The sequence below is a fragment of the Oryza glaberrima genome, chromosome 2, assembly GCF_000147395.1.
Source record: "Oryza glaberrima chromosome 2, OglaRS2, whole genome shotgun sequence".
NCBI classification, from domain to species: domain Eukaryota; kingdom Viridiplantae; phylum Streptophyta; class Magnoliopsida; order Poales; family Poaceae; genus Oryza; species Oryza glaberrima.
In genome coordinates, this window is record NC_068327.1 from 17,179,815 (window position 1) to 17,247,113 (window position 67,299).

The window sequence follows — 67,299 nt, forward strand, 5'->3', positions numbered from 1 at the left end:
CACCCGCAGGAGTCGATGTTGCCGATCCTGGAAGACCAGGCAAGGCTTACACCCAACACTCTCACAAAAGGTGCAGGACCTCCAAGAAGCCAGAGCAAGAGTGTTGAGTGTTATCGTTGCCCAGCTCATCAGCTGACCCGATGCAGCAGCTCCGACTCCGCCTTAACACAAGAACTCTCGCACCCTAGAGGTAAGCACCCCGGTCCAAACTCGGAAATACAGCAGGTTCACACGGTCACAGGGCACAAGAAGCACCGGCGAGGCCCAAAAGCCCTGATTACAGTCAGACTGGACCAACCCCACGGACAAACAAACTCCTCAACCACTAAGAGACTCCACGGCCGGATTTGGAAGCAGACTACAAAAAGAAGGAAGGAGCAACAAGGAGGGAAGGAGGTAGGCCGGCCTGGGGAAGAACTGAGAGCTGGAAGCAGGGAAAATGGGCATCGGTGTCAACCATGTAACCGGCGAGGAGCTCCAGGCTTCGCGGGATGAACCTTTCGACTGCAGCAACCACCTCCAACTTCACCACCAGCACAAAGAGAGGGGCATTGGGGTGATCAGCAAGGCTCCTAGACAACTAAGAGGAGGGGGGCGGCCTCCCCAACAGCTTGTGCCAAGAGGCGGCAAATAGAGAAGAGAGAAAGAAGGAGGAAGGAAAGGGAGACGCATGCCTCCCCCAACTGCTAGTGCCAAGAGACGGCAGCGAGAGGAAGAGAGATAGGAGGGAAGGAAGGAGAGAAGAGGGTGGTTTCAGGGGAATTGGGGTGGCCGGAGACGCTAGCACACCCCCCAGTACGACCCGACGTGCCGCGACCGCAAGAGCCAGCTGCCGCCGCAGCCCCACAAGAGACGGCCTCTGCCGCCCACATGCCGGCCACCACCCACGTGCAAGCAACACCGCCGCCGCACAAGCCCTCACGCTGCAATAGCCACGCCGCCTCACCCCGACGCGCCGCCGACCACCGGAGCTGGTAGCCGCTGCAACGGCACCGCGAGCGCCGGCAACCGACCACACGCGTGAACACCGCCGCCTCACCACCCATCGTGCTGCCCCGTGAGCCGCCACGGGCCGCAGCGGCCACCGCTGCATCGCGCCACCCCACGATGCTGCCACCAGAGCTTTCCCAGATCTGACGACAGCGGTGCCGGATCTGCCGCCGCCTAACCGGGAGGCCTCCCTACCGGCACTCCTCGACACCAGCGAATGCCAACTCCCCCACGTAGAGAGGAGGCGCCGCCGCGGAAGAGGCCCTGCCGCCGCCATCCTAGCTTGCCAGTCGGCTTTGCCGGCGGTGAGCTCTGGCGGTGGTGAGGTAGAGGGAGGGGGAGAGGGGAGCGGCGGTAGGGTTTGCCCCCCGTGTCGCCTGCGCGTGGGCGATGCGGGGGGGGGGGGGGAGGGGGAGGGGGACAGACCCTCGGATAATTGTCTAGTTGTATCCTTCATTCTGACATGCATCTAATTGATGAAAACAGAAATTAACTCCTCCTACCCTTTTAACTGTCGCAGCAACAGGTATGTTTTGTTCCACCTATGTTTGACATCAATGCCAAACATCCGTCCAGGTTTCTTCTTCGCTTTACAGTAATCCTGGAACCTCGCTTTGACCACTGTGTTACCTCCTATGATACGAACAGAACGACGAATTTTGTTTAACAATTTATCCGGAACAATTATGCCTGCAAAACAAATAGGTCGCATACATTAAAATAAATAAGCAATATGCCGCATACACTAAAATCAATAAATTATTAATTACATTACTACCTGGTTGAACGATGAGATTGATGATGTGACAAATGAATCTCTGATGAATAACGAAGCCTCCAACATAACTTCACAGATCCGACTCCAAAATCGACATGGCCGTTGTGTTTGCTGATGCATTGTCAAGAGTAATAGAAACAACCCTAGATTGTAAATTGAATTCTCTCAATACCTCTAGGATTGTCGTGGCTATGGCATCTCCCGTGTGTGACGTCATGAGTTGGAACCCTATGACTCTCTTATTTAATGACCGATTGTTGTCAAGATAATGAAGAACAACACTAAGGTAAGATGTTCTTTGGTGTTGGGATGTCCAGATATCCGATGTCACAGCAAATGAAAAACTAGTAGTACTGAAAGTTTGCTTCAACACACTCAACTTAGAATGATATATAGCTGTAATATCGTTCTTGGTGGTTTTCCTAGAAACCTTTTTGTACTGTGGGCAAAAAGCTTTTTGGATCATTCTCTCAAAATGTTTGCTTTCCCCCATTCTAATTGGTAGATCCTCAGCAATAATAAACTTAGCAATCTCTTCTCTAGCTATTTTTGGATCATAGATCCATGTACTTACAGAACCGTCAGAGCCGAAGGACAATTGTGTCTGTATTGCTCCTGCCGGTGCCTTGTTCTTGAGATGCGCCAAGTAATGCCGGTTGAGATGGCCTGTCCCTGAAGAAGTAGCTGCAGACAAAATTTTGTCGCAATATTTGCATTGAGCACGAGGTATACTTTTACCGTCAACCATCTCGGTGAATACTTCAAAGTGCTGCCAACACTCCGCTCTTCTAATAGATGGCTGGTTATTAGAATTTGGTGTAGGCAACGTCATGGCGTTGGCGTCGAAGGAGAAGTTGGCCTCGCTAGGAGATGGCTGATCATCGTCGTCGCCCTCCAGACCATCCATGTGGCGATCATGCATCCCGTAGTCATCCATGCCCGGGGATAGCTGTCGGGCATCGACCGACCTCTGGGATGGACCGGTTGTTGACTCGTGTTGACGCTTTTTGGACCTCCGCATATTTTCTATGAAAAATAGATACGGTGGGGAGATGTGTTGAAAGAAGAAGAAGTGTGTTGAAATCAAAAAAATGGGTATGGTTTATATAGGGTATGCTAGGGCTGGGCACCAGGCTCTTCACCTCTCCCTTGCCTCCACGGTTATCAGCCGGCGATGCGTCTGAACTCTGAACGACTCCTCGGCGGCTCGACGCCTTGACTGATGACAGATCGACCAATGGCCATGCCGTGCCATGAGCCCAAGACACGTGACTGAACGACTCCTCTGTGCTGAATACTGATCGACCAATGATCAGTCATCAGTCGACGCCTCGACCGTTCGATGCGTCTAAACTCTGAACTTCCACGCAAATGAACATGCTTTCCATAATTCCATGCATGCACCATTGCAGTAAACAAGGACACAGGTCATTAGCCATTTAAAAAGTTGAAAAAAACAAACAAAAATTTAATTGACTAAACAGTGGATATACACGATACTAATCGCCAATGGTAAGTGATCCCAGAATTAATTAGCCAAAAAAATCATGCTTTCCATGCATGCACGGCTCTCTGAATTCTGAAAGACTGAAAGCACTGCTCATAAGTTACTGATCAGTATTCAGTGCAGCCGCCGGCTGACCTCATCAGTTACTGAACGCATCACTGAAATCTCACCACGCACGCACGCGCTCGGCTGCTCGGCGCTCCTGCCTCTTGATCTCCTCCCGGCCGGCCCGAATTGCACGCATTCCTAACTCCTCGCGCGCTCAGCTAGGCTAGAGCTCGGGCCAGCCTTCGGGCCTTTTTCGTGCTGGGCCGGCCTTCGGGCCTTCGAGCCTTTTTCGTGCTGGGCTAGCCCAGGCACGGCCCAACTACGGGCCGTGCTGGCCCGGCCCATAGCCGTGTCGTGCTGGGCCGTGCTTTCCCTCGTGCTAGGCCATTGTGCCTTGGGCCGGCCCGAGAAAGCACGGCCCAAGTCCCAGCTCTACCTGGAGATACTACTGGTTAAGAACCAACTATGCCTGAACCGGCAACATTATGCTTTGCATACCAAGATTTTTGGTGCCCAACCTGCTTGCACCTTGTGCATCTGGTCACTGTCCCAAACTTGGACATTTTTGTTGGCTTGGGTGGTTCATGCATTTTTCTGCTCCTTCCAGTCCTTGGTATGCCTGGCATCTTTATGTATCTAGGAGTATTGAGTGGCTCTCTATCATCCTGGGGCCAAGAACATATGTACTTCTGAAGGCTTCCACAGAGTAACAAGGTACAATGTAGTCATCTAGCTCGTTGGTTCTATAAAAGATGCATGATATTACATAGGGCATGGCTACTAGTAACTATAGGAGCATTCTTTCTTGTCGATGTGTACTGTAAATCTATGTTCATGGTGCTTAACCTCAAAACGATCACCTCCATTGCAAATGGCATGGCAGAAAGCTGACTCACTGATGTATACATTAAGTTTTTTTCAGAATACCTAGGCATACAACAGTTGTCCATCTAGCACCATTTGTTTTCTGATCACTAATCCTAACCATCATTTTTCTCCTAATTTTCTTAAGCATTGTGATTATTAGATAAAACTTAGATTCTAGTTTCCATTTGTTGAAAGATTCACACATGTTGTTGTCCACTAAGTCACATTTAGAATCTAACCTGAACCATGCTTTGCTTAGGATGTGTGTTGAGGATGGGTTGTGCTCCAGCCTGAATCAGCTGAACAAGTTTTGCCCTAGCAAGGTTAAATAACATCCCGCAAGGAGCATTTGCACACTTCCAAAACTTCTTTTGGAATTGCATGTCATGGAAGTGTCTCTTCCGATTAGCATGTGCCTAGCGCAGTTCCTGTGTTTAGCCTCAAGTGCCCATTTCTGCACAGCATTAAGGATACCCTGCATAGCAAGTAAAAAATTGAGTCAGGAACATGTTATGGAAAATGAGAGGGGACTGAATTAGTTATGGAAAATGAGAGGGGACTGAATTAGTGTGTGATCATATTACCTCTTGTTGGTCTGAAATGAAGACCGAACCAGTTCCAGCGTCAATTTTTAGGTCACTGCAAAGCAAATCCATAAACCAATCCCATTACTCATTGTTCTCCTTGGTAACCACTACCCATGCAATAGGATACATCTGATTGTTAGCATTTCTCCCTGTAGCACATAGAAGCTCTCCATTGGTTGCTCCCTTGAAAAAGCAGTCATCTAGTCCAATAACTCTCCTGCATCCAGCTGAGAATCCTTTTTTGCATGCATCTAAGCAGATCTAAATTCTCTTGAAAACTTGTGGATTCAAGCCAATTTCCCTGTTCACAACCACAATGCTACCAGGGTTACTTCTGAGAAGCTCAAGTTGATAATTGAACAACTTTTGGTACTGCCCCCTAGTAGCATCTAAGTGTTTCTTCATAAAAAGCCACTTTGCTCTCTTCAGCTTTGAAACAGAAGCTTATGCAAAGATTGATTTGAGAATCCAAAATAGAGCCCTACTTATGACACATTTGCACAAATTTTACAGCAGAGCTCAGGTACCTTGGGTAAATCTTATTTGGTCCTCTTATTACAAGGACACAGTTTCTCAGATTGTGAGAAGTTGTGGTTCGTTTTGGTGGAGGGACATCTTTCAGTATGATATATTGTTTACAGGTATTGCAAAACAAATTATAGGCTCTGGGACAGCTGTTCTTTTTTGGGATGATTTATGGGAGGGAGTTATACGTTCCGTCAAATATCCCCGTTTATACTCCTTCGCAAAGCACGGGAATGATTCTATTGCACAACACTTGGCCAGAGGCCCCCAAGATCAATTCTTCCTACCCCTCTCGCAACAAGCGTTTGATGAATATATGGACATGCAAGAAAATCTCCAATCTCTTACCTTACGGGAGGTTGATGATTCATGTGCATTCATTTGGGGATTAGGGAAATTCACTTCGCAGCTCTGTTACAAGCTCAGTTTTCTGGCTCTGACTCCCCCACCTACTATCAAATGGATATGGCAGTCCAAAGTCAATATGAAAATAAAGGTCTTTGGGTGGCTCTTCTTCATGGATAGGGTTAATACAAGGGATCTCCTTGATAGAAAACACTATGCGCCACCCAATACTTCAGTCCTTTGCCTCTCTTGCTCAGCTAATGCCAGAGAAACTAGAGATCACTTGTTCTTCCTTTGTCCTTTTAGTTTGGCTTGTTGGAGTTGTCTGGGATGGACATGGAACCCTAACTTGGATTTTCATCAAAGGATCCAGGCTCAAAAAGTGGCTGTCTTGCATCCTTGCTTTATGGAGCTATTCTTAATTGCCTCATGGAATATCTGGAAGGAGAGGAATGGACTTATTTTCCAAGGCATCCAACTCTCAGTGCAAAAACTGGTTGATGAACTTGAAGTTAGATTTGAGCTTACATTTAATTAGGCTCAAAGAATGTTATAGGCCCCTAGTTCAATCATGGATAGATCAGTTGTAATTTAACTATTTTTTCCTTCCCTTTTTTGCCTTTTTCCTTCTTTGTACATATTTCTGGAAAATTAATATACTGTGGGGGCCTCCCCCACTATCTTTGGTTCAAAAAAAAACAGAAGCTTATGCAAATATTTCTTCTTTGACTATTGCTTTCATGTCAGCCAGGGGCCAAGAAGGATTGACAGATATGAAGTTACCATACTTTTCAACAATCCTAACAGAGGTAACCATCTTGTTATCCCTCCTAGGTGGACAAGCATGCAGGTTCTCAAATATAACTATCTGCCAACTGTCTGACCTTGAATTCTTGGAAAGAAGACATACCCGGGGAATAGCTACCCCAATCACAATTTGCCCTAACCCTCTTGGCATCATCCCTAACAAAGTTAATGACTTTCTTCTCAACAAGAGCATATGTTGTGATAGCTTTCTTCAATTGCTTCTTGCGGTTGAACTTCATCCCAGGTTCAAATGTAGGAACACATGCCTTCTTCTTGTACCTTGGATGTTGACTACTTTTCATTCTCACCTCCCCATCACTACCAATTTCCTCTACTAACTCCTCTTCATCATTGTCTGCATATGGGGTTCCATTCCCTTCTTCATCACTAGCTTGCATTGTCGGTTCTGACCTCTGGCTTTGCAAGAAACAATCATCTAGGTCCTCTAGCTGCCCTGCCTTCACCTTTCTCTTAGTCTCCTTGTAGTGCTTCTCTATCTCAGCAGCCTCCTCCTCATCATCTAAAGGAGCATCATCCCCTGGAGTGTAATCACTGTCAGGTTCACCGTCAGAAGGTGGCTGGCTATCAATGGGTGTTGACTCAAAGTGGTCAACACTATCCTCCTATATGGTGTTTACTCTTCCATTGCTTTACCCTTACATCCACTACCAGCAGCCTTAGTAACTCCTTTACCTTTGGATACATCTACTTCAACATCCTTTTTTGCACACTCTTCTTCACTGTCCATTTTTAATTCCATGTATGCCTCATAATCACTGTCATCATCTGACCCATCACACAAATCAATAATTTCTGGCTCTTCAACATACACATCTACCACATCCAATTCACCAGTACAATCACATATCAATTTTCAAGCCTTGTAATCATAAAGAGCACGAAAACATGTTTGCAATGCTCATGCAGGTGTCCAAATAATGTTCCAGTGCAGCAATGCTCATGTAGGAAACAACCAGTGCAGCAATGTTCTAGTCATCACATTGCAATGCTCACGCTGATGTCCAGATAACTCAGGCAATGACACCTTATCTCAATCTATATATGACAGTGCCTTAAATCCATCACAATATTTCTTCTCAATACCATCTAAAACATATACCCCCTTCATATGAAACCTAACCACAAGAGTGTAACACATCCATGATATCGAACCCCTTCATGCAGAACAACAAAATAGAATGATTTAGGGGGATATTAAATTTCTGCTACAGATATGACAAGTCCAAATCCCAACTTTTGCACAGAGTGCCAAATAAAATATCCCCTTATCAAGTACAACACTAACTAAATAACTCCCAACCTACACCAAATCCAAGATAAAAAAAAGACATCTAACAATATTTAAAATTGTTCTTCCCGCATCCCACTAATACCATGCAGCCACAGAGAGGAAAGGGAATACCTACCAATTGCTTCGGACTTCGGATTACGGGGGGAATCCTTTCTGACACTACCCTTGTTGGCTGTCGCGCGAAGCTCCAACTTGGCCTCGAGGTCGCCCAAGGTGGTCCGCCACATCCTAAGCCATGCCTAGCTCCAAGTCGAGCTCGAGCTCATCAGTGACCACGCCCAGCTCCAAGCCAGTCACGAACTCACCCACAACGCACTCCGCCGCCCCCTCCCACCACCGTCTGCTCCAAATCACCGTCGACACCAGTCGTGTCGCCCAAGCCAGCTCAATCTAGGGTTTCGGAAGAAAGAGGAGTGAGGAGGTGAGGTGTCACAGTACAACGGGGTCCTAACTACCCACCTTGCCGAGTCAACGCTAAGTAGGACAAAACCGGGTGCAATACTACTTTGGGACCAAATGTGATCCGGTTTTGTAAGTTAAGAAACATCGCATATCTGGTTTTGCGGTTGGAGGACGATTTTATAATTTGATGTCAAGTCGAGTGACATTCGATGTACTTTTTCCCTCACATGGCGCCTCGATCGGTGGGCCCACCACCGCTAGCCCAAATAGCAGGATACGTAGTTTGCCTTAGGGTTAACAGCGAGTGCGTAAATAACAAACGTGACTGGCAGCATGTGTCAATTAATGGTGATGACTAGGATCATCTGAAATTGTCCAAATTACAAGAGAGACCAAATTAGTTGTATTTAATCGAGCATCGAATATATTTTTATAATATATTTATTTTGTATCAGAAATGCTGATATATTTTTATCAAACTTAAATAAGTTTGACTAGCTAGAAAAAAAATTTAAATGATTTATAATATAAAACAGAGGAAGCGCTATATTTTAGAAAGGAGGAAGTATAGTCTATGGTTAAATCACTCATCGTCTTAATTTTTCGTTGCTGCAACTATCAGAAACCATCGCATTTTCAGACCCATTTGCTCTAGTGGTTTTCACACACGTCATAAAAATTATCTTAATTTGATAATTACATATTATGAGAGCACACTCATGTGAAGTTAGAAACCGTGTCTAAGCCGACAGTAACTGTTATTTAAAGAAATTGACCGTCCCCATCCAATATCCAATATTTTCATCGGTCTCCATGTATGTGTCACATCATTGTAGCTAGTACGCCAAACAGCACGCAAGTTAAAATCTTGACCCTACCGTATCACTAGCTGATGAACAGATATTGAGACCCTAGATACAAAATATAATATACTAAACAATGCGTACATGGATAGAATGTCCTATTCAACACATATGCACAAATCACACGATTAATTACAAAAGAGAAAACAAATACCAGTTCAATCTCACCCTAAGCAACGACGACGACGACCCATGGATATGATGAACCCAAAGTAAACCTTCGAAGCAACGACTTGTTCGTGTGTACTTCACCTACTCACAAAAGAGCTATTCTCCCATAGATAAACTCACAAGTAACAACAACCATCCTAGCTAGACTCCATCCTTGCACTCCAAGCAACACTAATCTCTCCCTAGCTACACCATCTCTTTATAAGCATACATATATATACATAAACATTATATATATATATATATATATATATATATATATATATATATATATATATATATACACACGCGCGCGCATATTTATTGCATTTAAATTCTGATGCACACAATTATGTATGTGCGGGTCTACTTTTATTAGAAATTTAGTCAGGTTACGGCTTTATTATCTATTTTCGTCTCTCGATAGTATGTATGTGTGCATCTTCCATGTGATTAAAAACAAAAGACGATACATGCATCATGTCGTGTATTTATCATATATGATTACTATATAATTAAAAAGGAGATGGAGAAACGCGCTACATGTGTCATCTCATGTATTTGTGTATATATATTATCACTATATAATTAAAAAAAGAGAGGGAGAGACGCGCTAGGTGCGTCACCCCCATGTATTTTTTTTTTTTGTGTGTGTGTGTATGTGTATGTATGTATGTATATGTATGATCACCAAGCCTCTTATTGTGCATTTTGGTAGTTTGCAGTAGCGGGCAGATCGAGTGCATGGCGCTCGGGCTAGTCGTCGTGAAGCTGGCGCTATGGCTGCTCGCGTCGTGCACGGAGGCGGTGGCCACGGCGCTGCTCCGCGGCGCGGCGCTCCTCCTCCTCGCCGCCGCGCGGCTGCTCACGCTGCCGGGAAAGGCGGCCGACGCGGCGCTCGGCGCGGCCAGGGGCGCGGTCACCGCGGCCGTGGAGCTCACGGCCGGCGTCGTCCGCGACGCCGCGGCGTCCGTCGCGTCGGCGCTCCTCGAGGCGCTCTGGGGCGCGGTGGCCGGGGCCGCGGAGCTCGCGGCGTCGGCGGCCGCGAGGCTGGCGGAGGCGGCGCGGGACGGCGGCGAGGAGGCCGCCAGGGCCGTGGCGGCGGCGGTGGAGGGCGCGGCGGAGGTGGCGGCCGGGGCGGTGGCGAAGGTGTGGGAGAGCTACGTGGACGCTCTTGGCGCGCTTGTCCTCGAAAACCGCAGCTGATGCATGCATATATTCGTAAGTGCAACGGCGGCTATGTGCACATAGGTAGGAGTAGTGATTAACATCGACATTTTTCTTCGACAAAGTATAGTAATTGCAAATTAGATTTTGCATGACACTTGAATATAGAATTTTTCGAATTGTATGTCGAAAAAGTTACGTATATACCGACCGATAATTTATCGGCGTACATAGATCTTTCTTACCACTTGTCTGACACGGTAGGTTTGGATCATAGTGTAGTAAAAACAGAACAACATTCTAAGGTTGGAGAACCGATCGTACAAACTTTTTTGGTGGGGTATCATGCTTATGTAATAAGCTTATTATCAATTACTAAGAGTTTTACGATGATCTTGATGTACTTTGAACAAAACTTTAACGATACAATGTTTATGCTGTTATGTCCTTAGACTAATTATAAATGGAAAGAAACTATACCAAGATGTTTGTCCTCGATCCGTGATTACATTTCGTACATATAAGTAGCGTGTAAATGTTCATATGGTGCTATAACTGTTTGATCCATTTCAGCGCTTCTACAAACTTAAATAGATAGGCGAAGTTAGATTGATGGTAATTACTAATTAATAATTCAGTTTATTCCGCGACACTCCTACAGATTTGGGCTTGAAAGTTGACCATATGCTGTTCCTTCGAAATTGCTCGTTCATTCGATGCTTATTCTCAATCCTTAATTATTTACTCCAATATTCCAAAAATAAATGAACTTCTCTAGTTCAACTAGAAGAATGTATTTATTTTGGGTCCAAGAGAGTACATGGTTCAAATTTTCCCTAGAAAGTACTTGCTGCTTTCATGTTCCTCCTAAAAGAAACTGCTGGATCCTTTCATGCTCGTTCCTAATGTTTTTAAAAAATTTAACTGCATGAAAAGCGATTCAAACTAATAGAAACTTATTCGTCCCTTCATGCTCCTTTTTTTTGACGATATTCTCCGAACGTTACTATAGTAATACTGTATCGTGATTGTGAAAAATCAGCGTTACTGTAGATAGAAGGTCTGACAGTAATATTGTTTGTTGTAATAGATTATATAGGTATTTTTGGGACTGAGTAAGTAGGATCATCTAATACAACAAAAGGGTTGATTGTTGTACGATAGAGGCATACGGCTACCGAGTAAATTTATTAAATATTATTTCAATTCTCCAATCACACAATCGCAAGTAAAAAAACCATCATAATTACTCCCTCCGTTTCAAAATAGAAACATTTATATGTGTTTTCCAGAATGAATCTGTAGGAAGAAATGTCCAAATACATTTTGAAAAACATGCATGAATACTTATATTTTGAAACGGAGGTACCGAACACAAACATTGAGCACACCAAAGGGTCAGCGTTCACTCACTTCACAGTGTTGTGGTTGGGGTCTTTTTTTTTGGGAGCAGAATCAGTCTCTGAAGGCCGAGAAGACAGGAGAAGAGCACTTCTGCCCACATCTCATGACGCAAAAGACCCAGCAATAAGTATAGTTACATCCACTGAATCATGCTACATTAGTTGCAATTCTTATATGCTGTAATCAACAGCATAAATAAAGTGTGTACGGTGCCTCCTCTACATTAATATCATATACACAACGATGAGGTCATAGGCAAAATCAGGATCCCTGGCACAGGCCAAGATGGAAACAAACTTACCATGCAAACGTCAGGCTTGTCAACTGTTGAACTCCTCTCTTCAGCTCGACTTGGCAAGCATCCTAGCCGAATATGAACTGCAAGCACATTGGCTGGTAGAGCAAAAGGCAGGCTTTGCGATAGTAATGTTAAAAATGATCCAAGAACCGCGTCTCTTCAGTCAAAGATCTCCTGGGCTTCGATTTTGCTGTGCTGGCTGCAGGGTTTGGTCAAAGGTGAATGAATGAATCAATCAATCGATAGGAAAAGTGTGCAGAATTCTGTCCATATGTAAGAGAAGAATGAACGGTGCCACACTTACTGTTCATCCTTGGAGACTCGGTAGTATTTCTCGGCGAGCTGCCTCTGACCAATAAGCTGAGCAAACCTCTCGTCATGGGTGATCACAATCAACTGGAAGTTCTCCTGCCCTTTCCTGCTCTCCATTATTCTGTGTCGGAAAGACAGACAGGCGCACACACAGTTAGGGTGGAAGCTCCGGGTGATAACAATTTAGTAGTAAATCTGTAGTTGCCAAAAGGAATACCTCAAAAGGGCACCTGCAAGGCTCTCTGCATTAGGCCCATCTAGATTGGTGGTCGGCTCATCTAGAGCTAATATGCCACAGTTCAGACAGAATGTTTCTGCCAGTGCCAGTCTGATTATAAGCGACGCAAGCACCTGAACAGTAGTGTAGATAACTGTGTAAGACATGGACTTGCCTACTGGACGTGTCACAAAATAATTCTAGCACTAATCCAACAGGTGTACTGCTTAAAAGAAGACAGCAAACCTGTCAATAAATTGACTGAATTACCAGTGAAAAATAAACATCGCCAAAATTTACCTTCTGGCCGGCACTGCAGCGCCCTCGCATTTCCAGCTCAGCATCACCTGTTTGCATGACAACCTAAAAGGAAGTTGAAAACAAGTGAACCCTGATGAACAATCCAAGAAAGTTAATCAAGGGTTAACTAATTTAACTTACACGATAGCTGTATGATCGAGTGCCAGCACCCTCAGAGTCAGAATTAATGCTTATATAGTCGATATCTTGGCCCCTATATGTCTGTTGCCACAGTTCCTTGATTATTTTGTTTATCTCCTCCATTTTCATGGTGTGGAACCGCATAAGAGCCCTAGCAGAAAATATAAACACAAAATTGTAAAATGCAAGTTGGGTGAAACTTCCTAGCAGAAAAACAAACATCTGAGCATATTCTATTATCACAGTCATCCCAAGATGTAAGCCCCTAATCCACTAATCATGTGTCAACATACAAGGCCTACACAAAAAATAAAGGATGCAATTCAAAATAATTCATACAACAAGCTGTAGGTACATGCTATGGGCTTTGTGCACCATGTGGGCAACAGTCTTGGACCAAGGAAGAAGCAAAAGAAAGGGACAAGATGCATGCATTTGCTGCCGCAGCAGGAGTGAACTGGTAATGCTGGCTGACCCCTGACCCTTTGCACCAAGGAAGTACAAAGTCCATTATTTAGGAAACGAGATACTTTGCTAGCTCTCTCTTGAAGAAGATACCCGTGTCTCATCTGGTTTGCTCGGTGGTTGTAAGCTGCTCTTTTAGAAGGGAACACATCTCTCAGAATTATTGAAGCAAAGAATAAACAAAGGTTCTCTATTCTCCTCGCCTATCAACCAGAGCTCAGAACGTTAGTGGCAGCATAGCTGATCAATCAAGGCACGCCCAACCCTCAGTCCTTGGACCCATGCCAACTAGTGTGCAACACTATGTGGTAGAGAAGTAGAAGCATGACGGGTCAACAGTGTCGACGGCACCATCAGACCAACTAGCAGTGAAAATAACCACAGTTGATCTAGATTCTACAGATGGGTGAACACTGCAAATGCTTCTTAGCGACCAGCACCGAATGGAAGGAAGCCACTCGACTGCAAATGCTTCTCACTTGGTTTGGCTAAACTTTTTATGACCTCCTATTGGGTATTTATACCCTTAATGCAAATCTTATTCAGAAAGGAAGTAAAACTGCTAATCCTAATAGATTAGGTAGGTACTCCCTCTATCCCATGATATAAGGCATGGTCAAACTTGACACGGTCCCCAAAACTAATCTTTGTCTTATAATTTCTCATATATTATAAGGTTTGTAGTAACAAAATTATAGCCATATGAAAGTAAATTCAAATGTCAATCCGATTATATAATTTTTAGCAAGTAAAATTCGATTCATATTGTACTAAATGTTGGTCAAAATGTTTTGAATGTGGAATCTTGAAATGCATGGGTGCCTTATATTATGGGATGGAGGGAGTACTCTTTTATGATATCCTTTCTTTTACTAGTCTTGATTAGAGTCACTTATTTTAAAATTAACCATAAAGGGCAACTCAAGATACATCGGCCAAATGGCTGATATACACTTAAGAGTGAGTGTTATGGTCCCAATTTAGGACCTTTACTTTTACAGAAGTAGGTTTTGCACACAAACCAGTTCACTCAAAAGCACTTTTGATATCATGTTTTTAATTAATACATATGTCATCTTTCGTATGTTCATCATAGAATGTATTCCCTCCATTCCATATTGATCATCACATAAGTATTTTCATCAAGACCAAGAGAAGCATTAACTTCCTTGTATTTCATTTAATGTGAGTATATGATGGGAGAAAATCAAGAAACATGCAGACTTTAACTTCCCCCATACACAAGAAACGGGAACTTTACCACCCCCAAATGCCTGTATGCAAACTCAATTTGCATGCATAAATATAATAATAATACTATACGTCAAACGAAAGGGTCAGGGTTATATGATGATCAATTTGGAATTTCTGTTTTTTGGTTACATCATGATCAATATGGAACGGAGGGAGTACTACATAAGAATTCATGCTAATAAAATTAGAAAGAAAAAACAGATTCATAAGACAGCAACGCAATTTTCTTGGCAGAGAGAAGACTATGGGATTTCAATGTTTTCAGTTTATAAGGGACAAATCTGATATAACAGATACGGCAATAAACAATTTCAGTGTTTAAACAAGGAAATTTATAACAGTTGACACAAACGTGACATTTTCAGTCTATTAATACATAGTAGAAGGAAGGCAAATCTTTAAACAAGGAACAAAAAGGATGCTTCTTACTACTAGTGTTCAATATACTGGTCTATTCTTAGAGCATATATATGTAACTGGTGCCCCCTTCCTGTTGGCATACATAGGTTAGATCACACAATCTTCCATTGCCGGTTATGCATAATCAAATAATCAATACTAGGGGGGCAACCGCATGAGTATCACTTACTCACTCAGCTTTTTTTCAAACCTTGCTTATTGAAGTGAAAAGAACAATGTTCAGAAAGTCAGTATCACTTACTCACATAAATCTTGGGGAGTAACTACAAGAAAAATGAGAACATAATAGCACATAGTGATGGTGAGACGTACTCACTTATCCAAAGCAGCATAGTATCGGTCCAAGTCCTTGTTTGCCATCTCAGTTGTCTGCAGTCACATCAGCTATTAGATCAAGCAACAAGATCAAAAACCAAAGAAAATGAACCTGGACATTCATGCCATCAACCTTTAGTTGAAGAAGTTGGTTAAAGTATCGCTTCTCAATATCCTTGTACTGCGTCTGTTTAAGTTCAAGCTTGTGTTTTGAAATATTACTTTGATAAACGGACTGCGTTCCTTGACACCTATTATACTGCATAAGTTGCCAAAAAGAATTAGGGTGATCACAATCTTCTGAGTAAAATTTCCTTTTAAATTCATTACTGGAACATGTGAACATGACATATTAAGAAATACATACATTGCCGTACATATTGTATGTTAATGATTACAGAAACAGAGCATAAAAGAACGCCATCTTATTAGATGCAACTGTCAGTTGTTTCAAATGAGATATAAAATACCTCTGAAAGAAGCCTATCTTTTTCTTGTGAATGTTGCTTAAGATCCGCTTCTATAGTAGACAGGCTGCCAATGGAAAGTATTTTGTCCTCAAGTAATTCTATTTCATGAGTAAGTCGTTCCACTTCATCCTTTGTTCTCCTGTAGTTAAGGTTGTCATCAATGTTTCTTTTCAACTGATCTTGGCTCTTCAATAGCTCTTTGTTCTTGCTTAACTCCGCCGATTTTTCTTCTTTTCTTTCCTTACTTTTCTGTAGATCAGACTGCAACTGAGTATGTTTTTCCTGTAATTCATTAAGCTTCTCGCCCTTCTTTGAATTCAGGTACCTAAAAGGATTCAGGAGTAAACATAGATAGTAGAAGTTGGACAAACTAAAATTCAGGAGCAATATGAGTTTTATACCCTTTGATACGCTCATTGTGTGTCTCGAGTGCATCAATTTCCTGCTGGAATTCCCTTTTTCTTTCTGCCAGCTGATGATACTCCTGATCAAGCTTTTCCTTCAAAGCTTCATGCTCTTGCAACAAGCTTTCTCTCTCTTTTGACAACGGACCAAGAGACTCCTCTAAATGCTGCATAATTGAGCAATAACAGATTATACACATGTTGCATCATAGTGCATAAGCCCAAGTGTAAGCATGTCATTGATAAAAAAAAGCACCCCCAACATTTCCGGGACTCGAAACAATAGCAAGCCAAGTGAACCACAAGCGTTTCCTGGAAAGAGGCTGATGCAAGTGCTGACTAAATTGTGGTACAATGATAACCAGCCAGTAAAATTCTCAGTTACATTTCATCCAAAATCACTGTAGTATTTACATACGAGTTTATCAAATTGATCAAATGCTCTTAAGGCTATAAACTAGAAGGACTGCATCATAGCAGCAACTTTGTGGCTTGCCCAGATAACATATAACCCCAGTAAACTATATGTAAATATGTTATATCATCCAACCAAAATGGGCATATATCTGAAAAGCATGAACCTTGGAATTGAGGTATTACAACAAATAAATAGGAGTATATTTTATTAAACTCTCCCTATTATTATTATGGTCCAAGTTACACAAAACCACAGGGATTTTGTCATGTGACACATAACCGTAGGTTTTATGGTCCAAAAGTTTCACAAAAACACCCAATTGATCATTGACTTTTGAATTCTACAATCACATCTCAAATTTATGAGGATTTTGTTCAGCATATAAATGTTACATCCATTTTTTAAAATTTTGATACAAGAGTATGTTAAAATGGTTAACAGTGTGGTTTTGTGAAACTTTAGGACCATACTATCCAGGGTTACTTGCCACATGTCAAAATATCTGTGGTTTTGTGTAACTTGGACCATAATAGGTGGGGTTTTATGAAATTTACTCAAGAAAAAATTGTGCACAGAAGGCAAGCAGGAGTACCTTCTCTTCTAATGTTAGTTTTTCTTTCTCCTCAGCTAGATGTCCCAAATCCTCTTCAGCTTTTTGAAATTTGTGCACTGCACCTGAAGCTTTTAGCTTCTCTTCCCTAATATCATGCCATCGCATCTGAGCATTAGTCAGACCATCGGTAAGTGTTCTTTGTTGATCCCTTAGATCATCCACTTCATTGTTCAATGTGTCCCTGTTCAATAGATAAGAGTATCAAACAAAGTGAAGCTTCCAGCTTCCAAGTGGAGTCGTGAAGAAAATAAAGAGGTCAAATAAACTGCTTAAAAGATGGTAATAGAAAATATATTATATATAGTAGTATCTCAACATAGTTACAGCATATTGAAAGCCAAAGCACCTAAAGATCTCCAATAACCAGTTTGTGCGCTTATTTCTATCAGTACCAAGTGAAAAAGGGAACTCTACAACTAGTATGTAACAGATAGCTGTCTCAGAGCAGAAAAGCGCTGTCTATGAGCAGAAAAGTCTGGATGGGTGCATCCTTCACTAAAGCATTATTTGGTACTCCCACAAATTAAGGGCATCAGTTAGCTCTGTAAGCATTTAATTTGATTGCCATAGCTAGAGCAGTGTATGTGACATATCGACCCTGAAAAGCTTAAGCACTAGAATTTTTCAAGACCCCAAGTACTGATCATGCATAAAATATCCTGTTGATTAATTCCTTCGAGAACTCTTTTCTAAATTTCCGAACAGATCAACAGAGTATAAGTTTTTTTAGGCCATTTGTTCCATGGTTCCAAATTACCCTTAACAAATTTGCTCCGTTCTGAGAATTAAATACCTTGTCCTCTGCACAGAGTTCAACTCCAACTGGATTTGCTCCAAAGATTTAACACCTTGGCCACGAACATCAAGCTTATATTCAAGATTTTCAACTTGTGGTCCTAACTGCTGTATTTCTTGTACGTGCCTATCAATCGTTTCAACTGGCTGTAGCAATACCTGCACTGCATCCTTGTCCATTTTAACTTGAGCAAGAACACTGACAAACTGCAATGAAGGATCACATATGGAAACTGTAAACAAAACTACATCTCTCCAAAGATCAAAGCCATCAAAATGCAAACAAGACAAAGCGAAATAGGTTATACATAATAAATTATCTTCGTCAATAACAATATTATCTGCATCGGTAACTAATTGAAAGAAAGTTATGATTTCACATGAGACCACAGATATACTATGATTAAAATATTTTCTCAAAGGTAAGTACTTATTTAAATACAAGACTATGACATGAGCTAACCACAAACTACATGTGTTTTATAGATTTCATTGAGAGACTCCATCCTACAGTGCCCAATCAAGAAGAGCTTAAGAACACCAAAACAAGCCTTATGCCAATGTGGCCTAGAAGAGGTGGCAACACATAACTACAGACCACTAAACAAGATATGCTCTCTCCGTCCACAAATATAAAGGATTTTGGCTATGTAACTGAACGAGTGCTTGTCCAGGTATATAACCAAATCATTTATATTTGTGGACAGAGGGAGTAGCATGCTGTAGGCTAGTCGCAATTAGTATGAGATCAACTCCTTGTTTTAAAGAAATTAAATATACTGATTTAGTACTGCACGAGGTGGCAAGGGATGATATAATTGTGCCAGAGTTGGGCACGAGGAACGAAATACAAGCTCAAGGATATTCAGTTTGGATTGAACCAGAGAAGTCAAGTTCATTTAAGTCATGAGGTTATACTGTCTGCTATTTCTTTTATGTCTGGGAACTAAAACAGAGTTGTGTGTTAATAACAGGAAACTAACATCATCAAATGTTTGTGCCTTCTCACTTTCATCCGCCAAAAGTTGTTTCAAGTTCTTCTCTGCTAGAGGTATAGCCTCTTTTCCCAGCTTCACAAATTCCTCATAAGTTGCATTGAGTTTATTCAATTGCTGGAAAAAGTCTTCAGCATTTGAGCATTCCAATGAGATCTTGTTCATGCGCTCTGCAGTACTTTCACACGTTGTCCTTTGCTGAAAGGTACAGACACATTAGGAAAAACTCATATGAATAAAGTAACTCTAACAAAGTAAAAGGCAGCATGTTATATCAATTATTAGATCAGGCACCTTCTTTACAAATTCATCCTCTTCATCAGGAGTGAAAGCACGTTGACAGCAAGGGCACATGTGGAGCTCACGAGCCAAATTTTCAAAAGGCTCATACATTTGCCGCATTCCCTTCGCGTAACTTAAATTGCTGCATATAAGCAGGAAGCATTGAATTTAGCACATCACAAGGAGATATATAGACCAAATAAAATGGCTAAAATTATGGATATCAACTTTTTTTGTTTCTCTCTTTCATCCATGGCATCTTTCAGATGTTTGGGAAACATGTTAATGTCAGCAGACATCTTCGTAATGGATTGAAGTTTGGACTCCACATAGCTTCTCTTTGCTGTAGAAAAACATGTGTCAATGGATCTTATCACAGTCTTAAAAGATAAAATGAATGAGCAGTCCTTTCATTAGTTCCATAGAAAAACTTTATTAATTTCAATGACAATATTTGTATTCTCTTTACAGTATGAGAAAACATTAATTTATTATCATCTCTGAGAGAACCTTGGAAGATGATATAGGTACAGTGTGCTAAATTTCTGCCCAGACAAAACAATCAAATTAGTTCTTGTCATCAAATTGAGAAGAAATTTACCCATGGTTCAGGTGAAGCATAGATCAGAACTAGTCCCAGCTTTATTCAACGAACTATGATGAGTCTAAAGGACAATTTGGCTTTGAACATGATGGCAATTAAAAGAGTAAATTAGACAGGTATGACCAACCAAATTCCGCCGCACTAACATAGGAATACTAAAGAATGAGGTACGGCAGCTACCAGATGCTTGGACACCTTCCACAAAGGCGCTATGTACAACAACAATATTTCCTCAATGCATGAGTTATCTCCTACTTCCTCCGTTTCACAATGTAAAACTTTCTAGCATTGCCTATATTCATTTAGATGTTAATGAATCTAGACATATGCATGTGTTTAGATTCATTAACATCTATATGTATGTGGGCAATGCTAGAAAGTCCTACATTGTGAAACGGAGGGAGTACAAGGCAATGTCCCAGCAAGGCTAATCACATGAACTACCTGCCAATTTGGCTATCCAATCAAAAATGCAACCAAACAAATCAATCTCATTTGGGGTCAAAGGCAGTTACTTAAAGAAACATTCAGTGAGCACAAACAGCTAAAGAAGAGAGCGAGTACATAGCATGAACTGCATCCACCGATCTGTGGAAGGAACACCTAGACACCCAGTTTGATCCGACATGCAATTAATTAGACGATTAGAGCGAGCTAAGTGCTGCATAGACCAGTATTGCCTTGTCTGGCATCATGGTAGCAGCAAGGAAGCAGACCACATAATCAGGGAGCAATCATGCACAATGGGGACACCATGGCCTAGCTCGCTAGTACTAGCTGCAGCTGCAACTACAGTACTGCAGCTATACTGCCACAGCTAGCTATGCCAAGTGTTAAGAGGAGAGACCAAGGGAGAGAAGAATCTGATACTATCTCACCTCAATGGAGGCCAAGAGCTGCAAAAATGATGTGAATCCTAACAGCAATACTATCTCACCTCAATGGAGGCCAAGAGCTGCAAAAATGATGTGAATCCTAACAGCGATTGCATTTCACATGTTTGCATGGTCACAGGTGTTATGTGGAGGGATGAATTGGGGTGCTCAACGGGAAGGCGAGGCCTGCAGCCTCGCCACCCCGGAGCTTGGGTAAGGTCAAACAGAGAAGAGGGGAGACTAGAGATAGGTTTAACTTCTTTCTTAATTAATTCCACATGACTGTGGTGCCTCTCCTTACATAGAGCCAGCTCCTAACAAACATCCTAACAAAAGGCCTAACAAACCTCCTACAACCTTATCTAATAATGAGAGGGGCTGAGTTCTGCCCATAACATCTCCATCCCTCCTTCGAGACAGCTCGTCCTCGAGCTGCGGTGGAAGCCATGCCTAAAGGTTGAGGGGTGCCGATCACCCATGTCATCCTAGTCCCCTTTCCCTCCTCCTTCGGAAGCAGCTCGCCCGCGAGCTGCAAGCTTGTCTTCACATGATGTCCTATTATTAAGCCTTTTACATCTCGGCTCCTAACATTATTTGGAAGAATAAATCTAAAATTATTTTGGTGTTCCATGCCATTCTTCTGCTGCCAAGCTCAGGTGGGCCCCATCCAGAAGAACATAGAGGAAGGACGCCATACCAATGTGACTGTGTGTTCCAAAAACCACAAATGTCCTGCTTGCTGTCATGTTTGCCAAAGGAGACCAAAGCTGTGTGGTGCCTAGACAACTGCAGCCCACTCCAATAGCCCCTGGCCCAAGACATGTTGTATGGATCTTGTCTTCTCAACAGAGGATCACGTGACCAGCCAAAAAGACACGGTCCAGTTGACCCACCGAACAGCAGGGACGAACGAGGAACCGTTCCCATCTCTCGCGCCGCCACCAGAAGTCGCATCTCTCGCGCCGTGCATGCCGCGATCGCCGCATGAGGACGCGCCATACCGGCTATGTGCACCAGCCGCATGTGAGAAGGGCTGACGCCGTGGGGTCGCGAGGAACCAGCTGCCTCCTGCGCCGACTCTCGTGGCACACCTGCTGCTCATGTAGACGGCGCCACCCCCAGGAGGTTGACACGCGTGTTGCTCACGCTGTGCTGCAGCAGCTGCGCCCCCTTTCCCGGCGCGCGTGGCCCGCCTGGATCCCACGCCGTTGGCGCCGCACGTGATGCTCCCCGTCGTCGAGCAACGCTCAGCGTAATCGCAGCCGCCGCTCGAGGAAGCTGCTGGAAGATCCCTCGCTGCTGCTGTGGTCGCAGAAGGGAACGGTGACGACGCGACACGATGGTCTTCCATGGCGATGGCTGAGTTGATGGTGCCCCAGCGAGCGCCGACCGGACTGTTGTGAGGTGTGACAGCACTGCCGCAGCCTCGGATGCGAACGACAACTGAGAAAATGGCACTACAGCCAGGGGCTGCAGCACCTCCACCGATTGGACCGATGGCGGTGAAGAGGGCGTCGTCATCACCGGTTCCTCCACCGCAGCCGCGAACAGGGACGATGGCAGAGAAGGCGGCGCCGTCGCGAGTGGCGGAGAGGGCGTCGTCGTCGTAGTTTCCAACGCCACCCCCTTGGCCTCAAAACCCGCACGGAGTGCCAACACCAATTCTGTCACCTTGTCGAGCCCAGCTGTGATCTCCGTGATGGAGGTCTGCATGGCCCTGGAGGATTGGCGCAGCATGTGGAGGTCATGGATGGCAGGCATGGTGAATGGCGTGGTGGGGTGGATGACAGGATCGTGGTCGTCTGATACCAGATGTTATGTGGAGGAATGAATTGGGGTGCTCAACGGGAAGGCGAGGCCTGCAGCCTTGCCGCCCCAGAGTTTGGGTGAGGTCGAACAGAGAAGAGGGGAGACTAGAGATAGGTTTAACTTCTTTCTTGATTAATTCCACATGACTGGTGCCTCTCCTTATATAGAGCCGGCTCCTAACAAACATCCTAACAACCTTATCTAATAAAACCTAACAAACCTCCTACAGCCTTATCTAATAAAGCCTAACAACCTTATCTAATAATGAGAGGGGCTGAGTTCTGCCCATAACAACAGGCCAATCTGATCAAAAGTAATCTAACTCCGTTAGTTTATGATTGTAACATCCTAAGTTCCACTAATTAAATTTATCAGTATTTTTCACATATTTTCCTTTATTTGGATAGGAATGTGCTAGGTTAGCCTAAAGATAAAAAAATAAATATCAAATGCATGCAATATACATAGTTCGTAGGAAATCCGCCATTGTTTAAAAATAGCAATGAGAAAAATATGGTACATTTGCACTTGAAAATTCAAGGAGACGTATAACCGACTCCTCCCCAAAGTTATTTGTTCAAATCCCACACCATAGTGGATCTTTTAGATATCAAAATATTTCACATAAAATCACGCCATTACGTAAGTATAAATGTACGGTAGTAATATCTGAATTTACCATCCAATTCCTTTTGAAGCTTTGACAAGTGGCTCCTAGCATCAAGTATTTTCATCTGTACCAGTTTCAGCTCTTGCGCTGCTTCCTGGGATTTTGAGTTCAAATCATTGTATTCTCTGTCTACAGACCTGAGCCAAGCAGAGTTTTGTACCATTACTAAATGCATAAATAACAACTAGAGGACTTCATATGTATTATTCTCACATCTACTATTAGGATGAATTGGCATAAACATGATAGTTCGTGTGCACAGGACTAATCATCCCAGCATTAATGAACAGCCATATACATACAACTACACGGTTATGTTTAAAATTATCATGTACGCTACTGCACTTGCATTGAATGTACATCAGCTCATGGTGTGCATGATTGATCAAAATATGCATGACTACAGATAGTCAGATACTGCTATTACTACTACTAGCTATCAGTAGCCCACTGATAAAATGCAGAAAGGAGGTCAATTGATGGAAGAGATAACTTTTTCAAACTACAGCTTGACAAATGACACAGGTGAACTGAACTGATCACAGCAACCAACAAAGGAATCACTGATCGCTGGTTGAAACAAATATAAGAAAAACAGAGTAGCACATACCCAAAGGCTTGACTAAGTTCCTTCTTGACTTCCTTCTCAGAAGGAGTCCTCCCTTTAAACACAATTCTGATTTTTTCCTTATGCTCATCAAATCTGCATTTTACACAGTATGTGCTACTTGAACTTCTCACACAGCAAGATTTAAGATTGGGAAATATAAAAAAGTGAATCATAAAATAAGTAGGGTTATAAAAGGAGAGAGGAAGAAACATGCATCTTTTTAAGTTTCTTCTTGCTTTCTTCCAATTCATCCTTCTTCACGTCTAGTAGTACCCTGTCATTGGAATCACTAATAATGCTGTCTTTTTCCCACTGAAGTGTTTTTATCTTCTGGTCCAAGCTAAATATCTCTGTGCGCTTCTGATTTACAATTGAATCATAGTTCCTTTCTCCCAGCGCAAGTGCTTTCCTTTCAACTTCAATTTGCTATCCAAAATTAATATGGGATGAATCAGTTATTATTCTCGAAAAAAAATACTTTCATCGGAATTAAGAATGATGGCATACTTTAAGACATCAAAGCATGTGGAGAAAAATATGAGCCAACGCCTAAGGGTGCAATGCTCAAACTGTCTAATGCTGTGAGCCTGTGACATTTCTTTCTACTTCTGATAAAAATGTAACAAGCAAAGTGCAGCTACATATATGGATGTTTCCAAGAACTAAAGATAATTGGATCAGGAAAGTACCAGATGTCTCTCCTTTTCATCAATACGGGGAAGATTGTACTTTGAAAGGTCCATTTCCGCGGCATCGCGTTCACTCTCTTTATCTTTCATGCGCCTTGAAATACCTTTCTGAAAAGTTATTGATATGTGAAGAAATACAATTTCTTCTGAGATAGTTGCAGAAGATCATATTTGTGCTTGTCCAATGTTCTTTCCATGACTAACCTTGGAGGCAACCTTAGATTCTATCTGGCCAACAACTTCAGAGTAGCGAGTATTTACTTCAAGATAGCGTCCCCACAGAAACTGTTTCTGTGCCTCATTAGATTTCTGGTCATAAAGCGGAATTTTCATTGTCAGAGCACATACTTTTTAAGAACAGGTGGGTTCAATATTAACTAGATAAAATTCACTGCCTACTTGAGCAAATGATTTGAGTAGATTCAGTAACATTCTTCCTCCAACAAAAACTGTTTAATACATAACTCATACGTCCACTGAGATGCCACACCAAAACAGGACAATTATGAGGTGGATGCAGAATAGAGCACATTTGCTATATGACTAAACTCCATACGCATATTGATTTTGGAAATGATTTTGAAGCTTATAATCAGCGGAAGTTAAAAATAAAAGTGTATACTTTAGCAATTAAATTCCAGAATATATAGAATCAGTATTCTCACCTTCTTATCCTGCAAATCATCATTAAGATTTGACAGTTTTGCTTTAGTTATGTTTGTAAGGTGCATGGCAGCAGCATCAGTTAAAGGAGCATCAGGTATTGGCCCAAGATTATGTTTGGTGAAGATCTTTCTGATTGCTGAATCCCGTTCGTGTTTCACTGACATGTGAGCCTGAAAACCACATATTTGGATGTTACTTTAAACTTTTAACACCATAAAACAATGTCCACTATAGTTAATAATGACTGATAAAATCATAGAAAGAAGATATAAAAGATGATAACATTACGTCAGCTTCTGCCTGGAGCCTTCCTGTTTCTCGCATCAAATCATTTATGGCCTTGGAAAGGAAGGAGCTTGTTGTATTTTCATCATCCACATCTCTTTCTAGTTTACTGATCTTATTTTGCAGCAATGCCATTCTTTCTTCAAATTTCGTTTGCCACTCCTTTAGTTCATCATCGGTATCTAAACAAAGACAGAGTCAATTGTTGTAATGGTGAGAACTAATGGGCTGAAGCCTGAAGGCACAGTGACACACCAAGGAGTCACTTACCTTCGTTTTCCTCAGAAAGAGCAGCATACTGTTGCTGCTGAAGTGTAAAATATGTAGTTCTAGCAGATGTACTGGAGTTAATTTCCTGTTGAAGCCTCCTCAAGTCAGCTAAACTTTTTTCAGTACGACGAATTTTGTCTTCAACACCTTGAACGTTTGTTCTCAGTTCCTCCATTTGAATTTTTAAGGCATCTGACTTCTCTTGATCTTGAGCAATATTGTCACGGAGCTGTCAAAATTAGTGAGAGTTAAAGTAAAAATAAAAGGTACGTTAGTGAGACATGTGGGTCATGGACAATTACTCTATCCCTTATATAGCACTCATTGTCTCGCTGACATGTGGGTCAAGGACACAATTGTTAGTGAGACATAAGTAGCATATAATAATAGATTAAGAAATAATTTCAGGGTCTATGGATGTCAGGTGAACATGCAAAAGCTGGTTCTCACAACTTTGAATGGCACATAGAAACAATAACTAGTATCTAACTTGATGTATATACTCCCTCCATCCCCAAATACAAGGGATTCTAGGTTATTTGAGGAAAATTAATTATAGAGAAAAAAGACAAAATGCCTCTCATTAAATAAGGATATGTATGGAGTGGGGGAGTGGTTCATAGTAAGATGGGGAGAAGTTTGAATGGGAGGTGATTGATGTGAAAAGTAATATCAAATGTGTTACAGTGGTGTCTGCTGTCAAATTACTTCATTAATTGCCAAATATTTACATTGTTTCTGCATTCTTCACCAATAACATCATTAAAGTCAGCAGGACACCATGTTGATAAATCAGACATCTTATGACAAATAATTAAAGGTAAAATATGCTGATTAGCCATATATTCTGGCACAAATGCAGGACAGAACGATACAATCCCTTCAATTTCTTTTAGTTGATCAGTAATCATTTTAAAAAAAAGAAAAACATTGTAGCATTTCAAAGATCCAGAACAAAATGATAGCCCAACCCATGGCAAATAAGCAAATAACAAAGGTGCTTCTGCATTGACAAGTTGAACTCAACTCTCGATACCATAACTCAAAAGTTTCATACAATGGCGGTCTAGCAGGAATGATTGAACAGAAGATTAGAGTACCCTATATGCTTGGTCTTTTAGAGTCTGAAGGTTCTCCAACTTTAACCTAAAAGTCTTGATTTCCTGTGCTTGATCCTTGTGAAGTTTTTTTATGACTTCGAGAGCTTTGGTATAGCTGCACATGCATATACAGAAATTAAGGTAGTCCAATGCTAGTCATAACGACATTTCAAGGAATAACGATGATTACTCTAGAATAATTTATCTCAAAATATTGTCATGTTTCAACTAATAACGGTTATGCTCTTGACCAGAGCTTCCGAAGCAAACACGAAATAGTAAAACATTCAAGTACCGGGTCGCAGAAAAGATATCGTCAAACTTCTTCTTAAGTGTCGATGGATCCTGCAAAGGCCAATTGGACTCATCTTGGTGCACGAATATAACATTCTCCAGTATAGCCTTTGATACACCCATTAAAGCTGGAATCTCCCTATCCATATCAGCACATCTGTAGCTGAGGCAGACTTTCTGAATTCAGCAATAATAAAAACAAATTAGGCTGTGAATATACATTGTAACCTAAAATGTTCAACAGATACAGTACTCCTTTAGGCGCAATTTGTGGTGGCTGTGCTGTATTATACTGTGCTTATTTTAAATTTGTAGTAGAAATGTAAGAATCATTCTATTTTAAAAAAAATCAAATAATGGTTAGAAAAATATGTTATGCAATCATCGTATCTCTCACAATTGTTTCATTTTTATAGAACACAATAATATTATCGCTTCCAACTTAGATTGAATAAAAACAGTTTACCAAACGAGATTTATCATAATCCACCTCAACCCCAAATGAAGCCATAGTGATACAAACCCATTGCCTTGTTTAAATTTATTATTTAGAACCAACCAAACAAGTGTGAAATTCCCATCGTCTAGATTCACATGGATCAAATTTTTATGTGCAACAATGTCACACTAAGTACTTGTGGTCACAGAAAGTACAAGGTGTCCTAAGAAAATTTTCTACGACCACAAAAATAGATCAAAAATGAAAGAAATCAAATGTATTTGAGAAGTGTTGCATGGTTCATAAGGGCAATCTGATTGTTCTATTAATTAAAATATCAATCGGTATGCAATACAAAGGGAAATTGAGAGAAAATTTCCCACATAACTATGCACTTCCGGCTATTCTAGTTTATGAAAACATTTATAACCACCACAGACTCATAGCTAAGATCTACTTAACTCAAATTTGAGACAAGGGTTTACCTGACACGGACAATACAAAGTGCAAGGGAAATAATGGACGTCTTTGTATGCAACCATGGGGACAGTATTTACTACAAGAAAGTCCTACAGGCAGAGACATGTATAGCAACAGAAACTACAGCATATGATTGATATATGTAATAATATTAGCTTTGTAATGAACCTTGAGTTACAAACAACAATAGACATGAGAAATCATTTTCGGGTTACAGGTGTTCTGAACCAAATCAAGATCATCCAATGACATGCCGGCAAAGTTATTTTTCCCAGTTGGAGTTTCAAGAATCTTTTGTAACTAAACAAACACACCCATGCCTCAATATAATCAAATAAATAAATCTCAAAGGCATGGCCCCATACAAAACAACTTGGAAGCAAAAGGGGAAACAATAAGTCTGAGGACCTCGCCCGTGTGTGGATTTATAGTCTGGAGGACGCTCTCAATTGCTTTAAACTCCATTTTTGATGCCTTCTGGGTAAGCTGGAAGGAGCGGATGCACACCACATCCTTTCCTGCTGCTGTCTTAAACCGCAGCTTAATCTGCCCTTTTGTTTCCGTCTCACCTGCCACCTGCACATCCCACAGAAACAAGTAATGTAAAAGAACTCCTGGCAGAAAATTATGCCAACAACCTTGAAGCAGCTTCAGTCCACAATAACCATCATTCATTTCAAGCCCATTCCCTGGCACAATAGCACAGCACACTGCACCTCCATAGGCATTCGAGATCCCTCAATTGCATCAATCCATCACTCCACCAAGATACAAATCATAAAAGCATCAACCCCTGTTCGATACGACTGCTATCAAACCACCGTGAACTGGGTACCCCCAATAGACCTTACTAACAAGATTAATCACACCATTGTTCCCGAAATGCAGCAAAACCCCTACGACTCAACCCCGAGCCCATGGTGAGGACGAACACTGAAGCCGCGCGTGTGTCTCACCTTGGGGTCGTGCACGAAGGTGTGGCCGGAGCGGGAGTTCGGGGGCAGCTCGCCGGTGCAGGAGAGCTTCAGGCACTCGATGATCGTCTGCAGGGAGGACAGAAACCAAGCAAAAAAAACCCAAAAAATAAAAATCAGTACACGCGCACACTACAGATGCTAGGGGAAAGAGATTGGATTGGGGCGCTCACGGTTTTGCCGGCGCCGTTGGGGCCGACGATGAGGGTGAGGGGCTTGAAGAAGGTGATGACGTTCTTGTTCTCCGGGTCGAAGCTCCGGATCCCCTTGATCAGCATCTTGTCCACCGTGCTCATCTTGCCCTCCCCCTACTCCTCCTCCTGCTGCTGACCAGCCCCCTCGCAATCTAGATTGGAATCGCCGCCTCCTCCTCCTCCTCCTCCGGGAGTGGAAACTTGGAATCGGCGATCGCGTTGTTGCTGCTAGCGATTGATTCTATTCCCAATCCATCTGTTGCTCTTGCTCTTGCTCCGCCATGGATGGAATGGGAGAGGGGCGGAGGAGGAAACGTTGGGGAGAAGGGACGGAAAAGGTGGAAAGAGTGGCGTCGCTTCCTCTGGTTTTGGGTTTAGGGTTTTACACTTCCATCTCTCTTTTTTTTTAGAATTTTTTTTTAAACGAATGTAGCGGTGTTAAATTTGGAAGCTAAAACACGAAAAAACGAGAAAATGATTGCTTTTTAGCACCCCCACCTTCATTTAAGTACCAACACAATACTAACACCCTAACATATTTTTCACTCACTACTAGAAACATGGTTATATTAGGGTGCTCATGATGCGCCGATTGTCGTTTGGCCCAAGTGCTAGGAACCAGATATTTGTCACCATCTCTTCAAGCCGCGGAGCCCCATGAAGACCGCGTAACCGAAATTAGTCAAATATTGTTCAAGCTGAACAAGGATGTGCAGAGCAAGAAGAGGAGCGTGGCACCACGTTGTGGAGGTCGGAGCTTCGTCGAATCGTGGCTTTACCCATGCAAAGCAAGTATGTCCCCAATAGCCCCTCCCGTGCACCAGGTTTCCTCCCTCCCGCACTGCTTTGCTCATCACCATCAGGGAGGGGGAGATTGCTTGTACGGAGATTCACCGTCGCTCAATCACAACCATTCCACAAATCACAAGCAATGATGTAGCCATGGGAAAAATGCATGAAGTGACACATGAGGGGAGGGAACTGAATACACCTTACCTTGACCTTCCTATGGATAACCTTATCGATGCTGTTATTGGTGGAAAGCTCCGATAGCTTCCCCTCCACCGTCGTGATGTTGCCGCCTACTATGGAGGTGGAGCAATCGAGAAGGATAAGAGGAGGATCCAGAGGGAATGGCGATGATGGCGTAGAGGAAAAGAGAGAGAAGGGGAAGCGGGTCATGGCTCTCGTGCCGTACCCGTGCCTCTTGGACTCCAACTCTATCCACTCCCTTAGTCTTACTGCCGCGGTGACTAGCAACTAGCACAGCGGCTCCTGCCCCAACAGCGATGAGCGATGTGGGCGGAGGAAGTGGAGAAAACTTGATGAGAAGCGGGGTAGGAAGCGGAAAAGACTTAATGAGAAGTGGGGTAGTTGAGGGAATTTGATCCAATTTGTTGTTGACCCTTTGACTGAGACACCACCGTTGTAGGCTAAGTTCCTTTTAAGAGTATTTTGATATTTGTTTGGGTTCTATTTAAGTTCATTTTAAGAGTATTTTGATATTTGTTTGGGTCCTATTTAAGACCACATGCAGTGTGGAGCCTATTTTCTACAATGGTTCTAGATCAAACTACTGTCTTGGGTCTCTCGAATACGTAGCCTGCATTGTGAATGCACTTAGGGTGAGTTTGAGGAGGAGGAGATTGAGAATATTAGGAAGATACGTAAAACAAGGTGAGCCATTAGCGCATGATTAATTGAGTATTAACTATTTAAATTTAAAAATAGATTAATATGATTTTTTTAAAGCAACTTTCCTATAGAAAATTTTTACAAAAAATGCACCGTTTAGTAGTTTAGGAAGCGTGCGCTCAGAAATCGAAACAAACTCACTCACTTTCTTCAGCCGCCGAACACAGCATTAGTATCAATATTGGTCAAAGGAGCATGTTTTGTGAAAGAAAAATTAAACAAAACTAATAAGACAGCATCATATAGGATTTGATTTTTTTTTAATGTTCACCAATGCATGCTATTTTTTTGAAATAATGGTTCACAATAATGATACTTAGGTTAATTTATTTGTTACCTTAGTATCTTCCATCACTTTTCTAATAGCATGGAGGTATATGATTTCTTTTTCTCCAACCATGGTCATTAAAATCGCGACCTGAATCCGAATCCGAGGTTGTAGTTAGGATTAGAAACATAGAATCGTAATTCTACTTATATAAAATTATAAAAACAAGCACCTTAATCAGGATTATAAAGTCGTATAATAGATACAAGATTTTGATAACCTTATCTTCAACTCCTCCTTAGAGCCATTGATGCTCGTTCTTTTATGTGAGTAGGTTTTTTCACCAAACTAATGAGTAGATAAACCTACTTTGTACTAAACCATCCATGAGTCTTTTTTTTAAGAAAACAATAGAACACCTGTCTTAAAATATTTCCCTTTTACAGAAAACCATGCTTATGACCTCATGGAACCTAGGATTAGGAAGCCTGGCTTAGAGGAGACGAGGTAGCAAGTTAAATGGTAGGCAAAGTTGATGAGATGAACGGAGGTGCAGAGTGAAGACATTACACGGTGACATGGTGTCCAATCATTCATCCGCTGGGCTTTGCTTAGATCCCAAAATTCCTAGTATCTACCTTGGCACCTGCCAAAGAGATCTCATTTAGATAGTAGTAATTCATAAAACAAAAGCTATGATCGGAATTACTACCTTGGCACCTTCAAATCAGACCTCGAACCAGTATCTTCTAATCGACCATTTCATTTAGATAGTAGTAGTAATAATACTTTTGCATAAAAAAACTATTATAAGAATTCCTCTCTTGCACCCTCCAAACAGAGAACCAATATCTTCTAATCAACTCGATAGACTGTCAACGACTGCATATTTACTTGGTTCGCTACCAGTCCTCCAGCAAAATTGCAATCGAGGGAATAGCAGTGCCAACAAGACCAAAGCGCACAGGGTAAATTCCTCGAAAATTAAATAAACCAGTATCAAACTAGTATCAATAAGAGTGTCCTTCGCCTCAAGACATCACAAGAACAAGACAAAATCTCTCCTAATTACTACTTTACCAGCTACTCTAGAGTCTAAACTATCAATTATTTCAGCAGTTCGTAGTAACTATAAAATCAAATGGACACAACAAATGAATGCTCCAAACTTAAACGGGACAAAATTAACACAAAAAGAAAAAAAATAACACATCAGCTGATCATCAAAGACCAAGCTAAGACTACATGTGAATAGGTGTATATTCTACAATTAGCAACCAATTTAACCCCTTTTGCCGCCTTCAAAAATAGAACCTCATAATTTGTAAATTGGGCTTGACAATTCCAGCATGCAATCAATTGATGAAGCCTATGTTGAATCTGGACATTCCAAGGACCATGGAATGATAATCCTAGAGACAAGCTACTTCGCCCCTCATTTTGCAGGGGCACCAGGGCCTGCTGATGTACGGCCACCACGACCACCGTCAACCCTCTGGTAGCCAACATCAGGTCCACGCGCAGAGCCACCTCTGCCACCACCTCTGCCACCATAATCAGATCTGTAACTGAAATCACCCCTTCCGTAGCTCCTTCCTCCACTATAATTGCCACGGCCTCTCATCCCGTCAGCTCTGAAGTTGTTATTACCTCTTCCTGGTGCAAACCTTCCTCCTCTGCTGGATCCTGAGGCAACGTATCAGTAAGATGAGAACTTGGAACAAGTTGAGCTCATATATAGTGGAAATAATTCTTCAGGTGCCAACATTCTAACTACCATTATATGAGGTTTGCTAGACAGCTAGATATAGAGTGTTGAGATCCCTCAAAAATGACTTTGCAGTAAATTTGAAGAACTCACAAAATGTGCAGTCACGCTTCTCATGACAACATAAATTAGCCCATCCAACATGTCCTATGATTAAGAAGACATTCCAATGATAATTTCCAACTATGGTGACTTTCTCCTTTTTCTATTTATTCATTTTATTTTCTTTTTCTTTCAGTTACTACTGCAGACCATTATTCCATTACTACTGGTGTTTAGACTAGTCAGACATTTAAGTATGCTCCAATGCTACACTTACAATAACTCGAAAAAAGAAATAAACATGTAGTGTTCTGTTACACTGACCTCGTGAACCAGGTGTTCTCTTCTCCTCGACAAAACATTGGCGTCCACCAATCATTACAGGAGAAGCCTGTGTGAAGTTAAAAACAATTAGAATTTGATGCATGTATATAATACTCAGTGACCAAGTAAAAAAAGGTAAACCACATCAAAGTCACCACACACAATGATACTGGCAACAGAGCATGACTGCACATAACAAGTGATATCCTTTGTTGAAGGGTTAAGGAAACTTGAAAGCAAATCATGGAAGCAATTGAATTGATATGATTAGCTCAACCTGAACAATACAAACTCAGAGTAGGATCCAGACAACATGGGGAACTGAGAACAAAATTACAGAATTCACAACAAATAATTCCGATCCATTGGGTGGAATGCAGTGGAAACATTATGTAACGTAGAGCAATATCTACGAAGCTAACAATGACAATAACTATAATGTTGGGATTGACAATACACCAAAACTTTGGTTCAGCTCTCCAAAAATGGAATTCATTTGCCACAACACATGAAAACATTTTTTTAAAAAAAAATGCTCACCAGTTCTTTGGAAAGAGAAGGTCACACACATCCCTAATTACACCTGGATTATTAATCTAGTAAAGAAATATGAAAAAAAATTCCAATAAAAATATAAATTAAGGGTTCCAAATAAATGATTTTAAGTTAAAAATAACTGTTATCCCACAAATCACAATTAACCATTCATTAGCCAAAATAAGCAATTTTATCTCCTTAATTGGATATTCAGAATAATTCCAGCAATTTCTCAAAAAGTTAACAGATGGGATTCTAAAATAGTTTTAGCCACAGCAAAATTTTCCAGTTGTTCCCAAGGTTCCAAAAGCTGGCCAGAAACTGGTCCAGAACCAGGGGGTGATTGGTTACTGGCTGGATGGCTGTGATTCAAACTCATACATAAAATTTTAAATTTAGAAATTTTCTGGCCAGCACTTGAACTTTTGTCTGGTAAATACAGTACAGATTTCACCAGGGACCGATAATTCCAGACAAAGCAGTATTTGGAACCTTGGTTACAATGGGAGCAACAGATGGAGAGTTTTTTTACATGTGTATGTGAAAGGTAGCCATTTCACACGCACTCTCCTACCTGCTGAGTTAATATTATGTTTAATACTTAAACAGCCCAATGTGTTGTAGTGATAGCCAGACCTATAGTTTCTCAGGGAAAGATCCAATATTTTACGTTGTCATGCAGGCATATACAAAAATTTGCCCATATCTAAGCTCTTCAATGACCAGTGCTTCATGGTTCAGACCAGTTGTGGAACAAAAAAAAAGAATGGTTTTTTTCAGAACAGCGTAAAGATAAATGGTGTCCACTCAACAACAAAAAAACAAGTTACTCAAAATTAGAGAAGATATGATATGTAATGCAGTCATCACCAGATAATGTCAAGCAACAAGAGCTGTTGGTAGCTAAAGAAAAGCACGCGGTGATAATGAACTAACAATGCTCACAGTATTGGATCAAAATTAGTGTGTGATGAACAAATTGATACTATCACCAAACAACCTGACAAAATGGAATGATCAAAACTAAGAAAGACTACCTCTATAGCACTTTGGACTGCAGTAGCTTCCTCGAATTCAACAAAGCCATAACAGAACCCTTGAATCTGCATTTACATTAGAAAATATTGACAACACTTTCAGAGACAGAATAACATAGATAGTTTTCCAAAGTCCAGATGAAGGGGAAAAAAACAAGTACCTTATGGCTTCTGACTTGAATCCCATCAGGTTTTATGGTGCCAAACTTCTTGAACTCATCCTCCAGTTGTGTCGTAGTGGCATTTAATGGTAGACTCCTCACGTATATCGCATGTGCATCAACTTCAAAATAAAGACCAAAGTTCAGAGAAGCTAACAGAATTGACATATCTAGAGTATTGATCAAAGCATAGGATTGTAGAAAATACCTTCTGGCTCATGCGTATTGCTGCTCTCAGCATTAGAACTAAAAGGAGTAGCATCTGCAACTGGAGCAGGAGCCGGAGGGGCAGGAGATTGCTTCTCGGGTTTGGGAGGTGCAGGTCTAGCAGCAGGTGCAGGCCTAGTAGTAGGAATAGGGGCTGGCACTGGAGCTTCTTTCATGACTTTGACCTGCAGCACAGGAAAAAATACGATACCATTAACAAAGAATGCAGAGCAAAAATTTGATTTGAGCAATGGTTCAATCCAATCACCTGCTACCAAACAAGATGACAACCATCATGGCCAACAGGTAAAAAGCTACTCAAATTATTTGAAAGCTGTCACTAATATTTATTTGAAGCACTACACTTAAAAAAGCACAATAATTTTTCAACTTTAGCACTGCCTCTTCCTGGTCAACCATCAATAGATTAATGCTCCCAGATTGTGCGACATCAAGACAAAACATTATAATGCACAAAATCAGTCTAGATCTAGTGTATGGATGACATCACATAAAAACTTGTCAATAAGAAGCACCTCATAAGACTACAGAATATTTAGTGCAGTGGTACGCTAAGCTACTACTCCCTCCGGGTTGATAATACTTGTCGTTTTGGACAAGGGCACGTTCTTCAAAAAACAACTTTGACAATTATTTTTCATTATAATATATATAAAATTGTTAGCAAATATATGATCTTATTAAAGTACTTTTTAAGACTAATCTATACATGTAGTCACCATATTTGAAAGACAAATATTTTAAAAATGATTCATAATCAAATATTCTAAAGTTTGACTTCACCCTTGTCCAAAACGACAAGTATTATCAGCCCGGAGGGAGTAAAAGTTTGTGCATAACTACACATTTGGAGTGGACTAGCTTACAGAGTAGCAGTGTGCATTTCACAATTGCAAATCATATGGAATAAAACAGTTAAAACACCATTCATGATTAGATATAAATGTATAAGCAAAATACAGCTCGAAATTTGAGAAAGCTGCTTTTGAGAAACCTACAATTGAGGCATATGACTTCTTTGGCGCCTCCTCGTGTGACACCGGAGCAGCTGCAGGAGCTACAACGGGCACCACATTATTTGGGACTTCATTAATCACCTCAGGAACTGATTGTTCCTCTTCCACAGCCCCACCCTCCACCTCCTCCAGAGGCGGATTATAAACCTCCTCCTCCTCCTCAGGAGGCACCGCCACATTCTCCACAACATCCGGCTCCTCGTGCGGCATAGCATCTACAAAACGGGGGAAAACAAATCGATATCACAATCTAATTCCCCCAAAAAGCTATATAGAGTTTAAGGGTTTCACCAAACACACCATAGTCAGGAGCAGCAGGCTGCAGAGGAGCAGTAGCTGTACCATTAGCCAGGGGTGGAGCCACGGCATCTGCCTCGGGCTGCACCTCCGCAGCAGCAGCAGCAGGGGTAGGGCCGTCCCCGACGTAGCGGAACATGTCGTTGAGCACAAAGTAGCCCTTCTCCTGCGGCGCCAGGAAGAAGGACTGGGAGAATTCACGGCACACGCCGTCGCGGACGGTGAGGTGGCCAGTGACAAGCACGGTGACGCCGCCGCCGAGCGACTCCTGCGAATCCACCGTCTTGATCTCCGCCCGCGACATGTCCATGGCCATGATCTTCTCGTTGATCGCCTGCGGAACCACACAGAAAACCCCCCCCCCCCCCATCTTCGTGTCACCATCCCAACCAGAAAATTAAAAAAAAATCGTCAGAAATGGAGGCCTCCGCCTCGCGGCGGCGCCAGATCTGGAGGCGGCGGGGGCTGACCTCCATGGTGGTGACGGAGACCATGTCGCCGTAGCGGTCGGCGGGCGGGCGGCCGAGGCGGCTGGCGTCCTGGTAGAACCGGTACACCAGATCCGGCGACTGGTGCAGGATCTGGTAGTACTGCTGCACGAACGCGTTGCCCACCTGCAGAGAGAGCACCCAGTCCCCCCCGCCATTGCAGATCAGCACGGAACCACGGCGAGAAAAACCCCCCTCCAAATCTCGCAACCACAGAGAGACAGGGGACCGAAGCAGCTTACCACTTGCGCGGAGGGCGACGGGGAAGCCTGCGGCGCGGCCATGGGGGGAGTAGGAGGAGGAGGAGAGGCGCGCGCTGGGCTAGGGTTTAGGGCCGCGGCGGCTCACCCAGTGAGTTGGTGGCGGTGGCGGCGGCGGCGCCCTGGGGTCTTGTGGCGGAACAGTGGAGAGGAGAGGGTGTGTTGTGTTGTGTTGTGTTGTGTTGTGAGTGAGGGGGGTTATACGTACGGCTCCGGATCTGGAGCCCCGCGGCCGCGGCGCGACGCGACACTATGCGGTGCGGTGTGGCGGATTGATTCGCCCCTCGCCCTCGACCTTGAATTCTGGCTGGCTCCGCCACCACCAGGGCACGGCACACACCACGCACGCGTACGCTGCGCTGCGATGCGACGCGAACGGGGACGGCCGCCAGCTGCTCTCCGCGGAACTTTTGGCCTTGGAGCCCCGTTTTGAGCGGCGTTTTGGGCCTTCGAGCCCCGTTGAGTCAGAAGGTTCGGTACGCGGAATAAGTCCACCGGAGATCCCTCAACTTAACAGCGAGATTTTCTTTTTTACGTCCCTTAACTGCAAAACCAGAAATCTTCACTCTTAAACTATACAAAACCGTCCAATTTAGATCCCATTGCAGTATAGATGCCTGGTTTCGCTGACGTGACGTTCGAGTCAGCAAAATAAAATAAATAAACATGTGGGGCCCACATGTAAGTGAGAGAAAATGATGTGGGCCCCACATCTCATCTTTCTTTTATTTTTCTCTTCACTTCTCTCCTCTCCTTTCCTTGCTTCTCTCGAGCAGGCGCGGCGGCCGGCGCATCAAGCACGCGCGGAAGAAGGGGGAGAGAAGGCAGACAGCGCGATGGCGCCGGCGGGAGAGGGGCAGGCGCGGCGGACGGCGCAGCGAGACCGCGGGGGAGAAAGGGGAGAGGAGATGGAAGGCGATGGCGCCGGCGGGAGAGGGGCAGGCGCGGCGGATGGCACAGCGAGCCCACGGCGGAGAAGGGAGAGATGAGGCGGACGGTGATGGCGCCGGCAAGAGAGGGGCAGGCGCGGCGGATGGCGCAGCAAGCCCGCAGGGGAAGAAGGAGGAGAGGAGGCGGACGACGCAATGGTGCCGGCAGGAGAGGGGGAGAAAGGAGGCCGCGCCCGCGCCGCCTGCCTCTCCCGCCATCACGAGCTGTCGCGCCTGCGCCGCCCGCCTCTCCGGCCGACGCGTCGACCGCCTCTCCACCCCTCTCCCGCCGGCGCCATCGCGTCGGCCGCCTCCTCTTCCCCTCTCCCGCCGTCATGAGCGGTAGCGCCTTTCTCCCCATCTCCCGCCGGAGCGAGCGGTAGCGCCGGGCGCCGGCCGCCTCTCTCTCCCTCTCCGCGCCGCCTGGCGGATGGGACAGCGCACTCGCTCCGTGCCGCCCGCCTCTCTCGTCGTCAGGAGTGGTCGCGCCGGCCGCCTCTCTCCCCCTCTCTGCGCTGCCCACGCCGCCCAGCAGATGGGCCGGCGTGCCCGCTCCATGCCCACGCTACCCGCCTCTCTCGCTGTCGCGTGCGGTTGCGCTGGCCGCTTCTCTCCCCCCGTCCTGCCGGTGCCGTCGCGTGGCCGTCTCTCTCCCCTTGCCCGCTCCACTGTCGCACCAGCTCAAGAGAAGTGAGGGAAGGAGAAAAGATAAGAGAAGGAAAAGAAAGAGGAGATATGGGGTCCACATCATTTCCTCTCACTTACATGTGGGCCCCGCATTATTATTATTATTATTATTATTATTATTATTTGCTTACTAGGGTGTCATGTCAGCGAAACCAGGCATCTCTACCGCCATGGGACCTGAATTGGATGGTTTTGTATAATTTAGGGATGAAGATTTCTGGTTTTACGGTTAAGGGACGTCAAAAAATCTCGCTGTTAAGTTGAGGGACCTCCGGTGAACTTATTCCTTAGTATACCGTATGTGGACGCCGTACGCTCCGGCTTTTCTGTTTCCTTCGGTAGGTTAAAGTACCTCAACTTGGTAGGATACTTATGGTGAAATCAATTTACCCAGATTTAAGTCTTAGACATAACATCAGTGTTTTTTATTTACAGCTAATTCTAAAATAATAGGTGATGTACCCATCGTCAGCTCATAAGGTGTGCTTGTCAACGTGTGTGCCTTCAAAAGGCTACTATGTTTCTAAAAAAAATGTTCATTTTTCACCTATCCCGCATACACCAATACAAAATCGAAAAGACTCGAATACCCTACTTTATTAAATCCCAAGATAATTATTCCTCATATTATCTATCCCAAATACAATTATTTTCTACTTTTACAAACTTCAATGCAATGATTACAAAAATGAACTTATTATGGAACAAGTGAAAGGTGTGCATGTGTTCACAAGGCTACTGTGTTTCTTAAGAAAAAGTTTATTTTTCACATATCATACCAATACAAAATCAAAATGACTCGAATACCCCTATTTTATTAAATCTCAAGATAATTATTCCTCATTTTATCTACTCTCATACAGTTATTTTCTATTTTTACAAATTTTAATGCAATGATTATAAAAAATGAACTTATTACGGGAGAAGTGATAGGTGTGCTGTGTTCACAAGACTACAGTATATGATGGGAAAATTAACCCTTCTAGATGATGAGAGGAGTATATATAGTTTTATATATTAAATAGTGTTAAAAAAACTTTAAGAGTAAATTTCATAAAGCTACATATACTTTGACAAAAACTATATATTTAAGGTATGTTAACACAAAAATATATATTAGCGTCAAATTTAAAACTACAGATTTAAAATGAAGTATCACAAAACTATATATTAAGTAGCAAATTTTATCACAAAACTACAAGGTTGATGCCAATTTAATCACAAAACTACAACGTTTATAACCTCAACATAATGGTGGTGTTAGGGATTTGAACTCTAAGATCATAGTTTTGGGATAACTTCAATATTAAATTGAGTAGATTGCACTTTGAGTCACATATTTTTACCAAAGTTTTATTTTGGATCACTCTTATTGTGTTCCTTTTTTACTTTGGACTAAGTATTATGGCCAAATTGCACTTTGGATCGAGTGGCCCACATGTAAATAACACATGGACAATAGAGATTGTTAGTCTCATCGATATATGAGCCAACTGGTCCAAAGTGATACATTTGGCAAAAATACCTAGCCCATTTTTTTAAAAAAAAACAAAGGGTGGTCAAAAGTGAAACTTTGGTAAGAATTTGTGGCTCAACACGCAATTTACTCTATTAAATATGTAGTTTTATGGCATTAGCCTTTTATGATAAAATTAGCCCTAATGTGCTGCTTTGTAACACAATACCTTAAATAGTTTTGCAATAATTCGGTTAAAATATCTATAGTTTTGTGAAACTTACACAAACTATAAAAATAAGGAATAAGTTCATTTTAGTCCCTTAACTTGACAGCAAGTTCGATTTTCATCCTTCAACAGAAATACCATATACACCGAGTCCCTCAATTGTCAAAACTGATGCAATGTAGGTCCCATGATAGTATAGCGGGTGGTTTTGTTTGACGTGACATCCAAATCAATAGTACCGAGTCAGTGTGGGCCCATCAAGACCTCTTCACCTATCTCTCTCTTCCTCCCGTGTGGGCCCATCAAGACCTCTTCACCTATCTCTCTCTTCCTCCCCTGTTCCTATCTCACCAGGCGGTGAGCGGTGAGGAGAAGGCCAGCGGCGAGTGGTTAGGAGAATGGCAACTGGTAGGAGAAGCTAGCTCGATGGAGGAAGGACACTGACGGTGATCATCGATGAAGGCCCTCCCCGCCTACGGACTCTAATGATGGCGGTGGCGAGGTGGACAAAAAGGAAGGTGAGAATCGGGATGACGAGGTGAGGGGAAGATGACGAGAACAACATGTCACCGGCATCATCGTCGGGACACAACCGACACAGAGGTGGAGGCGGCGAGAAGGAACCGCGGTGGGCTCCGAGCGTGGCTCGCGAGGTTGGTTCCACACTTGTGCGCCCGGTCGCTCACTGCCACTGCTCTCCCCACTGCACACTCTCTCGTCGGGCGATTTAAGGACCAGGTCACTGTCAGTCGTGAAATTTATGATGGCGTGCCACCCCAATGAGTATGGGGTCAAGCGGGATGGTGAAGGACGGCTGCCACAACAGCAACTAGTTTGGTGTTTTGATCTCTCTCCTCCTCTTGCCATGACATCTTCCGTCGCGGTGGTGGTGGGCTTGGAGTACTGTAACACCCTGAAAATTTCGATTCTAAAATACGAAATTAAAAATTCGGAATAATCAAAATCTTTTTAAAACCTTTTTGCATGCTAGGATTTATTATGCATTTGTGTGTATTTAGGTTGTGTGCCAAAGATCTCGATTAAATCTTATCTCTTTAAGGGACGCCCTCATTCCAACATCCTTTCCTTCCCTTGTCTTCACGATCTGATTTATTAAGTGCTTCGATACTAAACAAATCACAGACCTGAATATATAACCCGAAAACCTTCCCTTATGTCACAACACGACATATCTTTCTCAATTTTTACCCTCCGGTTATTTCAAACCGTTATATCATTCCGACTCGATAATTCCCTCAAATATCTACAAACAATCGACCTATTTATTTATCGTACATTGATTTGAATATCCTCAGATCTATTCCTACCACGATGATTGGATTTGTATGCCACACGTCGTCCCTAAAAATCCTTAATTCACTACTGTCGTTCGTTCGTACGAGCATTCTCAAAATAATCCTATGACGACCGATGAATTCGTTCGTCAGGCGTTAAGCCTAGATTCCTATTTGGCAATGCAGGTTCCGTAAATACCAAACCTCGTATTGCAGTCCAATCATTCAATCCTTGTCATAACGGAATTTCTATACCGAACACAACCATACACTCCATAGTACCATACAAGCACAGTCCGATGTACAGAGCCAAATAAATGTCCAGATTATACATTCCAAAATATAAATACAGTCCAAATTACAAGTTCCATTAATACATAGTATGTCATTCCAATTCAATCCCTGCAATATGCAAAAGTTCCTATTGCAACCAGGCTACCTCCCTTCCCTGTCAGCCCAGCTCATCTCACAACAAGTCTGTTTTGCCTCCCTAAGCTCAGAGCTGCAGCCAACCAAGCAACCTCCTCAGCCAAAGTCTGTATTCCCTCCCCAGCCGACCTGGCAGCCACTCATGCTCTCTTTCTCAGCCAACCACCAGAAGTCTATTTGGTCTCCCTCAGAACAGCAGCATGCACAGAACCTGTTCGATAAATTGCCCACAAGCCACAACAGGGTTTCACACCCACTTTTGCCGGCACAACACAGAGTCTTGCACCAAACATTCACAGCCATCAAATGCCCTGGAGCCCTCCCCAACAGCAGCAATACATTCACCATGAACCCAATCCACAAAACCCTCCACAACCACAGAACCAAGTTCACTGAGAAGAGCAACGCCAAGATCACACCGAAAGGTGGCAAAGCCAAGTACGATGGGCCATGCGTACCTGGTACTGTGGCGATGTCGACGTTTTGGCACTGCTCCCTGCCCACCCTCACATCGCCTCCCATGCACAGGCAGCCAGCAAACCTATATAAACCCCACCAAAGACAGCAGCAGCTCGGCTCCTCTCCATTTCTTCTCCACCTCCACGCTCGTCCACTGCACTCCTCAGTCCCGTGCACAAGCTGCCATCCCTCCATTTGCTCCGCCGCGGCCGGCTCCGGCTGGGCCTCAGTTGAGCAAGAGGACGGATAGGCCGCCGCACCATTGATCACCCGAGAACGACTAATTTTAACATCTAACCCTTGACTCACTAACCAGCTAACCTTTTTCTTTCTGTTTCACTGACTCTTCCATTTTCAGTTTCGCTAACCTCTGACTCTCTAACTCTTTCTTTTTGGTTTCGCTAACCCCTAACTCACTAACCCGCTGACTCCTTTACTTTCCGTTTCGCTAACTTCTAACTCCCTAACTCTTACCTTGCACTAACCCGCTGACATTGTCCCTTAGCATTATGTATTCCTTTGTTGACGACGATCGAACACATGGTGTGCGAGGACGAACAGCAAGCCTAGGATGATCCGCGAGCCGGTCGTCGACGCCCGTCGACCACGCACGTTGTGCCGCTACTCGGCTACCGCAATGTGAGCATCTTCCCCCTTCCCTTCCATGCTCTCCCTTTCCTAGTTTTGTCGACCGCCTTCTCTCTGTTTTCCCACTCACTTGTCGCCGTCTCGGCGCGGTGCCACCATCGTGCGTACCGTCGCCACCTCCTTGCGTGGCCGACGCCTAGCCGGACCGCGCCCCGTCACTCCCCTGCCACTACACCAACCCTCTCCCACGCGCCCGGCCGCGCCGCCGCGTAGCCTAGCCTGGCTGCTGCCGCGCCGTCGCTAGGCCATCGCCTGCGCCGACACGTCCGGCCGCTGCCCCGCCGACGTCTTGACCTCGCCCAGGACGCCGCCGAGTGGCCGCGCCATCGTCCCTGCCATACGCGCGGCATCATTGTTTCTCCTCCTAACCTACACCGCCGTCTTCGCCCGACCCAAGCCGCCATGGCGCCGGGCCGAGCGCCGACGTACGGTCACCTCCGCAGCCGCGACGCCTTGACCGAATCAGCCGTCGCCTTGTCGCCTCCCTCCACCATGGCGCCATGCCGATCGACCGCCCCCTCTCCGTCCCCATCACAGCCGGCCCTCCCCTCCATCTCCACTGCCTCCCGTCGCCGGTCTCCATCTCCTCACCGCCGAACCTCCACTCCAGTTTCACCACCGCCGCCTCCAAGACGACGCCCCAGGCCGTCGCCCCTCCCACCACAGGCCTTCCCTCCCTCCCTCACCACCGGCCAACCGTGCCAGGCCGCCGCCGCCACCCAGGCGCCGGCCCCTCCTCCCCCACTGCGCTAGGCCGCCGCCACACGCCGCCTCTTGGCCGCCGGCCCTCTCCACTTCCCAGCCGCCCAGCCGCCATGCCGCCTTCCCTCCGGGCGCCGCCGGACACCGTCGCCCACGGCCACGCCGCCCCGTCGCCTAGCGCCCTAGCCAGGCCGCCTCCCCACCGCGCGTCGCCCTGCCACCGTCGCCCCCAGGCCGCCGCCAAGCCGCCGCTATGGCCGCTCGCCCTCTGGCGCTCGCGAGGAGGAAACGAGAGAGCAGAGCGGATGAGATCGAGAGAAAGAGAAAGAGGATAGGAGAGAAGAAAGGAGTGGGACCCACTGAAGGGACCCACGTTCTAGCCCCTTCCTGACTGAGTTGACTTCCCCCATGGAAGTGTATATCACCTCCCTATGCTCTGTCCAAGCCCAAAGGATCGAGTCTGCTATCAAAGTCTAGGTAATGCCCTTCCTAACATTCGGGCATAGCCAACCGTCGGCCTCCCTTTCCACTAAAGTCCATGTTACATCCTCTATTCAACTCCGAGCCTCTCATAAAGTCTGATCCAAGTCCCTAACCGAGGAGTGTTCCCTCAACGGTTTATAAGCCCTTCCCAACTTCGAAAATTCATATCTTTCCAACTGTAATTCCGATCAACTCCGTTCAACTTCTGTAATCTCTCTAAAATCGAGATCTATTTAACGGCACCATTAGTTGTATTGAATGTTGCTTTATTTTAATTCTTTTAGGATTGTGTGTGGTTTATTTAGCCGTTTATCGAGCACGAATATCCGGGTTATTCTTCGATCGTGGGAATTCTAGTTATCTAACTAGAGCAATTATCTTGAAGACATTAGGACCGATAGCAAGGCAAGTCACTACGCACCCTCCTTGAACATGTTAATCCTATTTTTATAAATGTGTTGATTACAAATAAAATTGCATGCTAATTATAAAATTACCTACAATTGTTTAAGCCTACCTTTGATATTGTTATCCTTATGTATTTACATACCTTTGTTACCTGAGTCTATTACGTTACACGTGATTATTTACTTACTGCTTAGCCCTGCTTACATAGACGTTTTACACTCCATATTTGGAATATGTGGATGTGGTTATACTGATCACTCGATGGGATTATTGGGAATTGGGTGGAGACATAAGCGCCACCCATAACATGAAAACCTTTGCGAAACCCGAAAACTTAATAAAACCAAAATAATTTCGACTGGGGTGGCATGGATAGAATATGGGTGGTTCTGGAAACAGCTGGTCGCCTACCCTGCTCAATTAAGGACCGAGTCAAGAAGCTAAGCAGGAAACGAACCGAGTACGACCACACTTCTTGAGTGGGGTTAGACCCGGTGGACTAGGTTATTCTCGTGGGGTGGCACCCAAGACATGGTAGGTTCTGGACATTGGTATGGAAATGTGGAAGTATGTGGTTTAATGACGTCAAAACTATATATATGTATAATGTAATCTCTGATCTCGGGAGCGCCAGGACTCCCCTCACAACTGGCTCGAGGGAGGAATGTGGCGCCGGGGGTGCAATGGGGATTCATAGTCCTTGGAGCGGGTGCCGCCATGCAAGGGTAACTGAAAAATCGAGCCGTAACAAGTCTCATGTGTTGGGTGCGTCACGGAGTGTGGGATTAAAAGCGTACATCCACTGCAGTGTGAGTAAACCAATCTATTCGAATAGCCGTGCTCGCGGCTAATGAGCGCTGGGACCTGTACTACCCTTGACTAGACTCATAAATTTTGATCCTACTTAGAATAAATATAAGAGACATGTGAACCTTGCCCAAAGAGTGGGAATGTTAGTATAATAGAGTTGATATAAGATGAAATGTGAGGGTAAACCGAACCAAGCGAGGCTTGGAGAGGTGGATGAACCCTGGATAATTACAACTTCAACATTAACATTGTTTTTCAGTTAAAACTACTATGTCGTAGGTTTGTGAAATGGATTGTGAAAACTAGCTTTATGCAAATAAACCAAGCCATCCTTGAACCCCTGTGTGCACTAGATTCATTTCGTAGTGGTGGCTTGCTGAGTATGCATGTAATCACTCTTGCTTAATTAAATCTTTTAGAAAGGAGTTGGCGTCGATTAGATTTATGCCATGTTGCTGCCAAGTACATGTTGAAGATGATGGATTAGGGACCATAGGTTCACCAGTCGTTGCTTGTAGAGTTCGATGGACCGCCGCTGCTTCGCTTCCGCTGTTCTATCTATTGCTTTGGCATTTTGTATTGTAAGTGACCATGCTTGGTCTATTTCGGGACCCAATGAGGTTACCCTTGTATTTTTATTGTAGAAATACATGTAAACGATGTCAGTTGTGATATTATATTGTGCTATGTGTGTACCACCTACTGTTCTAGGGAGTAGTACTGTATGACACATGGGATTACCGGTGTATAAAACCGGGGGTCCCCACAAGTACTCTATCAGTACAACTGTTCCCCTATGGTCCTCCGCCGCCTCCTCAAGTGGTGGTGGTGGGGTTGCTGGGGCCGCGACGGTGGATTCACCCACCTCCGTCATCGAGAACCACCATGCGACGCTCCACATGTCAACGGCCACGAGTGAACTGAGAGATTTGAATTAACAAAAATAGCACACCTATCGATCTTCGCATGCACCCTGAGTCACTTCACCATGGTCGGCGTGCCCTGGACCCCTAGCACATCCCCTCCGCCGTGCCTCCCTCAACAGGCTCTAGATCCGGGTTGCCGCCCAGCTCACCAACACTGGCTCCAACCGGCTACGCTGGCCGCCGCCGTGGTCGTCTTGGGTCTCCTAATCTATACTGCCCTACCGACCTACACCAGTCTTCTGTCCGCCTTGTTGCTGACCAGGGGGTCGGCCCCTCCTCACGATGTCGACCTAGGTGTGGAGCTCGTCCATCTCCTTTCTCCTAGCAATGGCACCGCGAACGACAACAAGCTCCACCACGACAAACGATAAGCAGCATGACACGACGGTGCACCCCATCACCTCCCTCCGGCCACCTCCTTGCAGAGATCACTCCACTATGTACGTGGGTCCCACTGCAACTTTTTTATTTTTAATTGAACCCTCACTGACATGTGGGTCCCCACGATTTTATCTGACTTTGTCAACACCACATAGGTGCCACGTCAGCCAAAACCGTCGTCCAAATCACCTTGGGATCTTTACATTGGTTTGGGGAGTTGAGGGACCCGCCATAAATATCTTTACACGGGTGGTGTTCTTTTCTCCTGGAGATGAAGATTTAGTGTTTTACGTAAAACGATGTGGTATTAATGTATGATTAATTGAGTTATAACTATTACAAACTTGAAAAAAATATATTAATTCGATATTTTAAAGCAACTTTCGTATAGAAAGTTTTTGCACGAAACACACCGTTTAGCAGTTTAAAAAGACTGCCACAAGTATCCAAAATTTTATCTAATTTTGTTGGAGAAGAGAACTGGGTATTGCGGTCCAGGATCGAATCTAAGACTCGGTGACAAAGTGAGAGACCTAAAGGGAGAAAGCTACCCATCGAACGTCCGATGCTCCTCAAAAAATCAGACGGTCAAATGTTGCAGTTGACCAACAAGTGAAACATTAAGTTATATATGGTGAAACAAAAAAATCAGCAACTGAAACATTTAAATTTTTATGAAACATGGTGAAGATACACGTTGAAACATGTCGCTGCCACGTATGAAACAACAAGTATTAACGGATTAAAACATATGTTTTTCCTTTATCAAAATATAGTCATGCGATATGTTGTTGTAAAGATTTAATTAAAACGAATACAATGGTCTGATCGGATCATATATTGGATAAGTAATTTATGAGAAAAATCATTTTAAAGCTTGCTAAAATACATGCATGTGTGCATGGATGAAGTGGAGAGAGAGGAGTGAGAGAGTAGTAGCAGGTAGTATCAGGAATTTTGTGAAACACACTGCAGACGCACATTGAAACATATCACTATCATATATGAAACATTTAGTTTTAACGGTTTGAAACATATGTTTTTCTTTTGATATAATATAATCATATTGTCAGGGTTATGGATGCTACATACCTAATAGCAGTTGACTAAATCTCGGCAGGACCCACCACATACAATGTCTTATACGGAAACAACCTTCGATATGGATGGAGTTCCGGATAAGGAAAGACAACCTGAGTTCTACATGGAAACGACAAGTACTACTCGGATTGTATCCATATTGGTTTTCCTAGTTCTATTTGGACAAGGGGACACCTATGGGTATAAATACAAGGCCCCCTAGGAGGAGAGGGGACACGGAACAACAGAAGCCACAACATACAAGCCAACATACGCCAAGACAAGACGACGGATATCGACTTCAGAGACAGGCATGGCTAGTCCCCTACGGAGCCTACGGATACCGTCAGGAGAGATATAGCACTGTCTCTGATCTCGCCGGATGCGGATTCGAGGAGGAATGCTACCCTGTTGTCGACTACGAGTCAGACCTTCAGAACGCCATGTCGACAACAGTTAGATAGGCTACCTCAAATATTGTACTTGTGTGATCCAGATGAATAAAGAGCAACATCGGTTTCGGCCAACAGGATGTAGGGTCATTACCTGATAATTCAGGGGCCTGAACCTGTATAAAAATCCCCGTCTCCATCTCTTTTACCTCAGTCTCGCATATATCCTAGTACCAACGATCCCCACACTATGCAAATACCGGAATCGCGACATCAAACGTCGACACATATGATATCTTATTGTAAAGATTTAATTGAAACGAATACAACGGTGTAATCGGTTTGTAGATCGGATAAGTAGTTTAGAAGAAAAAATATTTAAAAAGAAGAGGAAAGAACGAAAAGAAACAACTGGGCATACATCTTGGGTTCGTCTAATCCATCTGCTGGGGCGTCTGATATTTCCGATTCGCTCGGACGCGCGGTATAAAGCGTTTCCCAGACCTAAAGTGAACTTATATCCTTAAAAATAAAAATAAATTCTTATCGATGTCGCCCATTCGGCCCAAAGACCGGCCCGGCATCGGCGAGAGGTGGTCTGGTCTGGGGTCTGGCTTTCGTGCGGCCGTAGCAATTCCAACGGTAAAAAGCGTCCCCCTCCCTCTCCCCCTCTCTCTCCCCTCCGCCGCTCGCTGTTGGCCACCTCCCCCGCCACAAGTCTCGCTTCCCTTCCCTTCCCTTCCCGTCCCTCTCTTTGCTTCTCCCGCCCCGCGTTCTCCACGCGTGCCACGCCTCCGCCTCCACGCACGGGTAGTCCCCCCCACCCCCGCCCGCCGGAGCACACGCCGCCGACGGCGTACGTTGCGCTTCTTATCTCTCTGTCGTCTCGCAGGCGGAGGCGGCCGACGGAGTCCCGCACGTACGCCTCGCCGACCGCCCGCGCGCGCTCGCGGATCGGAGAGGTAATTTGCCCGCCCGGAGTCCTCCACGCCCGGCCTGTAATATATCGATCGGTTGTATATGTTTGATTCGTTTTTTTTTTCTCTCCTGCTGCTGATGACGACGACGACGAGTCGGTCGGTGATGATTGGTTCTCCCGATGAATTAGTGTGGACGAAGTGCCCAATCGCTACGCTTTTTTTAAAAAATAATTGTTTGTATGTTTGAGCAAACATTTTAGGCTATTATTTGGGACTAATCTTTCTTGCCTTGTTCTATGTTGTCTGAGGATTCGGTGGTATTCTTGTTTTCTTTTTTCCTTCCCCGAGGGATTTTAAAATTTTCCAGTTTCTTCATTGGATTATCCCCTTTTCGTTTCGAACGCTTTGCCTTCCACCGGTTACAAGTTCACGTCAGTTTTGTTCCGTGATTTTTGGCTTGCTTTACGCATGGATGGTTCAGCAGCAAGCAAACGTTTTCATGGGAATTTAATTCTTTCTCACCCCGTGCTTTGATAATTAATTTCGTTATTGCTTTAAAATTGAAGTCGATGGTAATTAACCGCTCAAAGCAATGATCCTAGTTACTACTACACATTTCTCTCCGTTTCCTTTGCACAGGATTTGATTTAATCTGGCAAAGCAATTATTAATTGTAGCCGGCAGTTAATTTCCACTTGTTCTTCCCTCATTCTCGTGCTCATTGACATTCTTAACGTCTATTTAAAGCTTTCTCCTCTTTCCTGTGCATGGCTGGCGTGCTCAAAAGTTCCCTTAACCTTCACGTGCCAGCTCTCAGAATCGCTGGCAATAACATGCACTTTAATCCTTGTGGTTATCAACCGGTTGTGCTCTTGTTTTCTCATAATCTCATCTACGTTTCTTTCCGTTGCTAGCTTGTGGGAACTAGTGGTCCTTTCTTGCTGAATTTCGAGGTAAGGAGATTCTGATGGTAATGTTGGGTTGTGTGCCTGCGTAATCTTTTGACGTAGAGGATGGATATTTTTCTTTCTGTTATCTTACAAGTATTGGGCACTAGTGTTTTCTTGAATTTCAATCCGTGTGGTTTCTTGTGCTTTCCTTTGCTAGATTGTAATCGTAAATTTAATTATCGTGCCGTAGTGTTCTTGGTAACTCATGTAGGGATGAACTAAAAGCCATAGTCGTGTTTTGGCATCTTGAATGCTTTGATCATGATTCATGAGTACAGCCTTATATGTGCTGTACATGTATTAAGAAGAAAATTCTCTCTTTCATAGGAAACATTTCTCAAAGGACAAAAAAATCTTGTCATATGCCAAAGTCTGCTACTTGTAGTAGTTTGTGCTGCAAATATGCGATGAAGCAGGTTGTAAGGCATTATCACTTAAGCAGCAATCTGCCTTGGGGAAGCTTTTTCCGCAGGGTTGCTTGTAGTTGTTGCCCTGTTGTAGAGGCCGGGTTTTTAATCCATTATCTAAAAAAAAAAGTTGTTGCCCTGTGTCTTGCTAATGCTATATGTCCTCATTTCATTTCTGTCGAGTGAAATACAAATTCAGATCTCCTTAATTTCTACCAAAGAAGAATTTTGCACAAAACATGGATTTTGTCATCTTCTATGTTCTGCACCATGTAGAACGCTTATTACGATTTGATATTTTTCCGTCATGCTTATTATACTACTTTTTTTTCTCAGTAGACAGATCGAGTTTTGTCTCAAAGTTCAGTTTCCTTACATTTTGGTTGTAGTATCAACAGGCAAAAGCTGCTTCCCCATTCCATGCTGTACACATTTATGACCATTCGATTTTATGCAAGTATTTCCTTTAAGTGTTTCTTTTCTCTGGCATGTTCTATGAGTTGGAGAGGTCTGAAGCCTACAGTCCTTTCCATGTTGCTTTAGCAAGGAATAGAGAAACGTATCACTTTCTAAACCAGTTTCTTCTCATAATGGATTTGCACCATAGCATTCGAACATAAATAATTTCATTGAAAAGCATAAATAAATCAAATTTATTCCTTGATTATGAAATCTTCAGAAGGTCAAACAAACAATTGTTTGTAATCAGCCAACATCTAGTTGCTCCTATCTTCCCTCTTAGCTTAAGGATTACATGGGAGTTAATGCAAAAGCAACCTGAGGTTGAACATCACTGTCTACAAGTTCAATATATGAAATGTTTTCTTCATTAGACTATTTTGGATTGTAGGTATAGGTTCATAGATTCTCATTCCAGAAGGCATGGTAACATCTATAGACAATGTGAGAGGGTTGACCCTGGCCATATCATCAAGTGCATTTATCGGATCAAGCTTTATTATCAAGAAAATTGGGCTCAAGAAGGCTGGGGATTCTGGGGTAAGAGCAGGTTGTACATCTTCCAGCAGCTATATAAACTGAATGAACTTTTGACATTGCAAACAAATGCTTTTTATATGTAGAATTGCATAATGTTTTCAAGTGCAGTTTTGAATTCTTTCAGCCTTTTATGTAGTATTACTTGTTCATATTTTTTAATATGCACTGTAGGTTCTGGAGGTTTCTCATACTTGTATGAGCCATTATGGTGGTTGGGGATGATAACTAGTAAGTGTGTATTAGAACCATGCCTTTTGAAGTATTCTAGTCATATGTTTTTAAAAAAATCAAGTATTCTGCATTGTGGATTTGCTGCTCACTACTGACTGAATTGTGTCACACACCTTGAGTAATAAGTCCTAGTTGAATATAGGTACTGGTTCACTTTTTTGTTGTTTACTTCAACCATAAAAAATAGAAGAAAAAATGGTGGATGATGGGTTAGTGTGAAGCATAATCACTGAATGCTATAATTATAGCATTAAGTTTTGTGTAGATCCACCACCAGTACAGTAATCCTAGGGCCAATCCACATGATTTACATCACGGATTTCAGGAATCCGGAGTAGGTACTTTTGCAAAGTTTGAGAAAAAGCAAATCTTGGATCAGCTTAATTCTGAACACTTGATACTCAGATTAGGACCTTTGTTTTAAAAAAAACATGGATGGTTTTCAACTTAGCAATTTATCTGCAGAATATAATCGCTAAAAAGTACTTCTCCGTTTTCACAATGTAAGTCATTCTAGCATTTTCCACATTCATATTGATGTTAATGAATCTAGACATATATATCTATCTAGATTTATTAACATCAATATGAATGTGGGAAATGCTAGAATGACTTACATTGTGAAACGGAGGGAGTAGTGCTTATGAGCATCATGCCCTGCAATTCAATATCACTGCTGCGATCTATCCTATTATTATAATTATTATTTACATTTCCCTTTCTGATTATTTCACTTTCAAAAAGGGTAGCCATCTCATTAATACAGAGTTCAAATCAACATACTGGATACTGATACTTAGATGTGAACCAATATTTGTGATATGAACCGGAAGCTCAAACGTTATTCCTAATCATCTTGTTTTACCTTGCAGTGATTCTGGGCGAGGTAGCAAACTTTGCAGCATATGCATTTGCTCCTGCTGTACTTGTTACTCCTCTAGGAGCTCTTAGCATTATATTTAGGTAGTATCCATACCACATTCTATAATTTACTCATGCATCAAAGTATGTTTTTTGTTTTCTTTACTATTTTGTTCATGCAGTGCAGTGCTCGCACACTTCGTCTTGAAAGAAAAACTCCATATGTTTGGTGTTGTTGGCTGTATCTTGTGTGTTGTTGGCTCTGTTGGTATAGTTTTGCATGCCCCAAAGGAGAGAGAGATTGATTCAATAGATGAAATATGGCATCTTGCTACTGAGCCAGGTAAACTACTTGAATACTTCTGTCAATAAAGAACCAACAGGATCCATTTTTATCTTTTCGTATTAATATAATATGTATACTGTAGGATACTTTTGTACTGCTAACATTTTAAAAAACACTAGTATTTTCATATGTTACTACATAATCTTTTTTTTTTGTGAGGAAGCTTTATTACTAAATCTGCTAATTGTAGGACGATGTATCCAATGTGGATGTTTAATTTTTTTCCCTTTTTATGGGGTAAAACTGAATGTATTCCCTGACTTGACCAATACTATGGAAAATTGCAAGACTACAACCATCGCAAAATTTTGCAACTTTGGGTAATATATCCCAATAATAATGATCTTAAAGTTCTCTTGCGAGCATTTACTTATTCTCTCACTTGTTCTAAGAATGGAACTTCTTATAGAATGTTAACCACAAGGTTTTGTTATCTGGATAACTTCTGCAGGTTTTATTGTTTATTCATGTGTGGCTGTGGTTTCTGTTCTATTTTTGATTTTCTGGGTTGCTGAACGTTCTGGACACAGGAAGATGCTTGTTTATATTGCAATCTGTTCAACAATGGGATCTCTCACGGTATATAAGACATAAATCACCTTTGGATTCAGTTAATTGAATGGATGTGGTTAGTGATTGTGGATTAATACAATTATGGTTTTTGGAACAGGTTATCAGTGTAAAGGCAGTTGCCATTGCCTTGAAGCTGTCATTTGGTGGATCAAATCAGTTCATCTACATCCAAACATGGTTCTTCATAGTAGTTGTTATAGTTTGTTGTTTGGTGCAGTTGAACTACTTAAATAAGGTAAGCATTCATAATGTTGATGCCATTTGTGTAAATTTGCATTTATATGTGAGTTTGCTTAAATGGGTGATCATGTTTGGCCATGCATGAGGTGCTCTATTCTGCAACAAACTTTTAAACCTTCTATGCTTCCAATTTCATTTCAGCTTATGTCAAAAAGTGTAACTCAATATGCAAATAATCGCACTATAATGTCTGACATGACCTAAGCCTCAATTACTCAAATATATTTATTTCCCTATGTTTGTTTCATAACCTATACTAAGCAAGCAGTCTAGCATATTACGGCCAGCTTGTTATTTTTTACTCCTATGAAAGTATGGCAAATGCTTTATTTGCTTTAGTTTTTCCAAAGGTAAGTGCAGGTGTAGCACACTTTGGAATATGTCTTTTTTTTTTTTTTGCAATCCTTGTCATCAAAGCATAACTACTCAAGTCAATAATTTGTTCTGAAAGTAAAGGAGAAGATATGATTGTACACTACTAATCCAAATTGTGAGTTATTTCTAAAATAGATACGTAGTACTATTTATTGATAATTCTAAATCATAAAGGCTGCTGCAGAAATATGTGTTTGAACTCTGTTTGAGTTCTGACTATTTAATTTGTTGCAGGCACTGGACTCATTTAATACAGCTGTGGTCTCTCCTGTGTACTACGTGATGTTCACCATACTTACTATTTTTGCTAACATGATTATGTACAAGGTGATGTACTTGTTACTTTCAAATAGCTTTAAAATTGTATCTGCAAATGTGATTCCTGTAGTGTTTGTCTCCTTGAGAGAAAATGCGCTCCAGATTAGTACTGACAATGGTTTAAAATTTCGGTTCAAAATTTCAGAAATTTCGGCCCCCACCAGCAAGCACAAATCTCCCCAAAATTTTCTGTTTTTTTCTCAAATATTTGTAAATTTGGTCAAAATTCGTTCAAATTCAGTCAAAACATGTTAAAAGTTCAAATAATTTCGGTCCGAAAAACCCGGAAATCACAAAATTTTCAATTTTTCGGCAACCACCGAAATTTCGGTGGCAACCGAAATTGCAAACCCTGGTACTGACTGGCACTGTGCCACAAATTAGAAGAAACTTTTTAGCAATAAGCTATATATTTGAAAAAAAAACTTATCAATAATATATGAAGCTTTTGCTTTACTTTTTCTTATTTTCTTCTGAATGTACATTAAAGAATTATAAAAAAGTTTAAACTGTTTTTTGAATTGCATTATGATAACTGCCAGGTATCTCTGCAGATAATAAGATTTAGGCAGTTAAGGTTTGTTTATATCTCACGAGTTCAAATGTATAGGTTGAACTTCAGTTTTTTTTTTCTATATCTGAAGAGCATGTTTTGTTTTGCTGGGTGTAGGAATTCCAGGCTTTTATTTAGGTGTTTCCATGATAACTCATTTGGAGGAAATTAATCTGCTAGACCATCTTTATAAATAAAAAAAAAAGAAAAAGAAAAACTCACTAGACCACAACTCCACAAGGTTGTTCATCACTTATTGCTTTGGCCTGTGTCCCTGACTTCAATGGATCCTACTATTTCAAAATTACATCCCATCAGCAGTTACAGCATTATCCTTTCAGCTTGATGTTCTCTTGCAATGACCAAGAGTGTTTTGAGTTCAAATAACTGTTTTGTATTTCCAATTCAACTGACAATCTGCCATTTTTGTCTGATATATTTGGCCATCGTTGCCTTTTCTATTCCAGGATTCATTCTCACGGAATGCAACACAGATTGCAACACAGTTATGTGGTTTTGTGACCATCGTTGCAGGAACTTTTCTCCTGCACAAGACTAGGGATATGGGGAATGAACCGCCGCTACCAGATGATGAAATTTGTCTCGATGGAGGAAGTGTGCGCCCAGATCGTCTGTCACAGTCTAGTAGCTAGCATGTAGTACCGAAAACTTTTGGCTTATCGATGTAAAAAATGCTAGTGGATGCTGAATAAACTTGACTTGAAAAGTCTCACACCAATTGATACGCAGACAGGCACAATCTTGTGCTGTTTGGCAATCTTGTTCAGAACTTTGTTTTCTCGTAGAATTTGAAAAATTTAGGGACTATGATGAAACTCGGCATTGGGCGTTTCCGCTCTACCGTGTCGATATGTGCTTTAACTTTGTTTTGTACAATAGTAGTGTTGTAAATGGAACCTTGACAATATTTGAGTTCAGAGATACTACAATGTCAGATTTCCACTGAGATGTAATCCGTCCAAAAAAACCTCGAATTCTGGCTATGTACCTAAACAAGCATTTGGTTAGATTTATAGTTAGGATTTGATTCTTTTTGGACGAAGTAAGTATATATTCATATGGATAACGTTTCTTATGGTAGTGTGGTTACACAGTTACTCTCTCTATCCTAAAATAAGTTCATTTTCCGCTCATCTCACATATCTCTACTACTATAAAAATTAAAATTATTGTTGCTGGAAGCTTGGTACGTTGCCTCATCATCGAGTCGGTCTCAGGAATCATGTGAGTAGCGAGCATGGTGGCATGCATAGAAATATTTCTTTTAGATAATGACCGATCGGACTCGTCTTCCTCCCCAGATCCCTCTTGTACGTGAAGATGGGGCTAAAACTTTTTCAGTCCATATCACATCGGATGTTTAGATGCTAATTTGGAGTATTAAACATAGACTAATAAAAAAACTAATTTCATAAATGAGAGCTAATCTGCGAGACGAATTTTTTAAGCCTCCATAATTATAATAAGTTTACTGTAGCATCACATTGTCAAATCATGATGTAATTAAGCTCAAAAGATTCGTCTCGCGAATTAGTTCAAGGTTATGGAATGTATTTTGTAATTAATCTATGTTTAATACTCTAAATTAGTGTCAAACATCTGATGTGATAGAGACTTGGAATAAGTCCTGTTTCCCAGACACAGCCGAAGGCTCCTTGCTCTTCCCTGGTCACCTGGGTTTTCTGTCCATCGTTCCCATCGGATGAGCCTGCTGCGCCCAGCCCCCAAGCAAGGCAGCTCTCCAACACACACATGCATGACTATGGACAGTTCTAAATTCTAATGGGAACACTAAACGGGAGGTATGAGATGATCTCCCCTTCATTTCAAAACTGGATTATTTTTTTTGATAGTACTTCTTTAACTATGTATATATTTTCTTCTGCTTTTAAACTAAACACTTAAAAAATTATTGGTGATCAAAATTTCTAAAGTTTAATCAAATTATTTTATAAATATTAAATATTTGTATAGATATATACTATTATAAAATGGAAGATATTTTTGTCAAAACTTTTGTTACGTCATCCGTGTCCAATTCCCATTATGCGTAGGAGACTGCGTGGGTCATGACTCGCGAGCAACCTGCGAACGAGAGTCCGTGTGGATGTAGAGATAGCAAGCGAACAAGACTCGCAAAGTCCGTGTGGATCTTATGTACATCGTTGCCCACTTTTGTATCATCTGATTCCATTTGTATTATACCAAACGGTTAACAGGACACGTAGATACTTTCTAAAAGAATATGCCAATTGAAAAGGTTGATTAAAGTTGCTAATTCCTCCGTCAATTCTTGCTCTACTTGAGATAAAGGAGGACGACATATCGTGCTTTCCCGTATGATTGATGTTCTTTTTCTTCATCATGTCTGATTATTTATCCGTTGATACATGTATACAAATTAAATCATCTTTACCTTTCTAGTATGAATAAAAAAACAAGACGAACATATCAGTAGTAGTTCTCAAAGAAAAAACATATCAGTAGTGGGGGCATGATCAGGAAGATGTTAGAGGACACCTGCGCTAGCGGCGGCGTTTTTTCAAAATTTTCAAGTGTTGGTACCGACAAACAAAGTATTGAAAAGGAAAAAGAAAACGTTGCAATTGTGTGTACACAAGTGCACAACTTGTAAATCCGTTCATCTCGATTGGGAGGATGAAAATGTTGTGGTCAAGCACGGATGCTTTTCAAATAAATTGGCTCGTACAACATGTAGTGAAATCGTAACAAATTGGAAGCATAATTGTCATAAGACTAGTCACCAACAAATCTTTTTTAGATAATGGATTTTTCATTAATCCGGTCTCTATATCCACAAAGGATATACATAGCCAAAACATATACACGAGATCATAGACTCTAAACCTCACACTGAGGAAAAGAAACAAACACACATACGCACACAAAAAAAAAGCGAGAAGACTTAGCTCCAACCTTCATCGAAGACTTATTCTTTCCGTCGCAGTGCAAGACGGGGAAAGAGGAGAATTAGAACTAGTCCGAGCTACCTATATTCGCATTCTCTCCCTCTGCAGAACACAATCACCATCTGCTGCCAACTTTTAAGCTTTATGTCTGCCATCGGCATCCAAAACACCTTACGCCCTGTCCAAAACACCTAAGCTGCAGCCGCATTCTGAACGCCCTTAGTGCGTCATGAAGCCGCCTTGCTGCGCCACCACCATCTTCTGTAGACCATCGATATCACTGTCGCTTCTAGAGCATCGTGGAGCCGTCTAGCATGACATGCACTGCCTCTACAATCAAGAACTTGTCGAAGACGCTCCACTACCATCGACACATAACCGCAACCAGACCTTTGCGTCGATGCTTGCTTGGTAGCAACCTTCCCTATGATGCAGTCATCAAGAACCTTCGTTGCTGTCGTCCTTATCTGCATTGGGCGAGCCAACGACCATTGCATTGTCAACCAGCCCCGTCATCGATGATCACCATCCCTTGTCCTCACTTGGTCATGGTCAGAACCAGCGCCGGACCTCCCCAAGTCACCGCCATCCCTAGGACACCAACACCAAGAGCATCCGCCATCGTCACCACAAACTGCCATGGCCGAACCAACCAACCACCGTATCACCATACCCATTAGTTGAGCCGCCGTTGCAGGGGGAGGGCTAGTCCCTCACCGCTGTCCGTCGTCACCAGCCCTCTCCTCCTGTGACCGAGGAATGGACGGATCGGAGGACTAGCCCCCGACACCGCCCAACATCACTATGTCGCCACCACCAAGAGCGCCGACGTCGCTAGTCCTCGCTGCCACCACGTCCACGGTGGCATGGCCACACATCATCGGAGTGCAAGGCCGGCCGGTAACCACCTCCACTGCCACCTTTCTCGGCCACCACCGACGCCATCACCACCATCACATCGGTCGATAGCCATCAAGCGGCACCGCCATAGCTTGGACGTCGGCCACCGTCAGCGTCACTACCGTACCTCCCTGAACGACCACCATCAGATCCGAAGCTTTTTTGGAGCGCCACCAGTGGATCCGGCCCTCATCGGAATGACAGTCATCAAGCCACCAACAACCAATCTGCCATCCTACCGCGCACATGCAGGAGCCGCAAGTAGCAACCGGTGACCAGCGCAGCTAGTACACCTCTCTGCCGCCACATCGCCTTAGAACAGCTGCCTTCCGTTCCGATTCATATTTCTCCGAGGGCGCCATTGGCATAATTGAGTCAGTAACAAATTGAATTGAAAATGAAAATGGAAGCATAATTGAGTCACTAACGAATTGAATTGAAAGAAAAATAAAAAAATGAGTTTTGAAGTTTATGATATCAAGGGTGGTATTTGGAGTTAGAGAGAAAAACTAAGCCGCTGAATCAAGACGCTCTATATAATGGTACATTACTAGTAATGGTACAAGGTAGGGGAAGGGAGCCCACCGATTTGTATTTTCTCCTCGAGTTATTCTTTCATCGTCAATTAGTAGAAGAGAGAGCGAGGGAGAGAGTGGGCGCAGGCAGAATCAGAAGGAGAGGGAGGGCGCACGGCAGCAGCAGAGGGGAGCTTGGCGACGATCGGAAGAATCTCCATCTCCAGACCTCTCGAAGCTCCTGATGACAAACAAGAAAAAGAAGTGGTCCCGGTTCCAGCTGAGCAGCTCCTGTGTCCGGCCTCTTTCAAGGTGACTGCAGCATCATTGGGGACGCAGATAGCGATGCCTCCTGGCTTGAATTGGCAGGCCGCCGCTGACACCAGCAAGACGGGGCATATCAAGAATCGCAAGCAGAAGCGGTAGACGGGACGCTTCAACCGGCGATGAATCTATTTCTTTAGTTGGTTCCATCATTGCGTTGAATCTCTTGAATTCATCCCTTCATTATCTTTAGTTTAGATTTTCATTAGTTGTGATGAGTTAGTTTAGATTGGCAAAAACCAATATAAAGATCATAGCTCTGGCGATTAAGCAACTTCTTGCTAGGTATTGTTAGGTCCTCGATTATTTTTGTCTTCTGAATTTTAGATAATTCAGAAGAAAATCCGGTTCTTGCAGCCCGATTTTCTTGTTCGTAGGTTCTTTTTATATGAAATCTGAAAACTTACATAATATTATTAAACTATTATAAATTTTATTTATTTTAATGCTACTACATTACTTTTTAAGTAAGTATAGTCATTAGCAGTGTATTGTTTATATTATATACAAAAAATATATATTATAAAATTTATGTACTTCACTTGATACATGATTATATATATATATTATAAATTTGTTTGGTGCTCCATGATGCCCGGGCACCATTGTTGAAATTGAGTATATACCCAATTCAAATGAGTATGAAACTTTTTTAAATATTTAGATATTAACATTAACTACTTTACTAACTAGATCAAAGCAAGTTTGAACTGAATTTGAACTTGTTTTTGTTAGATTTTGATTCTAGGTATATAGCATCCAAATATATCATTAGTTAGGTATGTAATCATGGATTGTGAGATAAAGTTAAATTTAAGTTGTTTTGTTGTTAGATGTAGGTATAAATCGAATTCTTATAACTAGGTATATACTCACAATTTGAAAATTTTGAAAAATTTGAGTGATTTTGTGCATTTGATACCATGGTGCCCGGGAGTAACCCTTCCCTTAACGGATCGATTTAACGGAATAACCCTGAATCTACTAAACTTCTGCAGACCGGGTTGTTTAATTAAGTAATTAACTAAATAGTTTATTAATTCAAATAAATGCTAAATCATCGGCTGCATGCAAAACATTCGGTTGGAGTTTGTTCCTATGTGCTCGCCTTGGCAGAATATGCTCTGCTTCTAACCGTCAGAAGGTATGTAGCTGGCCAATTGAAAAAAATGGCAGAACATCAGAAAAAGAAAATGGCAGAACATCATCGAAAAAACAAATTGTTGGCAGAACAAATACAAATTTTTTCTCTATGTAACGGCAGTTCATATTCTGCCTATTGATTACTAATTGCAGTTTATGTTTACATACTTAAATAGGTATGTTATATTTTGCTCAGGATAGTTTCTGTTGGTATGGATGTACAACACAGCCGAGTTGAGGGATGAAACTCTTTTTAATCACAACGGCATAACAGAATTTGTGCAGCAGAAAGCTATAATCCCCCTCCTGAATCAATGGATGGTAGAGATAACAGAATATCTTCTGCTCTTTCACAAACCGATTCCATTCACTATTAGACATAGGACTCGGCAGAAACAATTGCAGAACATCTTTTGCTCCCCGGCCCATAATTTGTGACGTCTGTTGTGTCCATTCAGGTCATTTCAAATTTGTAAGAACGCATAGAACAAGGAATAAAAAGTGCAGAATACCTTCTGCCTGTTAAATTGAATCTCATCGTCTATATGAAGCTTATAAGACTTGAAAATGAGCAGAAACATGAAAGGAAGCAGTATGGAGTATGTGACCTAGGAAAGGAGGCAAGGAGCAGAACATCGGTTAGAAAGGGAGCAGAAAACTAATTTGAACAGAAGCACATCTTCTGCTCCTTCAACAAAATCGTCACTAAGCAGAAGACGTTAAGAAAGGCAGGAAATTAAAAAGAAGCAGAAAAATATCAACTGGAAAGGAGCATAACATTATTTGTAAACGGAACAGAACATCGATTGGAAAGGAGCAGAACATTATTTGGAAACGGAACAGAACATCAATGGGAGAAAAAATGGTTTCTGCCAATCGTAGTGTCCATGTTCTGCTCCTCTGGCGGATGAACTAACATTCATTCAAAATTGTTTGTATCCCATGAAAATAATGGTTGTCATTCTAAACGGGTTGGATGACATGGCTAATTAACACGCCAATGAGGACTCCGAAATAGCAGAAATTTGCACTGCCACATAGATAAGATGGGAGTAGTTGCTCCCGGTAGTAGCACATAATTTTCATATATATATATATATATATATATATATATATATATAAATAGAAAATAACTATTTATGCCTTTACCTCTAGTTTAAAAATGTATAACATAATAAATAGTCAATTTATAAATAGAAAGCTACCCAAGCAATATTTACAGTGTATTATGGTCATTAGATCTATAACAAATGTCACGCTCTAATTTTTTTTATGGAACTATAGATATTCTAGGACTATCTATATGATGGAATAATTAAAACATGCATATACTATTACCTATAGCATTTTAGAACATTTTTCATAAAGAAAATTATGTTGATGCTAAATGTCATTCACCTTTCATACCAGTGGTATATAGAACAATTGTATGACAAGGAAAGTTTTTCCTTGGATACACATGCTAATCCCAACAAGTTTAACAAGACCTAGTCAGACTGTCCTGATCGGACCTGCTTCACTGTTGCCATGAAATTGATGTCAAAATTCCATTCGAGCTGCTCGCAATATGACAATCTACTTTGGGGAGTAATTAAGTCTCGTCTGGCCAGCCCATGTTAAGGCCAACATCCCATGCCTTATAACTCATAAATAACCTACGTCATGATATGATCATAACCACTATTAATACAACCCTTGCTCACATCATAGCTCAACCGGGAGACATCAAGATCAAGCCACATGAGTTTTAGAATCTGATTCGGCCACCTGCTACATTGCTGACTTCAAACGGCTGCCAAATATGCATACAACCTCTGTTTTCGGCCTGTGATTACTTGATGGAAAGATCTCGGAGTCCTCTTTCCAAAGGATCCAACCTTATCTTGAAATTCCATCTTAGTCATCCGCAATTAAAGAAACAAAGTATTGTGTCATCTATAATGGGCCTAAAGGCCCGTAACTTCGCATTGGACTCTAGCCTAAGTGGGACTTATATGGGGTGCGCCCCAATCTGGTGGAGCATGACCTTAGAGACCCCATGGTCATCATCCCAACTCCTTAAATAGCCTCCTTAAATAGCTAGGTACCTGTTAGTATTTCTTAACGACATTACTAGAAATATAATTCCCAGAAATGGCGCAGAAATACTCCTGGTTTATTATGGTTACAGAGTTCATCCGCAAGCGCACGGATATACCATTGTAGCATTTCACCCGAAAGTATTCCAATGATATCGTATTTATTTTATCCCGTGGAAAGATCATGTAGAGAGAACATTGACTAATAATTTATATATTACTTGTGATAATCATATTCTAAGTAGGGGTTAAGATAATCTAAGAGTAGAGTGACACACAAGCATTAACTACTCATTCTCATAATATATCATATAACCTAAGTGGATAGAAAAGAGAAAGATAATCTATTCCTATACTTTTAATATACATAGTATACATACATTCTAGTTAACTGATATACTAGCTAATACCCTCTATTCAATGCCTTCCTGGTACTTCGAGAAGCCACCACTGACTGCCGAGTTCCTTACGACAGTCCGTCATGACCATACAACCTGGGCTAAATATGGAGGAATACTCTCCCCAGGGAATTAACTTAGGATTATATACCGGCGCGGAGGAATACCCGTACTGAGCTGTCACCATCAGCGGCCCACCTCTCATCCGCAATATATAACCCTAAATAATGATATCCCGTAATCTAGACACCACGCCTAAACTATCAGATACTACTCTAATATCATCGTCATGACAGAGTAATTGCATAAGCAAACATTATACCCGCACCAAAGCATCTCCCAGATAAGCTAGCTGTATATTCAGTATAACATGAACATAATGTAAAGTAGATATTCATATACTCGGCAAGTATTTCAATACCATAAATGTATAAAGAAGAGTATTCTAATAAAAGTACAAAGCTTACAAAAGAGAAGAGAAAAGCTACTAGAGCCATACCCGAACTCTTCTGAAGGCTTCCGAACTCCTGATTTCTACTCTATTCCTATTCTACCAGCTAGATACTACTAAACTAAACTTAAGAGAAATGAGAGAGCTATTGCTTGAGGTGTGTAAGTGAAGTGAGAAGGTGAGGGGTTTATATAGCACCCCAATGATGTTTGTGACGGTTGGAATGGTCCGAAATACCCTCCAACCGTCATTGGGAGCTAATCCACACCGTCCAGAAGAAACCCTGCATCCAGCGGCGATGAGAGAGGTTTGGCCGAACTTGGGGCCGGCCCAACCAGCCCATGGTTCAGCTGGCGGCCTCCTCTGTTGTAGGGGTGGGCTTTCGGTCCAGACCGAAAAATCGGCCAGGGTTGTTCGGGTTTTTAAAACTTCAGTCTTTGAAAACAAGAACCCGATATTTGCAACAAAAATTCATGGACCGACATTTCGGGTAACCGAAGTGTCGGGTCGGTCTTCAGTTTTACCCGAGCTGACCGATTTAACAAGGTGCACATCGAAGTAAATAAGCAAAAGCAGAACAACCAAACATGGGAATGCATCAAAATTATCAATTACGTCCTGAATATACAAATTCACAAAGAGATTAATCAAAATCTCAAACAAAAAGTCATAAAGTCATAGATTACATTTCCCCATTGACTAAATCAATAAACCAGAAACCCCAAGCCGGCATCTGTTGCTTGCCTACCTCCGGCGCACCAGCTTGCTCAACCCTCCTCGTTCGCGGACGATTGCTCAACCCCGCGCGGCCGCGCCTCCAAGGCGACCAACTGCGGGTGGCCGAGCCTAAGCCTGCGGCGTTGCTTGCCTCACCCCTCAGATCCTCGGTTCATGGCCTCATGGGCACTGGGCAGTGGAGCAATTGAAGCTTAGAAGGGAAGGGGAGAAGAGAATGGAAGCTCATGGGAAGAAGCGGAGGCGTGACCGCGGGATGCAGTTTTCTCGTTTCCGTCGGCGGCGGAGTGAGAGCTTGCAGAGATGCCGCATCCGTGATTTCTGTGTGGAGGGGAATATGGGGATAAGTGATAAGGTGTTTTTTTCTCTTTAAAGGAGGGTTAGCTTGTGGGCTGTACACACGCAATAGACTAATGGGCCTGGAAAAGAATACATGCAGTTGGGTTGATCGGTCCTTCGGTTTTTTCGGTTAATTAACGACGATGACCGAACTCACCGAAATAACTTCGGTCTCTTAGACCTAACACACGATGTTGTGACCGATAACCGGAAATTCGGTTTTTTTGGTCTCGGTTACGGTTTTTTCGGCTTCGGTCTTCGGTTCACGGTTTTTATGCCCACCCCTACTCTGTTGTTTTTCTCCGCAGACTTGTGAATTTTGGCTCAGTTTGTCGTGTCAATTCTGAGTTCTTGGCCCATTCATACATAAGTCTGGTTCTCGACATCGTCCGATTGATTTATCGTCTGTGTTGATGTCGATTCTCCTCCACTTTATGGTCATTCTCTGAAAAATGTTAGTATACCTAATACTAGTGGAATATTATTATTTTAATATATTTATTCATTGCAAGCATCACTAGTTCTCCTCTATTTTAGTAATATTGACGGTCGAAACTGATCGATAACGACCGTCAACAGTACCCCTTTATAATTTCTCGGGTTTTGTTAGATTAAAGTTTTAGCCATTGCTACTTTACCTTGTAGTTACGTGTGTTGGCTATACCACCTAATTGCTCGTCTTCAGAACCCCAACTTATCATGTGTATTCAATTCCTATTTGCAATATCATATTGCTTTTATCTTATTCTTGCTTGTTTCTTCGATTTGCTTGTAGGAATAAGGTTGATCTGCACCAGCAAAATCAACAACCAAGGGGGAGGTGTATCGATCGCTAAGGCGTAACACAACAACGTCTTGTAAGGTTGTAGTCGGATCGTCAACATTGCTCCCAAATCGTAGTTATCTCAACTCACCGAAAGATCAGGCCAATCAAAGCCGTGAGCGTATCGAGTGGAGTTCAAGGTTTATCACGTCGTCATCTTCTTGTGTATTTAATGTTCATCTAGAATTCACATTGAGATATTTTCTTATTCTTGTGGAATTCTTCTACACAAGCAAACTTCTTCTAGGTCTTAATGCCATTACTTGCTGTACCGTATGCTCAAGTGATGAGAACATCTACTCAGCAATATAATGCATAAGGCTCAAAATGGTTGTGTCCAAAAAGTATATAGTAGACCTAACTAATAGCTGCTTAAGTGGTAAAGATGAAGTCTTGGGTTTATATGTATACAGCACAAAATATTGTTGCTACCAGAATTAAATATTGTATAATAACGTTGTACTTACATAGTATTAGTTTACCTTTATTAGTAGTTGTTTTAGACTTTTTTTTTTGCTTGGTGACCAGCTTCAGCACTATGCCTTGTTGAAGAGTTATCCTCAACAATTCATGTTAACATGATTGAGTTGTTATTCTTCACGTAATCAACACCCCTGGAGTATATATACATGGGTCATTATATAAAAGTGAAGCCAAGCCCACATAAAAGCCTACGGGGGCTTATGTCGAAGACAAAATCAAATCAGAGAGATTAACAACGGAATTTTGCATCAGATTCTAAGAAGAAGGAAAAAGATCGAAGCAGATTTGGTGTGGAATCGAGTTGAATTTGGAGTCGGATTGCGCGTCGGCTGGATACCGTATTGGCTAGAAGACAGAGTGTAAGTTGATCAAGGTTTATGAGGCTAATGGCCGATACAGCCAATATGATATGACTTGTGCTCGGTCTGGGCCTATATTAGAATGACTATCATTGCCAATTAGAGTAGGGTATTTGAGTCGGTTTGTTAGTGATTTGGTAAGTGTCGTAGGCTCTCCGGACCTTCCATTATATTTGAGAGAT

At 42.5% G+C, this 67,299-nt stretch overlaps 4 protein-coding genes across 7 annotated transcripts; 2 read left to right on the forward strand and 2 right to left on the reverse strand.

Annotated features, from left to right (window-relative positions):
- The first annotated feature begins 9,904 nt into the window (after positions 1–9,904).
- Positions 9,905–10,801, forward strand: LOC127764516 (uncharacterized). The gene has a single exon (XM_052289406.1). It carries the CDS (start codon positions 9,926–9,928, stop codon positions 10,385–10,387), a length of 462 nt encoding a protein of 153 aa, XP_052145366.1. The 5' UTR covers positions 9,905–9,925; the 3' UTR covers positions 10,388–10,801.
- A 430-nt stretch (positions 10,802–11,231) lies between these two features.
- LOC127761977 (DNA repair protein RAD50) lies at positions 11,232–29,783 on the reverse strand. 2 transcript variants are annotated; one of them, XM_052286312.1, is made up of 27 exons: positions 29,390–29,782; positions 29,199–29,285; positions 28,651–28,818; positions 27,325–27,500; positions 27,030–27,144; positions 25,930–26,158; positions 25,663–25,841; positions 25,374–25,544; positions 24,913–25,017; positions 24,709–24,816; positions 24,234–24,445; positions 24,020–24,112; positions 23,419–23,546; positions 19,680–19,794; positions 19,464–19,593; positions 19,158–19,367; positions 18,173–18,381; positions 17,359–17,560; positions 16,346–16,515; positions 15,945–16,269; positions 15,608–15,733; positions 15,476–15,528; positions 13,021–13,171; positions 12,880–12,942; positions 12,580–12,713; positions 12,355–12,483; positions 11,232–12,249 (listed from the first exon to the last, which is right to left on the reverse strand). In XM_052286312.1, exons 1-27 carry the CDS (start codon positions 29,510–29,512, stop codon positions 12,210–12,212), a joined length of 3,951 nt encoding a protein of 1,316 aa, XP_052142272.1. In that variant the 5' UTR covers positions 29,513–29,782; the 3' UTR covers positions 11,232–12,209. The 2 variants fall into 2 exon arrangements, with proteins under 2 accessions (XP_052142272.1, XP_052142273.1); XM_052286313.1 differs by lacking the exons at positions 11,232–12,249; positions 12,355–12,483; positions 12,580–12,713; positions 12,880–12,942 and having other exon boundaries at positions 13,035–13,171; positions 15,472–15,528; positions 29,390–29,783.
- A 2,558-nt stretch (positions 29,784–32,341) lies between these two features.
- On the reverse strand, positions 32,342–37,807 carry LOC127763127 (nuclear transport factor 2-like). Its single transcript, XM_052287747.1, has 9 exons — positions 37,514–37,807; positions 37,254–37,397; positions 36,787–37,117; positions 36,469–36,701; positions 35,451–35,634; positions 35,243–35,364; positions 35,082–35,147; positions 33,508–33,574; positions 32,342–33,059 (listed from the first exon to the last, which is right to left on the reverse strand). The coding sequence occupies exons 1-9, from the start codon at positions 37,553–37,555 to the stop codon at positions 32,809–32,811; spliced, it is 1,440 nt and encodes a 479-aa protein (XP_052143707.1). The 5' UTR covers positions 37,556–37,807; the 3' UTR covers positions 32,342–32,808.
- Positions 37,808–43,155: 5,348 nt separating this feature from the next.
- LOC127763055 (probable magnesium transporter NIPA2) lies at positions 43,156–56,744 on the forward strand. 3 transcript variants are annotated; one of them, XM_052287630.1, is made up of 9 exons: positions 43,156–43,654; positions 51,973–52,121; positions 52,293–52,349; positions 53,225–53,315; positions 53,396–53,556; positions 54,011–54,138; positions 54,230–54,367; positions 54,982–55,074; positions 56,086–56,744. In XM_052287630.1, the coding sequence occupies exons 1-9, from the start codon at positions 43,587–43,589 to the stop codon at positions 56,269–56,271; spliced, it is 1,071 nt and encodes a 356-aa protein (XP_052143590.1). In that variant the 5' UTR covers positions 43,156–43,586; the 3' UTR covers positions 56,272–56,744. The 3 variants fall into 3 exon arrangements, with proteins under 3 accessions (XP_052143590.1, XP_052143592.1, XP_052143591.1); XM_052287632.1 differs by having other exon boundaries at positions 51,973–52,131; positions 56,086–56,743; XM_052287631.1 differs by lacking the exon at positions 43,156–43,654 and adding an exon at positions 49,542–49,807 and having other exon boundaries at positions 51,973–52,131; positions 56,086–56,742.
- The last annotated feature ends 10,555 nt before the right edge of the window (positions 56,745–67,299 follow it).

What these genes read in the sequence shown, in the direction of transcription:
- LOC127761977 (XM_052286312.1), bottom strand. Translation starts at nt 29,512, where the DNA reads ATGAGCACGGTGGACAAGATGCTGATCAAGGGGATCCGGAGCTTCGAC. An exon ending in AGGCACAAACATTTGATGAT is followed by an intron (nt 18,382 to 19,157) that starts GTTAGTTTCCTG and finishes CCTTCATTGCAG; the next exon opens with TTTGTCAGTGTTCTTGCTCA. An exon ending in CGAGTCTCCAAGGATGAACA is followed by an intron (nt 12,250 to 12,354) that starts GTAAGTGTGGCA and finishes CAAACCCTGCAG; the next exon opens with CCAGCACAGCAAAATCGAAG.
- LOC127764516 (XM_052289406.1), top strand. Translation starts at nt 9,926, where the DNA reads ATGGCGCTCGGGCTAGTCGTCGTGAAGCTGGCGCTATGGCTGCTCGCG.
- LOC127763127 (XM_052287747.1), bottom strand. Translation starts at nt 37,555, where the DNA reads ATGGCCGCGCCGCAGGCTTCCCCGTCGCCCTCCGCGCAAGTG. An exon ending in GCCTGCTGCTCCTGACTATG is followed by an intron (nt 36,702 to 36,786) that starts GTGTGTTTGGTG and finishes CCCGTTTTGTAG; the next exon opens with ATGCTATGCCGCACGAGGAG. An exon ending in GAGAACACCTGGTTCACGAG is followed by an intron (nt 33,060 to 33,507) that starts GTCAGTGTAACA and finishes ACGTTGCCTCAG; the next exon opens with GATCCAGCAGAGGAGGAAGG.
- LOC127763055 (XM_052287630.1), top strand. Translation starts at nt 43,587, where the DNA reads ATGATCCGCGAGCCGGTCGTCGACGCCCGTCGACCACGCACGTTGTGC. An exon ending in GTGGTTGGGGATGATAACTA is followed by an intron (nt 52,350 to 53,224) that starts GTAAGTGTGTAT and finishes TTTACCTTGCAG; the next exon opens with TGATTCTGGGCGAGGTAGCA. An exon ending in CTAACATGATTATGTACAAG is followed by an intron (nt 55,075 to 56,085) that starts GTGATGTACTTG and finishes TTTCTATTCCAG; the next exon opens with GATTCATTCTCACGGAATGC.